The sequence below is a fragment of the Rousettus aegyptiacus genome, unplaced genomic scaffold (genome assembly GCF_014176215.1).
Source record: "Rousettus aegyptiacus isolate mRouAeg1 unplaced genomic scaffold, mRouAeg1.p scaffold_m13_p_3, whole genome shotgun sequence".
Classification (NCBI taxonomy): Eukaryota; Metazoa; Chordata; class Mammalia; order Chiroptera; family Pteropodidae; genus Rousettus; species Rousettus aegyptiacus.
Genome location: NW_023416306.1, coordinates 112,786,227 through 112,858,315, shown reverse-complemented (window position 1 = coordinate 112,858,315; position 72,089 = coordinate 112,786,227).

The window sequence follows — 72,089 nt, the reverse complement described above, 5'->3', positions numbered from 1 at the left end:
GAAGTATTTATTTTAGGAGGAGAAAAATCTGATGAACTTATATGAAAATGTGGTACCCATATTTTGCAATAATAAAATTCTAAATGACAGGTTTTTGCTTGGTTCAGAATAGAGACTCAGTACTGTCCAGTGTCTGAGTGGGCCTCAATTTAAAAATGACCACCTTTTTACAGTTATAATGCTCTTATGGAAAACCAACCACAGCACAGTGCTAGATAGTAGAATACAGAGATAAGGGACGAGTATTCCCAACTAAGCTGAATGTAGTGGTACTTACCAGACACTACCATGGTGATGTCTAAAACATATTAGGCAGATAATTTCTTCAGAATCTTAATACTTTATAATGGGAGGGATATAAAGACAGGCAGCCAAGATGGCCCTCAGTGTTTAGTGTACCTGTGTACAAAGAGAAAAAGATTTCCTTTAACATCAGCATTACTCAAGTGGATATTTCTCTTGGTATTTGTGGCTCTGTTATCTTGGCATTTTCACCAACTTAGATCCATCATATACTTCTAAGCACTCATCAACAACATGGTAAAAAATGGTGTTTATCACTTTGTTTTGGCGTGGCAGAATTTCAAATTTGATTCGATGCTCCAAACACGTGTTAGTTATCTACACATCAAGGCAGTATGCTAGAGGATATCAAAGTGAATAAAATGTAACTTCTGCCTTGAAAGAGTTCAGTGTCCACTGAGATAGATGCATATTCGTTTAATAGCAGTACATTTTTATACATTTTTACACATGACAACCCGTTTTCACATAAACAATCTTAATCTGTCTTCACAGTAGCCTTATGAAACAAATAGAGTAAATATTACTGGCCAATTCTATAGACAGTTAGAGTAAAAATAACATCCATTATTGGTCTGAAGACACACTACATTAACTCTATCCTCCATCTTACTGCCTTTATGCAATCAATCGCCAAGTTGTATTGATTCTATCACCTAAATGTCACTGTAATTTTTGCTTCCCTCACTATTTCCACCATCACTGCCTTAGTCGAAATAAGCTCATTCTTTCTTGCCTGGGCTATTTCAATAACCTCCTAATTAGTCTCCCTGCCTACAAGTTCTGCCCACTCCAATCTGCCACCAGAATTATCTTTCAAAAACAGCAATGATTATGCCACTCAGCTAAAAACCCTTGCTGGCTTCTCTATCCAATCAAGACAAATTTCAAATTCTTTAGGTTCGCATAAAGGCCCTTTACAAGGCTACCCAGATGACCTGCCAAACTTTACCTCTTGTTGCCCGTCAATTCTGAGCCCTAGTCCTGTATACATAGACTAGGTGATCTATGTACTGAATTAATCATACTCTTTCAAGCTTCCATATCTCTGCTTGATCATTTAAGACAAAACTCAGTGTTACCAGCCTTTGGTTGCCCCTTGCCTTGTGATTTTGGAGCTCTTTTCATTTCTATTATACAATTTATCATAATGTAGTATTACAGTTGTATAGACAGACTGCTTTCTCCTCAGCCGCTATGCTGGGAACTTGGAGAAAAGGGTTTGTATTTTAATCATCTCTGAGAGAGTCCTGGAGACTAGTGCTAATGGGGAGGACCCTTGCTCGGGCTGCCAGACTGCTTGACACAATGTCCAGTTAAACTTGAATTTCAGAAAAATAATGAGTGATTGTTTAGTATAAGTATGCCTCAAGTATTGCACGAGACATACTTCTACTAACATTTAAAAAACCTGAAATTTAAGTTTAACTGATTGTCCTGGATTTTTCTTTGTTAAATTTGGGAACTTTAACCCCTGTGGACCTAAAATCCAGCATTTATGCCTCCTGGCAGTTAAACACTGCCACATATGCAATGTCTAGTAAAAACTAAAGCTGAAATTTCTGCCCCACCCTAATGGAGCTTCCCGTTTAATAAGTCATAAAATCTATTTCTAGAATCAACGGTTAATACTCAAAAGCTATGTGTTTTTGATAAACATTTACATGGTAAACTACATGTCTAAAAGCACATCTGAGTACTCATCTTATGGATGAAAATAAATCCAGTTTGTTGTTGTTGTCGTTGCCTAATAAGAATGCATTAGAGAGAATCTGGAAAGCTTAGTCAAAATGGCTTAGTTGCACTTTTAGTCAAACAACCACAATATTGAGAATAGTGTAACCTTAGTCAAATTGCTTAACTCTTCTGTACTTCCTTTTAAAAAATGTGCATGGGAGGGAGGGTGCAGGGCACGGAGGGAAACCAAACTCTTTTGCCTAATGAAATGACTGTCAAGCTCAATGTGTAACTTCATAAAATGCATTCAGATAAGGGCAGAGGCAAAAGTCAGGTCAGGAACATTACCAAGTTTTCAGTTCTTATTGCAGATGCACAAACCAGGAATTGAAGCCAGGCAATTGCAAAAATGATTCCAGATCTGCATGGTAACAATTTAGACTGACTTCCACTCCTGCCTGAAATTTAGCAGCAGAGGAAGTTCTTTTCCTGGCTGTCTGCCTTCACCCTGCCTCCCCCATCACTCCATACCTCGGGCTGCTCACTTCCCACATCTGTTTCCAAGCCCTAGAAGTAGGGTCACAGCATGGCGCAATAAGCAGCATTAGCAGGCAGCATGAATCAGTGGTAAATCTTTGATTTTAATTCCTTGCCTCTTTTGGGGAGGAAGTGTGGTCTAGTGGTTAGCCCACTAAGGAAAAAAAAAAATAACAGATAAAAAGCAAAAGGCCTGATCTTCTTCACCCCCCTGTTCTATTCTTGTTGGGACACCCTGCCCATCAAACATACATTTGTTTTTCCAACTTTTGCTCTACATTTTTTCCTGAACTGACATAACCATGAGACTCATTTGGGAAACTTGTTAAGTGATTCCTGAGACCCACTGGAGACTCTCCCAAGGCAAGTCCTAGGAATCTCTACTGTTAACAACTACTATAAATAAGTCTTCATAATCAGACTCAGCTCACTATATGCTGGTTATACATCACAAAAACGATGAGAGAGCATTAAAGGAAACCATAGTAAGAGAACTGAGTTGAAAAGAGCATATCCACTATAGGACTTGCTTTTACGAGCTCATGTGAAAAAGGTGAAGGATGAGGAATAAAAAGATGTAGATTCTAGTTCTGGCTTTATGTATCTAGAATGGCTTGAGCTTGGGCAGGTCAGATAAACTCTCCTGATCACATTTTCAACATTTCAAAAATAAAGGTGATTAGATCATCTCTTTCAGTTCTGTGATTCAATGAATTATTTCTGTAATTTCACAGAAATGCCAAGAAGGATTCAGAAAATCTCTTTTCCTGAAAATGACAGTGGGTATAGTCACAAAGGTGTGGGCTGGCTTGTTTGGGGATGTGGCCAGACAATGGAAACAAGTGGCAGTGGGAGGTTTGGGGCCAAGGCTACAAGGAGGGTTCTCCCCACAACTCCCCGCCCTCTTGAGACTCTGCAGCTGGCCTACTTATGCAAAGGCTTTGGCTCCTCTTTCCTTTTTAAAAGCATTTCTGACTCGTACATTCCCCTGAGGAAGAGAGATTCATCGTTTTGTGGAGAACTTGCACATGCTTTCCTGAAAGGAAAAGAGGAGGGAGGAATGGGAGGGCTTGGATGGCTTAGTGAGTGGGCTAGGGTTGCCAAAGAAATGAGTCTCCCTATGTATGATTAACATATACCCATCACATCGTTAGCTCTGAGTATGCCCAGCTACATCCTTTGTCCCACTTCCACAATGCCTAGAAGTGTTCTCATTAGTGAACTGGACACCCGCCTACTCACTGTCTCTGGAGGGTTTGGGCATTCTTCCACCCCAGAACAAGTGGGGGGTGAGTTAAGGAGGAGGAGGAGTGAGGCTTGGAAGTCACCAATGAGTCATGATTGTAGGAAAAGGATGTCTTATGAAGCCAACGCAGAACTAGCTTCCTAGAAACATCATGACAGGTCCCATAAAGCCCACGTTTGGTTCTAATTATAACATGCCCACATTTGAGCATTTTTACAGTTTTCCCATGGTAACAACAGGGTTTCTGAGGAAGAAGACTTGAATCAAACGTGCTCTATACTTCTAGTAGTGATAGCTGATTGGACTTATAAAAAACAATTATTTTTGCTGTTTCACTAAGGAGTTAGCATTGGCTTGTCTATGCCTATTAACACATCTGTAAACTGAAGTTCAGCACATTGTACTATATAAAAAGGCCAAGATGAGTAACATTTTAAAAATCAGAAAAAATAGAAACCTCAAGTAAGTGGAATTTATTTCTCCCCTCAACTTGAGACAAATGGCAAACTAAAAATAAACAAGGATTTAAAAAGCAACTTCGAAAGAATGCTACAAATGACCTATTTATAGTTCCATTGTCTGTACTTTCTGATCTTATTAAACAATGGCTGCTCTTCCTAGAGACCTTCATAAAGCAAAGCCTGGGTCTTTGAAAATCAAGTTATGTTCAAGTGTGAGTTTAGTTATCATACATTGTTTCCTTTTATTCAAAATTCTTTGAAAATTGCTAATTCTAGAAAATTTATTAATGACAACTTTTAATTACATGTCAGCTCTTGATCATTTTAGGTAACTGAAAATTTTATTTTTTTATTTATTTAAATTAAGTTTATTGGCGTAACATTGGTTAATACAATTGTATAATTTTCAGGTGTACGTTATAATTTAATATCTGTATATTCTAGTGTGTGTTTACTACCAAAAGTCCAGTTTCCTTCAGCTATTTATTTGATCCCCTTTACCCACTTTACCCTCCCCCTAACCCCCTATATTTGACACCCTTTACCCCATCTACCTCCCCCCTCCTCCGCCACCACCTACTCTTTGGTAACCATTAGTCTATAGTCCACGTCTATGAGTCTCTGTTTGTTTGTCCTGTTCATTTGTTGCTTTTAGGTTTATATCTCACATATAAGTGATATCATGTGATTTTCAACTTTTTCTGTCTGGCTTATTTCGCTTAGCGTGATTATCTCGAGTTCCATCCATGTTGTCACAAACGGCTGTATTTCATCTCTTCTTATTGCTGGAAAATTTTATTTTTATCGATTAATTCTTTTTCAATTTTCACTAGTTAGGTACTAGAGACACTAGCCAGAATCTGGGATACTAGAGATAAAACTTTTCTTTCTCTAGTAAAACAGATTCAGGTTGGAAATTAACTAGATCTAGGGGAGATCATGAGGGGAAGAGGGACGTCCCAGGCTACCCTGAAGATGAAGCTGAGAAGTTGTGTGTGTGTCTTCTTGGAGCTGATGTGGGGATATTTGGAATTTTTTTTTTTTTAATATCTGTCAAAGCTGGCATATGTAAAATTTAGAAAAGGAAGAGAGTACTTGCTTATCTATTTGTGCAAGATTATCAAATGAATCTTCACTCTGTAAATCTCAGCAGTTATGAAAGTTGGCATGGTTTTCAAACTCCATCACAGGAAGTAGGACTTGTTGGCAATGTTTTGAAATTTTCCAGAAATATGAAAGATCCTATTTCTGTACAAATAACAATGACCTCGGATTTAGTAACTTCTTAGGAAATGATTAAGACAAAAAGATATATACTTTCCTCAATATGCCATTTAGTTTCTTCAGATAAATTTTTGGAGTTTTATATGATGAATTCAGAATGTTATTATAGCTTATTTTTATGATAAATGAAGTAATCTTAATACATACTTATTTTCTTCTCCATTTTCAGCCTAGTTGCTTATTTTACAATTTTTCACCACAAACTGGGGTAAAATATGAAATAAAGATCAGTAATGTTTTGAAGAAGGATCCAAATGTATTATGGATATTATAATCATTAATCAAAGTAATCAGTGGTATCTGGCAAAGTAAAATATAATAGTAACTAATTTTTATCTAATTTATATGGCTTACTTTATGCTGGCACTATTCTAAATACTTTAAAAATTACTAGTCATGTAGTTAATTCTCATGACAACCTATATCTTTATTTTACAAAATTGAGGCACAGAGAGATTACATCACTTGCCTTAGGTTACTAGATAGTAAGTAGAAGAGCTGGAATACAGCTCTGGCAGTCCATCTCTTGAGTCTGTGTTCTTAATTGCTACATGATATTGCCTCTTTGAAAAATAACCAAGGGCCCTTATAAGGGGCTGATTGAAATGTTTTCAAAATATTACAACACTTAAAACTTAACCACTAACTCCATCAAGCCCTTTCTACAAAATAGTATGAGGCATATGCTTCTTGCGTCAGTACGAGGAGTTCTTTGGTGTGACTGTAGAGCACTGTCTGTGAGATGCTACTTGAATAAGCTGTAAGAAAATAAAAGCCACTAGATGAAATGTTCATCTTCTTTATCAACTAAAATATTCTGCCTTTGAAGTGTCATAAAGGGGCAACAACTACTGGATATTAGAAACTTATGGTTTGAAAAGGCAAAGGTAATTATTGACATTTGATAAACTTTTATTGTAAAATCACTATCTAAGGAGTATATAAAGATAAATAAGCCATAATATTTACCTTTAATGTGGTTACAGCCTGGTTAGGGAGATGGACAGTCACTACAGGATGTGGTAGATGCTTGCAGTAAATGAAAGAAAAGGATACCAGCTAGAGAATTCCAGAATGGCATCTCCAAGAACATCCTTACTGAAATCCTCTATGATTTTTGTTTTCCATTTCCTCATCACTTCTCACCTCTCAAGCACATTTGAATTTATAAGTACTAGCTTTAAGGATACGATCTGCCTTACTTTCTAATCATGTCCTCTTTTTCATTAACCTCTCAGGATAAATTCTGGGATCAGTCTGAACAGAAAATGGCTAAGAAGCCTTGGACCCAGATAGTTGATTTTCAAGAATGAATTATTTGTGCATCTGATGCTCCTCATTTGTTTTGAGACTGGGCTGCCTTAGCCTCCTGCGAAGGCAGATTTCTAGTTACTGACCACTTACCTGAGCTGACCCTTGGTGTTGCACATTCCTCTGTTTTAGCCTTAGCTTTTTGTTTTCCCATATATTTACATGATCTGATTTCTACTTCCTTGCTTAGTTCTGTCTCTCTGATCTTTAACTTATGTTTTCTTTGGGACTTACTGAGCCACGTTTAGTCAAGTCACTAGCCTTAGATACACTTCTGCCTTTCGGTTCACACACTGGCTCAATGCTTCTTGCCTTACGCACTCATATATTTCACTATTTCAATTAGGAATTAGAATCCTGGCAGTAGATAGAGCTTAGTGCTAGATACTCAAAAATAGAGCCCAAAGTAAGATCTAGAAGTAAGATAAGTGCTCTCCCTTAACCAGAGAACCTTTCTGGGAGTGGTCAAACACCTTTGACCATCACTGTTATTACATATACACACCTAGCCTTTTGATGAAAAAAGAATGCTTTAGACTCAGGCAGGCAATTTTAGTTGACAGTTATATGCATTCTTTGTTTTAAACAAAATTAATAGTGATGTGAATATGCAAGATGATGTCAGGTTGCTATCACCAGATGCCCTCAACCCATTGCCAAAACCTGCTGTGATTCCCATAGTGGGTATGTTGTTCAAAATTTCTCAATGTGCTTCCTACAAGATTTGATTTGGAGGCTTGAAGAAGGACCCGTGGGCCTAAGATCAAGGGATTGTAAAGTTAAGAAACTGAATATCGATGAAGACTCTTTCATAAATACACATTTCATATTTCAAGTTTGTGTTCTGAAATTGCTTTCTGCAAAAGTTTTAAAAAAGGAAACAGTCTTTATTTCACAAACATTCCCCACTTAAAAAGCATGTCCCTGCTACAAATAACATTTATTTCCTCAAAATAGAAATACCAGAGAACACTTCCTCAGTGTACCAATCAATTTTACCAAAGTACAAGCATGCTAAATTGCTTTTTCTTTTCTTCCTGCTCTTGAACTGTCTTTATCTCTCTGGAGTCTCCTCCATAGTCACCATCCTCCCATTCAGCAGCAACGACATAACCATTATTTCACACTGTGTACAGAGAAAGACGGGGAAAAATGTCATTAGAAGAACATACTATGTGAGATACAATAACAAAAAATAAATATAATTTGTGTCTTCCTCCCCAACTTTATTGTTTTATGGAATATATAAACATTCAAGAGGGACATTTCTGAAATAGCATCTGAGATAGTTTATAAACTGAAGCCAGTAGGGCAATATTTCTCAGACTCTTTTAATGGATCTTCTGTACCAACAGAGGATGATTGTGCTTGCTTGAAATGTGATTTATCAAATCAGAATCAAACCAAGGAAATCTGAATTTTTAACAAGCTTTCTATGTGATCATATGGTTCATATGAGACCTATTACTCTAGGACTATGCTTTAAAATAGTCAAGAATCCTGTAATTGTAGTCAAATAAAACACATCTGGCTCCAAGCAAATCAATTAAAACTTTTATGACTAGTTGATGTATTATAAGGAAGAGAAGGGGGTAGTATAATGCTTAAAAAGAATTAAGTGGAAAAGGCTCTCTTTGTGATAGAAAGGAAATCAGCCCTTTTATGGTTTCAGTGGCATCATAATACTATATAGATTGTCTTTTCCCAGCCTATATCCTGGAGATATAGGGAGAAAGAAAGTGACAGCCATGATAAATAGAACACCTGTGGTCATGATCCAGCAAAACACGACTGTCTACTACTACTAAAAGAGAAGCAAACCTCATATCAAGCCAAATGAAGAACGTTTTATTTTTACCCAAAAAAGGATTCATACTATGTTAATGGCAATTACCATTTAGCCAAAGCAGAAAAACCAGGGTAAATGAAATTATGGTTCTCAACCTTTTGGTGTCCTGTGCACATAATTTGAACCCTAGAATTTTTTGCTACCCACGTAAAAGGAAATAAGATGCTTGGAAGGACCAGGAGCCATGTCTGGATGCCCTAAAAGGCCCACAGTTACTATTCTCTTCTCTACCTCACTGACTTTGGCACACTGTACTCTGTGAAGAAATCCAGTGGCTCAGTGCCCTTTCTGAGCTCCCTTTAGGATCAGCTTGGCACCATGCATGCCTCTGACCACTATACCTTACTGTTCACTGGGTCACAGGATCTGTTCAACAAAACAATACCTGATAGACATCACTATAATACTATTTATACTTAGTGATAGCCAAAATAAAATCTCATTTAAAATTTCAAAAGGCCAGTCTCTAAGAGTGAAGGAGTGATAGATGCCACAACATTGGATAAACCTTGAAAATATATGCAAAATGAAAGAAACCAGAGACAAAAAGCCACATATTGTATGATTGTACTTATATGAAATGTTCAGACTCAGCAAATCAATAGATACAGAGTAGAGTAGTAGTTCCTAGTGGAGGAGGAAATGGGAAATGACTGATAATGGACATGAAGTTTCTTTTCAGGGTGACAAAAATATTCGAAAGTTAGAAATTGTGATAGTTACACAACCTTGTGAATATACTAAAAAAAACTAAACTGTGCACTTTAAAGTGGTGAATTTTATGGTCTATGAATTATGTCTCAATAAAGTTGCTTTTGAAAAATCATTTTAAAATTTTGAGAGGCTTTTTTGAAAATTTAGGATATCAATATGCTGAGATAGAGAAGTTAAAATTGAATTAAGCAATAATCAAGAGATAAAGTTGATAAAGTGCTGAAGTCATTTAGAGTTTCTTTAAATCTTACCATATACCAGATCTCTTTGATCATATCTAGCAGATACAATGGGTGATACTTTTTTAAAACTTTATATTCACATATAATACAAAATTTGAGAGTGCTTCGATGCTAAGCAAGATTAGGCTTTTTATGAGACAAATTATAGTTTAGTTATGATTAAGGATAAATTGAACTAATGAGAAGGGTACCAAACTATATTATTAGCATGCATTTCTTTTCAAGGTTGTTTCATAGGATATATCTTGTTCTCATTAATGCTAAATTTAATCATATTGTTAAAGATTTTTAAAAAACAACTTGGAGAAAAAATTTGCTTATCAATGTCTTACACAGTTATGGTTTAAACTAGATTACTTGAACTATAGTACTTAGTTGTTAGTATATGATTGAGTCAGGATTTGAGGAGAGGGTAATAAATTCATTTCAAAGTGTGAATTGGTAAAACTGAGTCATGAGGGTATAGATATTACTTAATGTACAGTGTTTATGATCTAGATTAATGCTTCTGGCTCTTAGCAGTTTTTGTCAGGTGCTCTTTTGAGAATATGAAAGAAGATATGGACCCTCTCTCTAAAAGGCACATATGCAGATGCCAACTTTTTCTCATGGAATTTTTAGGAGGATTATTCTGAAGTCCATCAATGTACTCTTCACCCCAACTGAGAACTCTACACTTACATGAAGAATAGTTTAGTCCACACTAACGCTTATTTTGGTCAATTTAAACTGTTTTTAACAGTTCTTTATTTGCAGAAATGCTAAAAATTTTTAATGCACTCACCCAATATCATGGGCAATGGACATCACCCTAGCACCATCTATGTCAGTTCCAAGATTGGACTTAATTATCATGTCTCTTTGGGATATGACAATTCCTTAGAGGAAGTGAGATTGTGTGGGATTATATTTAATCCCCACTTCCTGATGAAACAGGAAGCTTCCTTTAATACGTGGCCTCCGATGTTCTTTCTACTTATACTTTAATGGATAGCTCTATAAATAAACCTTCAAGGAGAATCAGACATTTTTCAAATATGAATGCTCCAACCCTCTAGAGCTTACCCAGCCCCAACAAACTGCATGCATCCAGAGAATTTGGACAAGTCCTGAGCTTTGGTCTGAATTCTCCACAAAGAGGCCTCAATGTTTTTATTTTGTTGACCATAAGTGATATATTTAGTTATCCAGACTTGTAGTCAATCTGCCAGGGAAAATATCCTTAAGAAAATGAAGCAGGCAATTATGTTGGGCAGCCCCAGGAGTTGGTGTGGATGGGCCTTGTTTTAAAACAGATTCCTAACTCAGTCAAAAAGTCTCATGTCCATGTGTTTTCCTGGGGAAAAACTTCTAAGGCGGCGATTTGAAAACTAACAGCCTTGATGAAGAGGTGTGTAACCATCTGGTTTGTTCACAAGCAAAGATGCTCTTTTTATCAAAATTATTTTCAGATTTTTATATGGGGGAGGAGTTGGCCACATTGAACACCATGTATTAACCCTCTCCTTAAACAATTCTAATTAAAAATCTCCTAATAAGGATATTGAGAATCTTTTAAGCACCCCTCACTCCCACCCCTCCAGCCCGCCTCCCAAAACTGAGAATAAAAGTCTGGTGAAATCTAGCAGGCTGTGTCTATGGTGGGGGCAGGCACTTATCAGTGGGGTTTTCCCTGTGACTCCAACTTCAGACTGAGCTTTTCATTCAGATGGAAGTAAGAGTTAAGATCTACAAAGGTGACTCCAAGTCTCTCTAGAACTAACTTATTCTACGTTGGAGCCAATCCTCTTTGTCCCGCCTCCTACCCTCCTGAGGTAGGTTAAAGAGACTTTTGGACAACAGGTCACATAACTTTCCGCATTGCAGAGTTCAAGAGAGAACACAACAGCTCTGCTGCTACTTTTTTGTTCTAATCACAGCTAACACTTCCCTCCTAGAATTTTGAATATTTTACATCCAGTGAGAACAGCTTGCCTGTAGGTTTCTGTTGGGGACAAAAAAGGGTGGTGGTGTTGGTGGTGGAAAGCTGAATTTATTTTTCTTGCTTTTTAAAAATTTTTTTTCTGCCTGGGACTCTTCTGTATACACTCATTCTTATTTTGAACCAAATGGAAGGACAAGTTTCTTTTCATTTTCTGCTTGATTGGAAAAAGTTTCCATAGTCGGCTCCTGGCAGGAATGCCCAAATGTCTTGGGAAGGGCCCTCCAAAGTGACCAACGTTTTCTCTAATGATCCACTATTACAGGAACCAGTATTTTCCCCTCATTCATGAAAAGGACAAAAGTCAGAAGAAAAAGACAAGATCTGATTTGTTGTTAGAAAGGTGGCTTCGGAGGAAAAACTGGAAGAGTTTAAAGCACTGAGAATGAACTTATTTATTCTTTGTTTGTGTTGGGCTGTATCTGATAAACCAGTAGGGTAGTTACTTTTTAAGGTTTTTTTTTTTTAATTTTTTTTTTTTTAGTTTTCTTTTGGTTCAGATTGAGTCTTGTTTGGTGGAACAGACATATTAAATTCTGAGTCTTCTTTTCGAAAGAGAATAATAGTAATACAGTTTTAAAATGTTGTGACCTTGAGTTCTAAAGCCAAACGAAGAAAGAAAAAGAAAGCATATTTTATTTTTAAAATTCTGGAATTAATTGAACTAATGGTTTTATATAAACCCCTATTTGCCCAAATATAAGGTAAATTTTTGTCTTTGAAATTATTTCCTAGGGAAAGGAAGTCACCTCCAACATGCAACCTAATAAAGTCATCTTTTGCTGCTCTCTCAATGTCTGAATTTGGAACAAACTACTGTTAAGGGGAAATGCATCAGGGTGAAATGATCTTAGTTAATGTTTATTCTGGATCCTCATGGAGGTCATCAGCCAGAACTGGTTAAAAATAAAAGAGAGAGAAGTAAACTTATCACTGATTTAGTGATTATTCTTGAACTATTAGCCTTTAGATACAAGCATTAGATTTTTTTTTAATAGGCATTTTAGAGAACACCTAAAAATGCAATTCAGCAAATGGCACATTATGGAGATCATAATCACACACCTACAGGAAATGAAAGTGCTATGCAAATGGGTGTTTGTGACTTGGATAACATTTCTAGTGACGGTATTGTACCTGGACTCATGTTAGCTCTTGTCATGGGAGTGGAAAGTACAGCATAGGGAATATAGTCAATAATATAGTAATAACTATGTATGGTGTCAGATGAGTACTAGATTTATCCAGTTGATCACTTTGTAAGTTACATATATGTCTAATCATTATGTTGTACAACTTAAAATAATATGATATTGTATGCCAACTATAATTGAAAAAAAATTTTAATTTATTAGCTCTCAAACAACTTAGAAGTGATAATGATGTGTCTGAAAAACAATTGGATTAGTCACAAAATGATACTGGGAAGAATAACATTGTTTTGTGAAGTGACATTGGACAAATATAGTGTTTTAAAAATCAATATATTATTTTATAAATATGATTTAAAATATCTATATATAACTAAGTAATAAACTAAATATTCTGAATAAACATTTGACTCATATGTTCACATCTCAAAAGAGTGTGCCTTCATGGCCAAAAGAGATTTTGTAGGATTGTCATATATTTAGGCATATAGGGCAGGTAAATAGATCATAGAGCTACAGATCCTTAGGTGATCATGTGATCTAGGGAGGACTTCCCCATTTTACAGATGAAGTAACTAAATTAGCTCAAGGTCACAAATTTAGATGGTGACAGAGGAGGGTCAGAAATGAGACTTGCCTTTTCTGTTATGACATAGCACTCTCTCAGAGGGGTCTTTCCTTCAGAAAACTACCAACTCCTGGCAAAGAGAGAAGAAAAAAATTTTTTAAATGGTTCCAAAGTCTCACTATGAGAGAAAAACTTTTACCTATGAGAAGCTGCTGCTTTTCCGCTAATTACACACAGAGGAAGCCCTTCATCCCAGCCAGGTACTATCAATTACTGACCACCCTTTGTGAGACTCAATCTCAGGACTAGAATTGGCTGTAGTGGGAAATTTATAAAACTTCCATGCCCAAGCAGAGCAGCTGCCTGCTCCAGTGGAGTACAAGAGTTATTCCTTTGGGAATTCCAGGTGTTGTTAAATGTTCTTACCCTCCCCTACTCTACAAACCAAAGAGTAGTATTTCCTAAAGTCACTCATGTAATGTTCTAGAACAAATAAAGGACCATCTCAAAACCAGAGCATTGGCTCCTTGGGTTATAATGTCTCTATATCTTGTCACTCACAGCACTTGCTAAAAGCATTATTAGCAATATGGGGAGGGCTGTTGGCTCAAATGATATGAGAATCATCCCCAAAGGAAATCAGTCATTCCCTGAGGCCTTGAGTGTGGTTGGATTCTGATCAGACTAACAATCCATATGGAAGTTTCAGAGTCCCACTCACACTGAGTGCTCTGATTTTTCAGAGTGACTAAAGAGGTCAGAAGACTCCTCATTGAAAATTTTCTCCTGTCAATATTGTATTGCCACCACTTGAGGGTGTGAGCGTGGGAAGTGGTTCAGGGATTCAGGGCAAGGAACCCAAACTGGATGAATGGGAATAAGCCTGGTATCCTGGTAGTATGAGAACACATATATATGAGGGTAAACGGGCATGGGCTGAGTCATTGAGGAAGAGTAAATGCTGGAATTAGGAGAGAATATTGAGAGGTAGTGACCATTATTGTTGACCTCAGATAGAAGACATAATTTCACAGTCAGGTAGAGTTTCAGTGATTACAGAGGTGGTCGAGTGGATGTTGTTTTCAGTCAAAGTGCTCATTCTATAATTGGCTGGACTCTAAAAAGACAATTTTGTCTTCTCCCATACTTATTTTAGTATGTTCCTCTTACATAGACCACTTTTTTTCTGTTTGAACATATGTCTCTCTATTCTCTAATCATATAGTTCAGAGTGCCAGTTTCTATAAACAACTTCTCTTTCCTCAGTTCTGGTTACTTCAAAGCACTAGCTCCCATGAATGACAACCATTCTTGAAGTTAACATTTCTAAAACCTGTATATATTTGAAACTTGATCATCTTTTGTCAACAAAGAGAGGGGTTTTGAGGCAATAAAATTTGTAAAATGGCATTTGGAGATAGTCACCCAAGTTGGTACCTCTTCCTCTCCTTTTCTATTTTGTCTCCTGTGGCTCTTGACATTGACAAAAACAAATCACGTACAATCGAACAAGCAACTAAATTACCCCCCCCCCAAAAAAAACATGAAAAGTTAAACTTAAGCAAAAACTATGTAAGTATTCATAGTGGTTGAATATATTTTCTAGTGTCTCTGGTACTCGGTCTATTTCAAGTGAAAAGGACTATCTGCTAATGTGTAGTGCACCTGCTGAGAATTTCAGACACCTGAATTCTTACTCTTTCTTTGACTCACTGAATTTCTAGGTAAGTTTCCAAACTTATTCTTCTCTACCTTTTATATTTAAAAAGACTGTTAAATTGCTATTCTTTTTCTATCACTGAGTGAGAAATGTGGCATTAGTAACTATGAAATACTTTCCTAATGTGTCTTTAGTGGGTGGGTGGGTGGGACAAATACAATAAAAACTGGTGGGAAGTGTCAATAACATTACTAAGAGCATTGGATTTGCATATGTCCTAGAATTAGCATCTACAGTGAAGAGCATGATGTGGAGGTCAGGTGGTTTCTGTTCTGTTTATTCGCTTCCTTTGCATCTGCTAGCTAGTTTGAATATAAGCTACCATGTTCTCTGGATGTCTTTAGGCTTTTTATATTTATAGAATTGCCAAGAAGTTCAAAGTAGACATGGAACATGGCCTGGAATTAGGTGGGGAAGTAGGCTGAGGGACCCAGCCAGGTCACTTGGTGGTTACTTCATGAGATCTGGAGTTCTTGATTCTCAAGGATCAGAAATCAAATATAAGGTGACTAAATAACAGGTCAGAGATGTAGAACTAAAGTATCTTTGAGTTAACAGTTCCTTATATCTTTCCTGTGATAAACTTAAAAGTAGCATCGGATGTCTTCAAGAAGACATATACAAAAATATTTAAAGAGATAGCAAGTTTACTCAGCATAGCCTCAAATTGGAAATAAACTAAATTTTCCTCAACAGCTGAATCGATAAACAAATGATGGTACATCCATGCAATAAAAATCTATACCAGCAATATAAAGGAATGAACTGCTTTCCTTAAGCAAAGCAAATTAGAGACCTTTAAAAATAGAACTTTTGCATTCACTTTTTATTATTCATAACGAATTACCACAAACATAACAGCTTAAAATAATACTCATTTATAACTCACACTTCTGTAGACCAGAAGTCCAAGCATAGGCATGACTTGATTCTCCGCTCAGGTTCTCAGGGTGCTGACAAGGCTGTTGTTTTCTGGAGGTCCTCGAGAAGAATTTGTTTCTGAGCTCATTCAGATTTTGGCTGAATACTGTTCCTTGCAATTATAGGACTGGCATCCCTATTTACTTGCTGAGTGTCTGCCAGAGGTTATTCTCAGTTTCTAAAGGTGTCCGTCTTATGCTTTAAATCTCTTTCTGTGGGAAGAACGTGTCCCTTTAATGAGTTTATCTGATTAGTTCAAGCCTACTAAGGATAATCTCCCTAAATGAAGATCAACTGATTTATGACCTTATATTGGCAAATTTTTTTCACAGTACTGTTTGATTAGATACCTGGGAGAAGACACGTGTGGTGCCAGGGGCTAGGGATCTTGAGGGCTAGCTTACAGTTCTATCAGAACTCTTCGCCCTTTTGTTTTCTCTGTTAAGACATAGAGCATATAAAGAAAACTGCTATAGAGGAATAGACCTGATCCACTGAGTCCCGTACCCTCACTTTAACTATGACACCACAAGGTGGCATTGGGAGGGTTTGATTGTCCATGTGGTCTCACCTTTGGTGAAGGAGAAAAACTTTTGTAAGGAATAGTAGATGTGTATATTTGACTAGGGGATAAAAGGGACCATAATATTAAAAAATAATAATTTTTAAAATAATGTGCAAATGTCCTCCAGTGAGCATGTGTTATTCTTGCAATCGACTACAGAATATTACTTTTTAAAGTGAAGTAGGTAATATCGCAATTTTTTGTAGTTATCCCTCATGGATTTATCGGCCTTGATTTTATCTAAGCTATTGGTAAGACACTTTTTTAAATGAAGGCAATTCATAAAAATTGTTTATAAGCTGCATTTAAAAGTTAAAAACAATTATTATATAAAGTGGATAATTGCATTGTCTTATACCTATTACACTGAATACAAGAATGTCAGTGAGAAAATTCATACTCCTTTTCTTCACTGAATTGTTAATAATTGCATACTTTTGGAAAATAGAAACATAGAGCTGTTTCATCATTCAATCATCGTTTGTAAAGCACTTTAGAATTTCTAAAATTCATGAATATGTACTACCCTACTGCATTGAACAATCTCACTTTACCTTTGAGGTTCGGAAATGATGTTACCTGCCCTAAATTACAAAGTGAATTAGAGACATATGTGGGGTTAGAATTAATTCTGTGCTGTGACATGGTCCTCCCTCTCCACCTATTCTTAGGATAGAGGACAAGAGTAAGTAGAGTTATCATATGTTTACACTGAGTTAAGAAACCCAGGTTAAGACTTCAGAACCCACACACTCTTACTTTGGAAACCCAGCCTTAAGAGGGCTGTATGTGAGATAAATGAAAAACATTTATTTCTCTACTATTTATTTTCATATTGAAGATCCTCTATCAAAAGGATGCTATAAAAGAGCTACTTATGGTGTTCAATAAATGATTGTTTGCAAATCTGTGTATGTCGATACTGGTAAAGAATCACAAACTTCTCTTTCTTGTCTTTAGGAGTACTTCATTCTTTAATTCTGGGTTCAGAAGTCAGTGTATCCTGCTGCCATTTTATCCCAATAATACATCCCCAGCCAAACTAACCACATCTACTTTGTCTGTTTTGGCCATGATGTCAAGATCCTTAAAATTGTATGTCTTGGTTTGGGACTGTGCCTGGTGGTGAAATCCTATACAGTTTTATTTCTTTTGTTTGCAGTTTGTTTATGGTCTTTTTAGGAGAGGTGCTGGGGCTGACTAGGGGAAGTTACATCAGATCCATGGTTTTCTTGATTAGATCATTATAGGTTCCAAAATAAACTGCCTCTTATGAAGTACAGCTAAATATTGGCAAAGAGTAGGTACTCATTCTTCCCCCAATCCCTTGAAAAAAGGACTGAAATCTTTAGCAACTTTTATTGCCAGAGGGCACACATGGTAGAAATTAAGTTAAACCATCCTTTAATTTATATAAATAATCAAGAAATGGCAAGTGACTTTGTTCATAGACCAATTTTAATCTATTAACAGAGGTAAACTTTGTAAAACAAAAGTGCATCTGCTTCATGGATGTACTGTCAGCATCTTTCTGTTCAAATTCATGCAGGATTTTGCTCCCTGGATTGACGACAAGCATGATCAAAAGTGGTTGGTCTGGAAGGCTTAGGAGAATCAAACAGGTAATGCAGTTTTTCTGAAAAAAATCTCAATTCAACACAGTTAAGTTCAAGAAAATGGAAATTACTTTAACTTGCAAGAGTTCATTTAACTCTTTAATTACAGGGGTCTCTTCAATGTGATAATTAAAGCTAATCATTAATTCGTGGCACTGATAGAGGAATGATGGCCCTTGTTTTGCTTTTGAATAAAGTTACAGATATGTGCAATGGTACTTGTATGTGACCATCCTTAGGAGGATTTCTAGACAAAGTGCTCACTATATTGGACAAATGAAGTGACTTCTGATCTTGATTCTCTGTCAAAATCTCAATGTAACTTTGCTTTTTAGAATTTTAGAACTAGAATACTGATGGCAAGTCCAAAGCAATAAATATATTTCTTGGGTAAGCCCTATCTAAGCCTAGCAACATAATTTTTTGGTACCCAATCTTTAAGATCTAATTCAAGGCCAATCCTGGCAACCAATCAGCCCATGGGTCTATCCTTCCCACTGACATACAAACAGCAATCAGGGCTCAGCAACAACAGGAGAGCACATACAAGCCATATAAAGGACACACCTTGGCACCTAGCTCAGGTGACAAGGAAAGATTGCAACAGTAGGCCCCATAGGACACCTACTATATAAGGCCACTCTACTAAGACTGGAAGACTTAGGAGCCCTCCCTAATACATTAAAACAAACATAAGGAGGCAGACAAAATGGAGTGACAAAGAAACATGTTTCAAATGAAAGAACAGAATAAAGTTCCAGAAAAAGAACTAAACAAAATGGAGATGAGCAATCTACAAGATTCAGAGTTCAAAACACTGGTAATAAAATGCTCCATGAACTTAGGGGAAAAGTATATGAACTCAATGAGAACTTTAATAAAGAGATAGGAAATATAAAAATGAAAATGGAAAACATAAAAAAGAACCAGTCAGAAATGAAGACTGCAATAACCGAAATGAAGAATACATTAGAAGGAATCAACAGATTAGATGAAGTAGAGGGTCAAATCGGTGATTTAGAAGATAAGGTAGCAGAAAAGACTCAATCAGAACAACAACAAGAAAAAAGAATCCAAAAAAATTGAGTAGTTTAAGGGCCCTCTGGGACAACATCAAGCATAACAACATTAGCATATAGGGGTACCAGAAAGAGAGGAGACAGAGTAAGAAATTGAAAATCTATTTGAAGAAATAATGATGGAAAACTTTCCTAACCTGGTGAAGAAAATACAAACCCAGGGAGTGCAGAGAGTCCCAAACAAGTTGAACTCAAAGAGGCCCACACCAAGACACATCATAATTAAAATGGCAAAGGTTAAAGATAGAGAGAAAAATCTTAAAGGCAGCAAGAGAAAAGCAGTTAGTTACCTACAAAGGAGCTCTCATTAGAATGAATGCCAGCTGATTTCCTCAACAGAAACTTTGCATGTCAGAAGGGATTGGCATGAAATATTCAAAGCAATAAAAAGCCAGGACCTCCAACTAAGAGTACTCTACCCAGAAAAGCTATATTTTAGAATCAAAGGGCAGATAAAGTGCTCCCCAGACAAGAAAAAGCTAAAGGAGTTCATCGTCACCAAGCCAGCATTGAAATGGAGGGAGTTCTATAAGAAGAAGGAAAAAAATATCAAAAATATGAATAATAAAATGACAATAACTACATATCAACAACTATTTCAAATGAAAAGGAATACATGCTCTAATCAAAAGATAAGTTTGCTGAATTGATAAGAAAATAACAGCCTTACATATGCTGCCTACGAGAGACTCACTTCAGATCAAAAGACACACACAGACTGAAAGGAAGAGGATGGAAAAAATATTTCATAAAAATGGAAATAAAAAAAAAATCTAGGTAGCAATACTAATACCAGACAAAATAAACTTTTAAACAAAGGCAATAACAAGAGACAAAGAAGGACCTAGTAATCCTGTTTTGGGGTATTTATCCAAAGAAACCCGAAATACTAATTTGAAGGGACATGTGCATCCATATGTTCCTTGCAGCATTATTTACAATAGCTGAGATATAGAGTCGACCTGGACATCCATCAATGGATGAATGGGTAGAAAATAGGTGATGCATGTATACAATGGACTAAGCCTTAAAAAAAGAATGAAATCTTGCCATTTGCAATAACATGGATGGACCTAGAAGGTATTGTTCTGAATGGAGTAAGTCAGACAGAGAAAGACAAATGCCATAGGATTTCATTTACATGTGGAATCTAAGGAACAAAATAAACAAAACAGAAAAAGCTTATAGATACAGAGAACATTTGATGGTTGCCAGATGGGAGGGGGTTTTGAGGGTAGGCGAAAGAGGAGAAGGGATTAAGAAGTACAAACTGATACTAACAAAATAGCCAGGTGGATGTAAAGTATAGCATGAGGAATATAGTCAATAATATTGTAATAACTAGATATGGTGTCAGACGGGTATGAGATTTATTGGAGTGATGGTTTCGTAAATTATATAAATGTCTGTTCACTATGTTGTACACCTGAAACTACTATAATATTATATGCCAACTATAATTGAAAAATGAAAAAATATTTTTAAAAATTGTCTTATTTAATCTTTATACCAATTCTGTGATATAGATACTGTTACTATCTTATTTTGAAGATTAAACGACTAAGGCTCTGAAAGTTTGAGCACCTTGTCCAAGGACACACAGTTTAAAAGAGGAGGTTTTAGAATTTGAATCTACCTGTCTATGACTTCAAAGCTGGAATTTTTTCACTTGCTATATTAGTTTAACCTCTTTTTAAGTATAGACTTTTTTGATACAATCTCTTATTAAAAATTATTTTTTATTTCTTGCTTATGATGAACTTAATACCATGCAGCTCATAGCTGCGCAGGGAGCAGTGGCTCATTTCCAGATTCAATGAAACCAAATTGAGTATACTGATGTGTAAATAATTCTAACACAATCAGATACAATATAAAGAGAATATATTAGAGTCCTTTATGAGTTTTTAAATTTTATTATCAATAAAAGTGTTCTTAGAGAAATCTATGTTGATAATTTGCTGAATGGATTTCGTATTCAGTCTGAATTAAAATTATTCTTATTTTTAAAAAATGACTTATTTCTTGAATGATTACTTTTGTCAGTTCCTAGCAAAAAACAGATGGCATACCCAAATTAGGATGATTCTAAGAGAGTTTATTTACAAAAAAAACCTGTTTATAAAGTGTGTATTGGGGGTGGGGGGCGGGAGTAGAGTGTAGGGGAACCACAAGAAGTAGTGCAGCAACCTGAGGCTAGCAGCAGTGAATGAAGTGTTACTACACCTAGATCTGAAAGGATGACGGGAGGGAGCAGTTACTGAACAAACAAACAAACAAATATTGTGTGGAGAAGGTCATCTGGAGAGGCACATTGATCCTGGATGGAGACACAGCTAATCCAAGGCCACCTCACAGAAAGCAAGCCAGGGGAATACACACCTTGATCTTACTCTCTTCCCACTTCTGATCTTTTGCCAAGGCTTTCATTAATCAAACCCAAGGAGAAGTTAGCAGTCACAGGAGTATTGATGTGGTCCTCATAGATCAGCCTAGCAATGCACAGAGCAAAGCAGAGAAGAATGGAGAGAGGATCTACAAGGACAAACAAAAATTCTCCAGCATAATGACACATATAAAAATGCACTGAAAGTAATTTTAGACGGTTGGCTATTTCTATGAATAAAGATGTAACTTAGATACATAGTTTTTGTTAGGATGTAAGGAAAGTGACAGCCACTTTGGCTTTCTTGGACCTATCTCTGGCTAGGGCATGTCATCAAGCCTGGTTTTGGGCAACTGTGTCTATTACTGCCAATGGAAAAGCTGGGCTCCTGGGGCATGTCTCAGGCAAGTGTCACAACACTCAGTCGCCTTTTAGAATTAGGGTTCCTTCTTACTCCAAAAAATGCAGCTTTCTTGAAAGGTCAAGAGGAAAACACCTACTTATTCAGAATTTCCAGAGAAAAAAACAGGTATCTGCCCATTTAGGCAGTTGCTAAAATAGTTTGATATAAAAGATTTCTTAGTATATTTCAAAACAAGACAAGCAAGAAAACTAAAAGAAACAAGAATAAATATTAAGCTGTGAACATTGAAGGGTCCTAGAAAGGTTCTGGATGGGAAGACAGGCCATACTAAGGCTGTAGGTGGAGCAGAATAAAAAATAAATAAACAAAACTTGTTAGCATTCAGCTGGATGATATATCCAGATTTTAGTTTATTTTAGAAGATATTGGCATGCCATCTATTTACAAAATTCACATATTTACAATCTTTTTTTTGCCACCAAATAGCCAAAACCATTTTTTTAAAATATAAATTGATATCATTTTAATTTCCTACAAAAATACAATGTTCTAATTTGAATTATTTCCTCTTGTAGCTCCTTTCTCTTTGAAAAATGAGTTTTATGCCTTTGCTAAGTAGTACTCTGAACTCTTATGCAGGTGCCATCCTCAGCATATTTGCTGTCCCAGATAATCTTTTATCCCACATTTACCTTTTCTCTAAAAGTTCACCACCACTTCCTTTAGAGCTGTAATATATCCACCTTCGTATTTTTTTAAATCTTTAGTCAAGTAGATCTAAAAATCTCCTTTATAAAGTATACCAAAAGCAGGTTTTACAGAATCTGCTCCTTCATCTGCTAATTTCTTCAGGAGAGGTTAATTGTTGTGCCCAGAAGTTCCACTATAAAGTAGAAAAACATTTTTGTTAAGCCTAATTCTCAGACTGTGGACCGGAACTTGAAGGTGAGGCACTATAGTGACTCACCCTGTCTTGAGTGCACTATGCAGCTAGGACCTCAAGCCGGATTCTCAGTTCAGTGTTTTTTATTATAACCCATATTTTCCTTAGCACAGTTTTTTTTTTCACTTAAAATGTGTAATTGATGACAACTTACTTATAGGTTTTCTGTTTTTTGTTTTTTGCCAAATTCATTCTTCATGCTTTCTTTGTGCTTCTTTTGATCTCACTTGGAAATTCTTCATTCTCAAAAGCTTTCCAAATTCTATGTAATTTAAGTACTACTTTCTTAGTGAAGTCTGCCCTCTTATTCTAGGCCAAGGAGATTGTTCTTCATTCTGAATGCTTGCAGTGGTTAGCTATACCATTCCTTTTCACTTAATCAGATATAGTACTGAATTGGGACTTTATTATCTTTCTAAGGTTTGTTAATTTGTTTTAGAATTTGTTAATGTATGTGTATTTGTCTCTTCACTTGTGTATAAGCTCCGTTTGAGAATACGTGTTATACTTCTTTGTATCTCTTACTATCAACCAGTATATTCCAATGCTGAAAGAATATTGGCCAAATAAATTAATAAAGTATGGTGGAAAGATGAATGAGGAATATGTCAACATAGCAGATGGAATGCATGAGTCATCTCCCCAAACTTCACTAAAATGACAGTAAAGAAATGACAAAGGTTTAAATCCGTTCAACAGAGAAAAGAGATGTGAAGTGCAAGAGTTGTCATCAAAGTTTAAACATTATGACTTAGTAAAGGGAGGTGGGCAAAAAGTAAATGCCTACAGTAAGTAGGTAAAAGGAAACAAGTGGACTTGTGCTGACAAATTTGAGAAAAACTCAGGAATCACAGGCAAGCTACTCTGAAGATGCAGGTGTGGGTAGAACTGAAAATTGGAGGTCTATTAAAGAAGCATTAGATTCAGAAATTTCAGAAAAAATCCTCAGAAAGATGAAAAATTGTACTGTAAAATATGCAAACAAGGAAAATTGTTTGCAGATTGAAAATACGAGAGCAGAACTAAAAACATTCAAACAGGATTGGAGGATAAAGTTGAAGAAATCTTCCAGATAAAGAAGTGAAAAAATAAAAGATAAAAAATAAAACTATTAGAGGTTTTATCTTTGACCAAAATAATTTCAAAAAGGAGAATGGGGAAAATAAAGAGGAAGGAATTATCAAAGAAATAATACAAATAACTTTCCAGAACTGAAGAATATAAATCTCTAGATTGAAAGGGTCTACCAAGTGCCTAGAATAGTGAATGTAAAAAAAAAAAAAAAAAAAAAAACACCAAGTCATATCATTGTGACATTTCTGAACTTCAAGAAAAAAGTCTAGATGTTCTAGTGAAGGCAAACAAACAAACAAACAAACAAAACAAGAACCCCTCAAATGACTGGGAATTAAACAATATCAAACTTCTCAACACAATACTGAAGACTAGAAACCAATAGAGCAAACTTTTAAATTTCTGCATAAAAATCATTTCCAGACTAGATTTCTTCAGCTAGCTAAACTACCAACTAAGTATGTAGATAGAATAAAGACATTGTAGACATGCATGTGTCATTTACCTCTCATGTAACCTTTCTGAAAGATGTGTTCCATCAAAATGAGAGAATAAAACCAAGAAGAGAAAGATATGGGACTCAGAAAAACGGAACTCAACACAGAAAGAAAATAAAGGGAATTTCCAGAACGATGGTGATGTAAAGTCTCAGGATGATGATTATATAGTAGACCTAGTGAGCAAATGGTCCAGATTGGAACAAGAGAGGAGAGGGCTTCAGAGGGGGTGGATCCTTGAGGGAGAAGAGAAAAACATTATGCGTTATACGTGTCTGATTATATTGAGAGGAGTTTTATAACTGTCAGAGAGTTGGACATTAATTAGTGACAAATACATAGAGAACAAAGATAGTGACAATTACTCTAAGAAAAATAAAATTTTATAGGAAAGAAAATGAGATCAGAAAGCATTACATGTCTTATGCATGAATGACATTTATACTATAATAATAATGTAAATATTAAAGATAGATTTAATGAAAAATTCAGTATTGGCAAGATGGCAAACACATGTGTGTATGCTTGGTAAAGTTTTTATATAAAAAAATTAAATTCTATCTTCTTCACTAGGAAGCCAATAGAACATCTATAAAGGAAAAATACTAAAAAATAACAGTATAAGTATTATTCAAAAATATGAAGTAAGAAGCAAAAGAAATAGTTGAAAGAGTGGAAAGTGGCTGTCTCTGGGTAGAGATGAGGCAGATGACTGCTATTTTTTATTATGAGACTTTTGGTACCATTTGACTTTAAAATGACCTGATACACATACACATATTTTTGATAAAATAGAATTTTAATTTTTAATGAAAAAGTGTAAAAAAAAAAATAAAGAAGAATGGTAGTAGAGGGCACGTGCATACATAGAAATATATAATGAAGTAAGAAAGAGGCCAGAGGGCTGTTGTGGTAGATGGCTGAAGGCAAGGGATGAATTTCCTTTCCTCCTGGTGTGTTTTGACAAATTCAGGTTCATGGGTGTGTGCCAATTCATCTGGGTCAGTCTCCAGTGAGAACTGTGGCATAGGAGAGGGTAGAATAGGAAAGTCTGAATGGAAGGGGGAGGTTCTTACTGAAAGGCTTACTCAAGACTTTAGCAGTAGATAGGACTGTAAGTAAGTGGCATCTCGGAGAACATCATGGTAGTGCTGAATGTTGCTATAAATCAGATTTTGTGTGATAGTGTTTGGCAAAAATATACATGATGATGAAAATAGTCTAACTGTTACAAACTACAGGGTAAAATTCAATATCCTGATCATTATTTTGGAGAATCGCTAAGTTCTCAGAAAGACCCTGAACACAATTAGTAGCTATGACATTTATCATCTTATTGATATTGCTTTACTGCCTTTCAAACTATTAAAATTCTATATTAATTCTACTCATACTCAAGCAGAAAAACTTTATCAGAGTGTCTCACGAGGGTTCTGGTCCTAAGACAGGATTGCATTGTGAATGGCACATCTAGTAGAATCTTGTTCATTTTTCATTTTTAAACTTATCTCACATTTTTTAAAAGTAGATTTTTTTCTCTTAATTAATTCTGGGATATAATCAGTTAGTGTATATGTATATATGTATATACACAAATATGTTATATTATATATATTATATATACAGAGAGAGACAGAGAAACAAAGAGAGTAAATTGGCTGTGAATTTTATTTGTATGATATTGTTGACCTGCCTTCTAAAAATATATGCTAGTCCTTTAAGGAAAACATCTTATAGCCAGTATACAAGGCTTGTTGGTATGGGATTCTTAATGAAGCATTGTAACTTGGGTAATAAACCAGAGTCAGAGTCTCTGAGTGTTATCCTATTATTAAGTTATTAAAAATCTGGAGAAGTCTCTTGCCCTTTCTATGCTTAATTTTTTCATTAAGGATAAAGTTGATAATATTTAGCCCTGTTAATGTCACATGCTGATTGTAAAAGATCAATGATAAATATGAACATACTTTGAGATCATGGGAGAAAAATTACAATTAAATTGAATAAAATATTATAGTGTTGTGTAGAAATTCCTAAAAGATTCCAGACTTTTTCTCTCACCTTTTTCTTGCACATTTAATTAAACTTGAGAAAAAAAGATAAACATATATTTATTGCTCACCTATTATGTTCCAGGCTTGTGTTCAATTTGTTATGTTTATTACAATTGAACATATAACCAAAATATCTTTTGCATGGTAAAAACAGTATTTCTTTGAGTAAGAGGTCATTAGTAAAATAATTTTTTTAGTAGTAAAATCCCTTTTCAACTATTCTAAATATCTTTAATTGCAAAGTAGAATAGATGCCAGAAAAAAAAGTATGGTTGGCATGGTGGATATAACACTTCCTGATTTATTATTAACCTTTTAAAATAGGAACCATTTTCCTTTTAGAACGGAAATTTGTGCTAGAGAAGACAAGAAATACCTTCTGTTATATCTGATTGATCCGGCCTTGTTCAAAAGCCACACACAGCAGTTCTAATGGGAAAGGATGTGAAATCTAAGGTGTGGCTGGTCTGCTGAGCATCTTCTTCTTGATAGTGTTGGTGGTCACAAACTTATTGATTTCCATCAGAGGAAATGAGTTAACAGGCTTCAAGATGCTCTCTTTCTATCATTAAAGCTCTTTCACTATCATTCTTGCATGAATTCCCAGAGCAGAGCTTAATAAGGTCATGTGCTTTGTTACTGGGGTTCTTTTGAATGCACACTGGAATTTAACTGACATTAAAAATGCCCAATTTAACAGGATCGTGTTTGAATGCCCCAAAGATTAATTTTGTTGGCGAACATAAGATAAATTAACTCACTTTTGATATTCCACTTCCTTTAGAGACTCCCATAATTGGCACCCAAATAGCTTGAAAGAGTAAATGAAGCTACCAATATACAAGTAATTTGTCCCAGGAATCCTAATCTCTAGAGTTCCAAAACACTAATGACAGCATCAAACAGATGTAGGTTTGCTTGATGTCTGATCTGAATGAATATTCTTCCAAAAGGAACCACATAAGTCAGACAGCCCTTCTCTACAAGTAATTATCAAAAGGGTAGATGTTAACTTCTCAGAAGAAAAATGGAGCCTTAGAGCTTGCCATAGGGAGCAGAAACCCAGAGACCAGCAGTGGGTCATGCGAGGGTACACATTGCTGGTTAATGGTGGAGCCTGAGTCTCCAGAATCCTCCCAGCCTACTGACTTTTTGACTACACCAAAAAGATGATCTCATTAGTATATATGTATTTTTCCCCAAGAAAGGACACTAAAAGATATTTTCTAAGTTCTCATAGTAGTGGAAACCAATTAGGGAAAGAAAGAATTCTCAGAGGTTTAGCTTAATGATTTTTCCATTTGTCAATTTGTTGACCTTCAGATTTTAAAATATTTTTCAGTGAAAGGGATAACTAATAACTTCCCAGCCCTCTTAGTGGAGGTCCGGAAGCCATGTTTCTACTATAAGACTCTGCCCCTATATCTCTCCATTGACTCAATCAGAAATAGAGAGTTTACCCATATTAAGCCAATCTGATTGTCTTCTGGGAGTTTACAACAGAGCTTATAGTCTGCTTCTGCTGATTGAGAGGTAGTCTACTGTAATTTGTGCATGGAGAAGCAAAGAAAGTGCTTCAGTGGAGAGATAAGATGCAGGAGAAATCTCAGAGAAAGGCAGAGATGAGAAATTATGAAGAGGGAGGAGAGGGAAAAGAGAAGGAGAAAAGAAGTGATGGAAGGAGAGGGAGATGGGAAAGAGGGAGGGGGAAGGGGAGAGAGAGAGAGAGAAGAGAAAGGGAATATCAGTGCCTTAGTTCCTGAGGATTTTCTTGTATATAGTCCTTATAAGCTTTTCCCCCCTGCTCTTAAAATCCATGAGATAACCTTCTGATAACCCCTTTTAAAAATTAAGCTGGTTCAAATAGACTTCTATTATTTGCAACCAATGAGACATATGTAAAACAAAAACTGCTTTAAGATATTTGTTAAATTTCTATTAGACAGCTCAAGGTTATAGTTTTTGAGTGCCAGAATTTTAATTGAATTCCACTGGGAGGCTTTGGTCAACATTTTGGCCTCTAATAAATGACTGCAGCTTTTCTTGGTGAAAGAACATCAGATCCACAGTCTAGCTCACAGGCTGGAATTTTAATGGCTGGAATCACTAACATTCAGCTTCTCTGTGGTGATCTCATGAAAAAATATGATTGGAATATAATCTTTTTCCCTCTAAGGAAGATTAGTTAGCCTGAGTCTACATGATCCCATTCAAATCATGCTAAACCAAAATATTATTTTATAATTTCTTTGTAGTTTAGTTATAAGAGTAGTGTTCACTTTTGTAATAATGGTGTCGTTTCCAGTTTTTGCGATAGCCAAGACATTCAAAGATTCATTTAGGTATGATAGGTAGACCAATATTGAGATTGGAGCTCAATATTGACAGTGATAGTAGAGAGGTTTCAGAAATTGGTATTTTCGAAGTGTCATAGGGCAAATAAAATGACCATTCAAAATGGAAGCAAAGCATTTGTGATAGTGTGGGCTCTGAAAAAATATTTGTGGGTAGATACTTCCTTGTTACATGAGGCTATTCTCATTATATTTTCCAAGTTGGTTTCCAAGATTTCCATCAGAAAATAGAGCTGTCTATTCTAAGTCAGGTAAACTATGTCCTGTCCACAGGGGCAAAATGAAGGTTGTTGGTTTGTAGCATTCCAGACTTAAAATATCAGTCTGTGGAGAGAAGCTTGTGGAAGGAAGCTAGCATTCCTCTGGGTTTCAAGAGTCAATACCATTAAAAATGAAGAGGTGATAGAACACATAGTTTCTCTCTCTTGCCTTATTAGGCAAGACTGGCCTAATAAGTGGAATTTCAAGTGACCTACTGGAAAGGTCCTGCAAGATTTTTAATAAATCTTTAGTAAAGTTTTGAGAAGGCTAGAAAGCCTAATATTTAGGTGAGACATGAACTTGTCAGCATGATGTATTTGGGAGAAACCCAGGAAGGCTCACTTATCCCAAATTATCTTCCTCACCAGCAATATACCTGTAGTTCCATAATTAGAGACTCAGTTTTGGCTCAAAGAATTGCCCCATTAACACATAAATAACTATGAAATTAGCAACTCTCAAAAAAAGTCACTCACAGACTATGAATCCAAATCCAAGGCTCTTTAAAACCACATGCTTCATCCTTAACATTCTAGGATAGTCCCTATCCTCTTTCCCCACTATTCCATGTATCATATCTTTCAGATATGTGGAAGTTGGGGACAATAAAAACTGCTGATCTAACCCTTGGTGTGACTTTCTGGAATTGCTTTCTTCAGTTGTAACTAAATAAGATTAGAATATTAAAGACTTAAATATTTGAATGGGGAAAGAAGGAAGAAGATAAAATTTTGATACTGGGAAGAGCAAGTCTGAGGGAATAGTTTTGAAGATGATCCATGGTGGGCAGACACAGGTGGGTATGAAAGGAGAGTTCCTGAGCTGTCAGTTTTGAGGACTCCAGGATACAGACATGGGGGTTTAGTTTTCTCCCAGAAGTAGGAGGGAGGGAGAGGCTTAAAAAGAGGAAATTAGAAAGATCTGATGATAAGTTAAGGGTGCTTGAAACTTTGCCTGGAGTTTTTCCTGCTTCTAGGTGAATGGAAAGGACAAAGCGAGTTCTGACACAGATTTGTTCTGCTCTGGAAAATTATTTATTTTTCTTGCCGGATACTAACAGGGCATGCTGATCTCTGTAGAGGGAGCAAGCTAGACACTTTTAGACAAATGGTTTGATATTTGCATTTTATGTTCACCCATGTAAATCAAATTGCATTTCTCAATATTTTCTTCCTGAATATAGCCACACTGTTGCTGGGCCTGAATGTGGGAAACCTTGGACTTGCTTGTATAATGAATTTGAGAATCTTCCATGCTGCAGAGTTCTTGGCAGACCGGTGATTCTTAAGGTGTGTCTTACCTTAGATACACATATTTTCTGTAGCAGGACTTCAAAGAAGCTTTAGAAAACAAAGAGTTTGAGAACATCCACAGGGTCAATGAACACACAAATGTTTTAACAGTCAGTTAATGGCTACTAAACTAATGGAAACCAACAATATAACTATAACTATACTGTATAGTATATTGGTTAGACATCTATATAGTCTTGAAACTAATTTAAATAAATAAATTTTAAAAAGTAAAAAATAAAAATATAAATATAAAAGTATAAAAAGAAGGAATGCTTATGGAAAACAAAGGTATAAAAGACTATACATATAAAAAGTAAATGTCCCTTCATCTCTCCTATCCCCAAATATCTTGATCCTTAGCTGTAACTCTTGTTTATAGTTCCTCCGGAAATATTTTGTTTACAAACAGAGCAGATAAGATAGATGATAGTTTTTTACTGTATAAATGATATCATGCCCTTCAAACTATTCTGCATCTATGTTTCCCTCTACCAATCAGTAAATATAGATAATTTTTATCCTATATGAGACTATATCTTATAGTCTGAATTGAAGAAAGCTCAAATGCTTTATCTTTTTATACTGGAAATACATGAGAGACATAAAGGCATATGTCATTCATTCTCTAACTTTACCTGAAGGGCTTGTTCAAACAAAGACTGCTGGTCATACCCTCCCCACTTCTTAATGGAGAAATTTTTAATAAGGAATATACCTTTTTATTTTACATGGGTTTCCAGGAATGTATCACTAAGATGCTACGTAAACAAGGTGAAACTGTACTGGGCAGTTACAGCTATTTATTTTCCCATGGTGGAACACAGAAACAAATGCCGTGAATGTGGTCCTTCTTGGATCTTCCTTTTTTTGCCGTTTGTTCTAAGCAAGGGTAAATTTACTAAAATGTGAGGAAGTGGATGAAGAGTCTTCACACTCTCTCCTTGTACTCACTCCTAACCTCTTTCTGTGTCCTTTTGCAATCGCTTGAGTAGGTTCTCCACATACTAGCATTTTACTGCTCATGCTCTTTTATTTATCCTCCTCACTAGCAACCACTCCCTTGTTCTTTAAGAGAGTACTCTTGAATAGTTGAACCCTTTAGCCCACCAAGAATGGACTGATATATGCTGTTAGAGAGACTGCTTTATAGGCTGTTTCAGTCCAGAGGGATTAAACAGGATGACCTCACTGAAAAAGAAACCACACTTAATAGCTTTAAATGGGACTGCTCTTAACTGGGTCATCCTGAGCCACTGCACACACTTCTCATTTCAAGTGAATGTAGTGGTTTGGGCCAGAACGGGTTGTCAGTGAGATAGTTTAAATGCCTTTGTCTTTCAGAGATGAACAAACACCTTATGATATAAGCAGAATAAAGAACTATGTAATAGGTTTTTTGATATTCAGTCCCAAACACTGGATCCTATTGCCGGTACGTCTGGGGAAACTGATAGATATTCTTTCTCTGCTTCTCTCAGAAAGAGGAATGAGAAAGTTGTGGAACACAGTTTTTCTGAATAGAGACTCCATCCTAATTTCAACTACATTTATCCTGACTTAGGGATCTCAGCTGGATAGTATACAGTATAAAGTAACAGTAAAGGCCATGTCCTTTAAGTAAGAAGGACCAGATCTCTACTCTCAGCTTCACTCTCAAGCTTGTTGTTGGGGTCAAATAATAACTTTATACAAGAACTTGTAACACAGAAATACTCAATATTTTTATTTTTTGTTAGCTTTTACGCTGAAATGGAAGTGCATCTGTTAATAGCCAACTTAAAGAACTCTGGGACATGTCCCAAAATATGTGGTCCAATTTTTAACTAAACTGAGACTTCTAGAAGCAGTTTTCCTAAATCTCTGACTCCATGAGTGATATTGACTTTCAGTAGCTTGCCCTGCCTGTCTTCTGAAGGGGAAACAGATTTTGCCAACATTAGGAAGTCTTCAGTATTAATAGTCATTGCTTAGAGTTCTTTCCCCCTGGCCAAATCGCTGACTCAATACTTCTTGTGTTACAAAAAGGAAGTAGCTGAAAGGCACCTGTTAATGAGACAGAAGTAACACAGTATGTATGTGTGAGAGAGCTAAATCCCATCCTTGAAGTGGATATGTAAATCACCACATAGAAAAATGAGCCTCGCTGTGTTTTAACTTTCTTAAAATGTTTAACTTTTATTTTGCTTTAAATGTGTGGGGTTTTTTCCCTTTTCTCTTTTACTTTTATCCTTAAGAAGCATTTGGTAAACAAATAAATTACTATAATAAAAAGATTTATTTGCCATCATTTTTTGATAATTAAAATTATTAAATTTGAATAGTCATCAATTTAGTTAAGAAGTTCTGCAGTGTTACATCTAATGTTGAAGAAATGGGGAAAAAAGCTTTGCAAGAAGAGTGAATGGTACATTTTATTCCAACTCAGAAACTGTTTTTGAGCACAGCCTTTTCTAATCCAGCAGGGCAAGGTCTGTGGCCTTAAAAAAAAGACTTCAAACAAGGCAGGTTTCTTCACTCTTTTATTCATTTAATCAAACATATAATTAATACACATTTATTAGATGCCTGCTATGTGCCAGACTTTGTGCTAGAAGGTGGGGACATAATCCAGGGAAAACCAAACATAAAGAGATAGAACAGGATAAATTCTACATTTGAGGTAAGAACAGAGAACTGTAGAAACAGAGGAAGCAGTGACTAATTGCCTGTGGTTAAGGAAAGCTTCAACCAGAGGAACTGACTCCAGACCATGTCAAAACAACACATTTTGTGGTATGACATCAACCAGTTCCTGTATTCTGATTCCTGACTGACCTAGCTTTTGCTTCTGATCATTTCCTTTGGTTGGTGAGTCCACTTGAAAATTAGGTTCTAGTCGTACTCTATTTATCTGTATATTCCTAGAATATGGACCAGGATTATGTGCCTACCACATAATAATTCTCCAACCAATGTAAAGCTGAAATGACTATGCCTCGTGGCTTCAGTAAGCTTCCAATATCATTCCCTTATGTATAGAATAGACCTTCCTTTTTGTATTATTTAACCCCACGTATCTCATCAATTTTAACATTAATAATAAATTATCTATTGGAGATTTTGTTGTCCCACTTCCAGTCAGAGTCCTGTCTATAAGCAGTGAATCCTGGACTCCTGCAGCTCTGTTGTCTCCTCCTGATTCCTGGCACACTGCTACAGCCTCCTCATTGCCCTGGTTCTGTGGGTTTATCCCTTAAGATACCAAGTCATCCTTGGATACCCTTGTAATTCCTGGAGATTTTCAGACTACTTCTAAATCAGATAAGCTACTGATTTACTCCAGGGTAATAGTCCAAAGACATCCTGAATTTTAGGACCCTGGACTTCTAATCTTTTAGAAGATTAGAAGTGTGTGTGGAAAATCATCCCAGGTAGTTTCAAAGAACACTGAATCTGATCACATTGCTTTATGAACTAATTTTTTCAAATAGGTCCAAACTAGAGCATGGATGCTCCTTCCAAATCCCAATCTAGCCTAAGAATGGGATGCTCTATTTAGTACTAAAGTTGAAGGCATATGCCAGGGTAAAGGGTTTAAGTTCTCTAAAGAAGTGAAAAGAAATCATTGTTGTATTCAAAGCTTACTGAATACACGCTGTTTATCATGCACTGGGCTATTTCTGATCTGCTATCATTTTTAGTCCTGGCTGATTAAGACTAGCAGTTTCCACAAGATATATTTGATAAGAGACATTCCACAGTAGGTTCAAAAGTTCAGTACAAAAGCCCTAACACTGTCCATTCTTCCTGAATATCCCACATGTTTACCCTTCTTTTCAGTCTTCTTTCCTGTCCACTAGAACATAAGTTCCTTGAGGGAAACACCTTCCTCGTTCACTGGTACATCTCCAGCATCTAAGAAAGAGCCAGGTATACACTGGTGCTTAATAAATGCTTGTGGATTGTGTTTTTGTTCCCAAATTGCTGACCTTGAAAGTCTGAAATTCTTAATTTATTCTTTCAAAGACAACTCGTTTTAGGCTAAGATGTCCTGACTAGTTGATGATAGTGGTGGTGGTCATAGTGATGATGAAGATAACTAGCATTTACTAAGTTAAAGTGGTTTACTAGTTTCTTACAGCAGTATAAAAATAAATGGCCCCCAATGAATTGTGAATTTTGGAATCTAAAACTTGTAAAATGCGTTTCTACAATGACTTTGGACTTGATCATGTGATTTACTTTGCCCAATAAGACATCAGTAAACACAACACAAACTGAGGCTTGAGTATGCATTGAGTCTTGCCCTCTTAGAATACTGCTACTGGTGAACAAGCCCCAGCTAGCCAACTTTAGGATGAAATAGTGTATCGAGAGAGAGAGAATTTGGAAAGAGACTATCCCAGCTATTCTGGCCTATCCACCTATCCCACCTGAGTCCCCTGACATGTGAATGAGGTTATCTAAGACCAGCCAACCCTAGCCAATGTGTCAATTGACTGTAAACTCATGAGTGAGTCCAAGAGTTGCCACGTGGAGGAAAATAACTACCCGGATGAGCCTAGCCCTAAGTGCCAATCATGAGCAAATAAACTTTAAGCCATTAAGTCTTAGAGTGACTTGCTATACAACAATAAGTAATTGATACAGTTACTATGAGGCACTGAGATAAGGTATTGTCTCATTTCACTCACAGGATAACACTCTAAGGTACATAGTATTATTATCCCCCACCTTATATATGAGAAAGCTGACATTTAGAGAGGTTAAATAACTAGTCCAAGCTGACATAGGTAGTCATGAGGAAGCACAAATGCAAATCCAAGTCTACTTGATTCTAGAATCTGGTTCTTAACCACTGCTCTATATTGCTTTAGCGATGACCTTTGTCAGTATGGCCACATCTAGAGTTTATCTCCTGCTTCCTCAAATAGGCTTATCCCATACTTGGCTCCTTATAGAGCTTTTGCCTACTACAAAAGATGATCAAACTTTGATACTTGAGACATTTTTGTACATATGGCAAAATGAGATGAAGTGTTTGGATAGTTTATCTTATAAATGATTCCAAGATATTGTCAGACAGAGTACAAAGAGTTTAGTCTTTTATTATTTTTACTTTGTTTCTTCTTTTATTGTTTTTAGTAGTTATAGAGGAGTCAACTATTGGAGGCAAATGGAATATTGTGAAGTAAATGGAATTATGCCAATTCTACAATTTAGCAAAACATTAGATGTTTCTGTCTTAATGTTTTCAATGTGCTTAGTATTAGTAACATAAATTGTGGTCTAAAAAAGACCATGCAGTCTTGCAACATTTTTTTTTGTTGTTGTTGTTGTTATCAGTAGATGCTGATAGAGGAAGTAAAGAAGCTGGGATTATTCATCTTTCTGAAAAACTGTGAGCATAGGTTGATATTCTATCAGCACAAGAATTTCCATTTTGAAAAGCAGGAAGTTGTTTCAAGGTCTATGTGGGGGCATTTCTTAGACTTCCTTATCAGAGAGACACACAAGTTTTTTTCCAAGACTATCACTAGTCTTCGAAATAAAAAAACTTTATTACCTAAGAAACTTTAGAAAATAAGTTTAGTATTAATTTCAAATTACAGGGTATGTCAAGGATAAAACCAAACCATCATTTGTAAAACTATGGAGATGATAGAAATCTTTGTAAAACTATCTCTCAGTAGAGATTTATAGATCAATAGAAGCTGCTGAGTGCTTGAAAGCTGTTATTTGGGGACTTTCCTCAATGTGTGAAAAGCAAGGTTTCTGGAAGCCATTGGGAGAGCTATTGGCTTTTGGCAATGATTATTAAGAAGAAATACTTATATATGTACTTGTTTTCATTCAATATATTAAATTACAAGACTGTAGGGAATGAGATTTATAGCCTTGGAAATGTGAACATGTAGCAGAAGTATTGTTAGATCTGTTTCAGTTTTATAATCTCAGAAATTGTGGGGATATTAAAAGTTATCACACTCAGCCTTTATCCTAAAGCTTTAGTTTTCTCTGTAGATCTCTGGCCATTTAGTTACTCTTTAAACACTTCTATTGAAAAGGAAATTACCACTTGATAAGCCAGTCCATTCCAATTTTGGAATGCCTTTGTTGTTACGAATCTATTCCACCTAATAAACTTAAACCTTCATGTATATCTGCTCTTTAGAGTGTTTTTAATTGATGCAATTTTCTTCCATATGGGAGTCTTTTCTCTTTATCATTTTAGACATCATTCTCTAGAAACATATTTCTGAAGTGGTCTCAACTGTGCTAATAGAAAATAGATTAGATTATGATTCTCTAATGAACAAAATCTGTAATCAACAAAATAAACTATATTATAATTTGTAATCAATAAAACTCTGAAATCCCAGCAGCTTATTCCACATGACCATTTTGAGTTATGAACTGGGATCTCTATGTTGTCACTGTCCTCCTTGCTCTGGCACCTGGGCAGATAGAGCAGCCACTGTGCACACATTGCTAGTCACGGTGACAGAAGGAAAAGAACACATGACAAGGCTCATACTAGATCTTCTGCCTGAGGCTTGCCCTTTTGGAATAAGTAAGGGACAAACCTTACTTTTGCTTACATTTCTTTGCTCAAAGCAAATTACATGACTAAAACTGAATTCAATAGGACAGAAAAATACATTTTCTTCATGTGTCGAGAGAGAGAGAGAGAGAGAGAGAGAGAGAGAGAGAGAGAGAGAGAGAGAGAGAGAGAGAGAGAGAGAGAGATTTGTGAATTCCTCTGTCACAGAATACAGCTAATCTTACTAGAAATATCAGGGTCTAATGAACATAGGCAAAGATTCATTCTTTTATTTCTTAAGCCATGTTAACATTTTGGCTTATATATTCATATTATTGTAAACCATTTGTTGGCATGAGTTATGGTACCAACATAAGTTCCTAGTGGGATATTAAATAATTGATACTGTAAAGCTTAAAGGTAGGATTTCACATTTATCATCATTAATTTCATTATTTATTTCAGTATGATGCTTATTTCTCTGTTAGGTATCACTTCCAACTTGCCACCGGTATAACCGGCAAGTTTCTGATGTTTTCGTTAAAATCAGAATAAAAGTGTTAGGAAGGGTAACTTTGATTGTGGAACCTTGTGATTGGTCACTTGTGATGACATCCTTGGAACAAGTTGACATCAAATAATTAATCAATATTCTCTTGGCATAATCATTCAGCTGTTTGTGTTTAAACAACTGTTTATATTCAGCTGAATATACTTTAAAGAACCATAATACGGGACGTATTTTCCATCTTAAAGAAAAGGTAGCTATTTCATTTTGATTTTGCATATAATGGCACATGATAACACTTAACATAAGTGATTTAATGTAAAGTGGGTTTGCTGCTTTTTTTCATCCCTTGGAATTTTTATTGGTGTAGCAATACATAACATAAATATTTCCAAAAATATATAAGAAAAGTAACTTAATTAGATGTGCAATAAAACCTGTAGTTTGAGTCTAATTAGAAAAGACCTTTAATAAGGCAGATTTTTCAGGGAAAATATCTTAAAAGAAGTAAATATTCATGTGACCTTTTGACAACCCTCGTGAAAAGTAGATCTGACATACTCCACCTTGCAGTTTGGGTGTCAGGGAATCAGTAGCACCTTAAAAATAACAGCAACAGGATAAAGGATGGGAGGAAAAAATAAACACTGTTAACAAAATAGTTTATTAAGGAAGGAAGTAAAATAAAGCACACTGAACCAGTCATGTTCAGAATAAATATAGAAAAGCACATTTCCAAAGATACACTAGGAAAAAACCCAACCCAAATATACTGAAAGGAATTCAAGGATAGAAATAATAGCTAAGTGGGCTGAGATATTATGTATTGTTCAGAGGAAAGAACCTCACGGAAGGATAAATGTTGAAAAATAGAACTGAAGTGGGGGAAGAAATCACTTTGGCCAAAATATATATATAGTAGATTAGACACTCCTCAATCTAAAGCGATATGAGAAGGCCAATTATGCTAATTAAGGAGTGATTTAGAGGAATTTTGATAGTATATTACAAAAGCATTACCAGTTTTTACTACAACTGACATAAACAGACAATTTTAGTTTAAGAAAAAACTATATCTTAGACTGTCTTTGCCTTGCTCATCTTTTTTTTTTATTAAAAATTATTGAGGTGACATTGATAAAAAATATCCAGTAAGTTTCAAGTGTACAGTTCAACAGTATGTCCTATGCTCTTCTTTTTTTTTTTTTTTTTTTGAGTGAAGGTACAGGTACTCTTTGAACCACATGTCAAAAAGATTGTGTAATTGTTTTTGTAATATTTCCAGTAAACATAGGCTTTCATACTCCTTTAGACCAGCACAGCAAACCTTTTCTGTAAAAGACTAAATAGTAACTATTTAGGCTTTGTGAACCATATGGTCTATCTTGCAGTGACTCAACTCTGCTATTATAGCACTAAAGTAGACATAGACAGGACATAAATGAATGAGTGTGATTGGATTCCAATAAAACTTTATACAAACAGTTGGGAGGCTGGATTTGGCCATGGCCTGTGGTACCTCAACCCCTTCTGACACCCGTTTTCTATCTGTTTATCCAAGATAAATAGTCCTTATTGTCAATATTGCTGACTTTATTATGTTGATTGGTCCTCAATGGAACAGGTGAACTGTGTACTTTCAGCCTTTTTAGAGCTATGCTGGCTTTTTTTCAGAGAGGGCTTCAATATTCTAGACATGTGAATTAACAAGGTACTTATTAGAGGTTTAAAAACTCCACTTTAAGACAGATTTAAAGCAATCATGCAACTAAAAGGAAAAGCTATTTATTTTCTGTCTACCTTTCAGAAATACAATTATGTTATGAATAAAGAAATGTTGGTGTTTTCAGCTTCTTTGCTTCTATATCTGACTCTATGTCCCCTTAGTTTAAGAATGCTAATTTGGATGCTGGTTTTGAGTGAAAGTGAAATAATAAATATCTTACATATTTGCACTAAAAGGTAGTCTACTGATCTTAGCAACAAAAAGTGGTTATTTTTAGACTGTGACAATATCTCTAAAAGATAGAGAACAGATAAAGTAAGATTTGCTATTCAAGTTGACTAGACTCTATATCCTGTAATTTTCTTTGCCCACTAGAATTCTGTAGAAAGTTTTATATTTAAAAATACTTCAAAAAAATTTCTCACAAAGGATTATTTCATTTCATTATTGCCCTTTCTACTCGAAAATCTATTGTTAAAGAATGAGCATTCGTTTTTGATTAATTGGGAAAAAACTCCAAGTAACTAATACTGAAAGCATTGTTTCTATAAAGGAATATTTTCATCCTTTTTATTTTACCTATGTTTTATTACAGATGCGGATCTGTAATAAGCCAATGAGTTTTGAAAGGATAAATAATTTAAAATGGGTTAAAAGGAAATGTAACTGAAAAAAAAACAGTTGAAAAAGAAAAGAAAAATATAATAGTCCATAAGAAAACTGCTTCTCTTTATTCTTCTAATTTATGGATCACTGGGTTTATCTGAATGTAGTGATTTGCAGTCCATTTTTGTTTCTTGGCACCTGAAACTTTGACTTCATGTTTAGGTAATATCTTGAGGAAGAGAGAAAAGGCAAAGAGAAGTACCAACTAGCTATTGTTTTGATGCCATTTAGAGTACAAAATCAACAAATTCTACAAGATCATTGTTATTTAAAAAGTGCCAGATTTGCATAAGATGGAGTCTTAAATTTAATGTCATGCTAAAACCTTGCCAGAAGAGCTGTAAAATATGAGCTCTTTATACAGGGAGGAATGTTTGGAAACTTGTGGTTGATAGGGTAAAATTCCAGAGGAAGAGATAGTACTAGTTAAACATGAGACCCAAACCATCCCATCCCATCTCCCTTATCTTGTGTCTTCAACTTCTCCCATCTGGGAAATTACACTTCTTTGATCCTGAATTCCACCTTAAGCTACTATCTAACCTCCTGTCTTTTCTCTTTTCCTTCCAGGTAAGTTTCTAAAGAGAAAAGTCTTTATCTGTCTCTACCATCTTACCTCCTCATCTCATTGCATTTGTCATCATTCCTACAATGGAAATTTTGCCAAATCTGGTGGGCCCTTTCAGGTTGCCTCGTCTGTTTACATAGAGGTATGTACTGCCTCTTTTATTAAATTCATCTTATTGCTAGACTTGGTTAGTTATTTGCATGTCTATCTCTTTTAGTAAGATGTATACCCTGGAGGGGCCGGGATGATATTTAATTTGAAATCTTAAAGTAATCCCAGTGCCTGGGCCACATAAGTGCTTAAGAAATCTTTGTTAAGTAAATAGATTTTCTCTATTGGACTGTAAGCGATTTTCAGGAATGTGAGAGTTAATGGCGTTTATATAGACTCGTATTATTGTTGGTTTGTTTAAATGATGTGGCCTCTTTCCACATGGTTTGGATTTGAGGGACTCATTTCCTGTTTTTTTTTTTTTTAATGGTTTCTTGCTCCAAAACCATTTTGCTCTGAATCCCCTTGCAGATTCTGCCCCCTCTCTTGTAGGAGGTCTCAGACCTACAGGAGGCCTCCCAGTTGGGTCTGGTGGTGATGCCACCATTGCATTGTTTGCTTAACCACCCTCGTGGTTCCCTGTTTGAAGGGGAGGAAGCAGCTACAAGAAAACCCTGGAGAACCCAAATGTGGCCTCCATATCCAGGCAGCTGGGGCTGACTCAAGTGGAACCATGGTCATAAACTGAAAGAGCAGCTGCTACACAGCTTTCCCAGGGAACATTCTCATCAGATGTGCCCATTTCTGTATTTAAGTTTTTTAGATTGCTATAAGGCAATTTTTAAAATTCTGGAAGAGTAAGGAAAAAAATTCTTCCTCTTACCTCTGTACATAAATACTTTTTATGTAGTCTTTGACAATCTTTTTTGTAATCATTTTTAAAAATATGATTGTTATCATAGCATCTGCTTTTTTCACTTACTAAATTGTAAGTATTCTTCTCTATTGCTACATAGTCCTATCATCATTATTTTAAATCAGGCCACTTTTAAACATTTTTTTTTTTTAATGGGGAAATTTTGAGGTATATATACCATCCTGAACAAAGGTTCTTGAAGACTTTGGTCCCACTGTTATTTATGATGCTGATGGCCCAGGCAATTACTGTGATGCCAGGTAATTAGGCAGTCTCAAACAGCAGCTACACCCTGTGTTTAGTGTTTCTTCAAGTGGAAGTAAAGGCTACCACATGGGTCAGATATCTTTTCTGGAGCAACATTTACACACTTTTACTTAGTAATTTCAGCCTCAAGAGATTATTATATATGTAGATGGAGATTTTATGTACCAGAATATTTAGTTTCATGCTATTTTTATATTTATGATATCGACAAACTAGTCACAATCTAAAATGCCCAACAATAGGGGAATGGCCAAGTAAGAATATAATAGAATAATTTGAAACTACATATAAGCATAAGTCAAAAAAGAGAAGAGAAGATAAGCATTTCTGTAGGTCAGTTAAGCAGCAAGTGTTAAATGAACTCCAGATGAGGTTCGAATTGTTCAGAAAACCAAGGCAGGTTCATTTTAAATGATTTGGGGAATATTGAAGAGAGGTAAAGAATCATTTTCATAAGACATAGCTGAGTAAATATGGTGTGAGAGAGATGAGAATGTCAGTGATGCTCTCTGTCACTACAGTATCTTTCCTTGAGACTAAAAGAATTAAGACATTCCACGGTCATAACTTGTGTTTGCTATTACTTGTGTATTTTCTGCCCCCTCCCACTATGAACTTTGAGTATGCCAAAAGGGATCGTTTTGTTTAGGTATTTTTGTTTTTGTTTTCCTCTTATGGAAAGTTAGCGTTCCTATACAGCAGGAGAATACCTTCGTAAGCTGGTGTAGCCAGAAGCTATTGTTGAATCTTGTCAAAACATGACTCCTGAGATTACAGAGGCTTCTGCATTAAAGCTGCTCTAAAGTCTCATGGACAAGCCATAAATGTGGAAGTCACAAAAATGAACTGGTATTTGCTCTCCTAAGGAAGTAGAATAGCAGTTGTTTATTAAGTGTGGTGGTAGTTATTAGTGCTGGTCACCATGCATTTGATTGTACTTCTTGGCCATATTATAGTTGAGGTGTGAGGTGGGAGAGAATGTATTAGTTCTGGCTGATGAGTTATAAGAAAGTGAGGTACGTTAACCTCTCTTGGCCTTGATTTCATCTTCTGTAAAATGGGAGTGATTAATAGGAACCTTCATAGATTATTGTGAGGATTAAATGAGGTAACGTGTGCCAAGTGTTCAGAATAGTGCTTGGTCCGTGGCAAGCTCTCTTGCTCTCTCCTGTCTCTGTGTATATGCTGATTCATTTGTACCTTCACAAATAACCACTGCAAAGTAACCCTATCTCCATTTTAAGATTCTGAAGTTTCTTCCAGCAAGAAGAAAACAGAAAGAGGTGAGTAACTAGTTATTTTTGTGTGTGTGTGTTTTGAAACCACATCAAGGATGCAATACTTTGAGAAGAGAGGTCAGCAATGTTCAAAATGCAGGAAGTAAAAGAAACAGTGAGCATTCTTTGTGAAAATACTTTAAGATTCTCTTTTAATCCTCATTTCAAACCTTGTTTCTCACCTTTTCCCCAACAGCTCAAAGGGGGGCCCTTTCTGACACAAAGGGTGGGGGGGGGGAACATATAAAATATATTTTTTCAACAATAATTTTTCTTGGCGATTTTCTTGTCAAAAATTATTTTTAAGATTATTTTGAAAGTTTGTTTGAGAGCAATTGTTAAGATGCCCTAAAATGAACCAGATTCCTTCTGAGGGTGGGCAAGTCATTTCCTCTCTTGTATCTTATCTGTAAAATGAGTGGATTAGGGTTGATAAGTGTTACTACATCCGGTCTTGTTTGATTCTACCATTCCTTGTCTAATCCACACACCAGGAATGTGGATCTGGAGCCTCTCTCTGCTTTAAATTGTGGAGGAGGAATCGAGTCCCAGCATTCTGCAGCTGCCTGGCAGTTAAGGAAAAGAGAAGCTGCAACCCTTTTATTTGACATGATAGCTCCCTGTAGCATTAAACTGTTGTTGCTCTAATGTGTGCATCAGAGGACGTGTGCTTGATTGTTGAGAACAGGGGTGGTGAATAAGTACATTTTCTTTTCTTTTTTCTTTCTCGCAGGAGTGAGTTGGGGGAGAAAGAACAGGGGTCTTTGTTGCGAAGCCGCGGTCCCAAGCTTCAACCTAGGGGAACGTTTGAGTCCTGAAAAAAGTTACGGAGAAGACTTGCAATTATGTGCTTAGTCACAACAAAAGGGTAAGAACTTTCAAGACGCTGGATTGAAGAGACACAAAAGTCAGGAAGTGACCCTTTCATCGGGATTTCAGAGGCCGAGGAGGAGAAACAAAGTCCTCTCACAACTTGGGAACTTTGGGCCGTACCATCCCGAGGGACAGGGGTGGGAAGCCGGGGCGAGGGCCGTGGAAAGGGACATCTTCGTTCTTAATGAGCCATGAGTAAACTGAGGATTTCTATGCGGAGAAGACTCCGTGCCCGCAGGTCCCTGTCCCAGACATGAAAGCAGGTTTCGGCGGATCTTCACCGTGGTGCCTGCTGAGGCAGAAGCCCAGGTCGTCCCTGGCCAGAGCCGGCCTCCTGAATCGGGCCCTGTGCGCGCCTGGCCGGGCTGCGCGCCCGGGTCTGCAGGATGGCGCGCCGGGGCCAGCCCATCTGCGGCCGCGAGTGGCCGGGAGGAAGCCGGCCCTGGGGATGAATGGGGCTTTGTTCGCCGGCAGCCGCGGCTGCCCCGGCCAGGCCTGGCCCGCACAACGGAGGCTGTATGCGAGAGGAATGGAAATGAGCCTCCGGCCCTGCCGAAGGAGCCCCATCCCCTTCCCCTCGCAGTGTGGAGGAATGCTGGCAAGCCGGAAAGGAACCCTCGCCGGGGACGCCGCTCTCGCAGCTCTGAAACCCCATTGAGAAGAGCCCTTTGATGCAATTAAAGCGCATTCATTACAGGCCTGGGAGGAGGGAAGGACCGTCAAGCTTTTCTCTGTCTTGGAGCGTCTGTGTGCACCTTTGTGGGGAGGGTTACTTAGAGAGCAGGCGGGAACTTGAGCTCCCTCTCTCGCAGACGTTCTGTAACATCATAAAAGGGTCCCCATAAACAGATTGGTTTTCACCGTGGGTGGAACCCAATTTGGACAAGATCCAAGCTGACCTGCAGGCCAGAGTTGCTGCTTTGAAAGGCTTCTTGGTACGACTTACACCACCTGCCCTGCTGTTAAAGTTTAGGGGGACAGGAAACTGAGTTTGAGGGAGGAAGTTGCTTCTGAGGTCACTGCTCCTCATTTTCCATTTTCTCAGAGGTGGAGTGTGCCATGTCGCAAGCCCAGAAATGGACACAGCCAGAGCTGTAAAAATGATGTAACCTGCAAATGTCGAAGGACTAGGATAGGTCAGATATTTTCATATTCAGATGATTCTCTAACATTTCCCTTCTTCCTCCATTGAGACGACATTGTGGCCCCAGAAAACCCACATATCCTCTCTGAGCTTAATATTTTTTCATCTGTTACAATTAATACAAAAAGGCAAGAGAATGATACCATAAAGCTCTGGGTGCTCGTGGAATCTTTTTCAAATTGGAGGTGAGCAATTTATCTACTGGTACATGTGGAGATTGTATGGAACTGAAGCTATGGTAAACATCTATATAAAAAGATCGTATGGGCTCCTGTTTTGTTGACTTTGTACTAATTATCGCTGGGGCTAATAGTCTAATGTCTGTTAGACTAGAATATGCCTTCTTGAGAACATGAACCTGTCTTTATTATTCTGGTATCCCCTATGCCTAGAGCAGTCTCTGTCCATCATGGGTGGACAAAAAAATATGCTGAACAAATGAATAAAAACAGGAATGTAAAGAATCAATACCAACTTGCTGGCTGGTTTCTGTCATTTATAAATCTAAACAAGAAATAGAGGGAGGTAGGTGGGTACTGGAGATCCTTGGCTAGGCAGATGTTCACGAGAAATTTGAAGGAAAGAGTAGGAAATCATTTTGAGAGCACAAACATATTGCAAATATTTCCTGAAATGACCCAAAGCGGAGAGGGGCACTCAGGTGGAGGAGTCATTCTTTCCCAGCGAGTGGATGCTTAATACTGGTAAACATGAATCATGTTTTATATTTGCAAGGAGTATGAGTAGTTGATCATTCATTCTTTAAACGTCCCATGGAAGCAGGACAGTAAGAGTAATGGTTATGCATGATGGGCGTCATGGGCATCATTGTTTCTTACATGTTGACCTTAATATATCTATCTCAACGGTTGCTGTTATTTGGAGCCTTGTTTAGACCTCTAACTTGAGTGTTTTCCTCTGAGGCTTGAATACGTGAATATTTTTCCCATTCAGTGAAAAACAGTTTACTTTTGCATTCCAATCAGGAAGCTCATAAATATGAGATAGTAGAGGACATGTCACTTCAAATACATCTTCAAGTGTCTGCAGGAAATACCACTTAAGTGACATTTATGTAAATAAATAGATGGTTCATATCCCCCAACTCGCAAACTCCCCTCCCCCAACAAATCAGGCAACAAGTAATACAAAGTTTAGTTTAAAGATAGGGCCACAGTGATTCCAAATTTGTGTCAGGGTACAGTATGCCAAACATACAACTGCCCATGACTGTATTTCTTGTCCTGTAGTTTTGCTCGGCTGTCATACTGGACACCATTTTGTCCTGATGTGGATATCATCCCCGAGAGTTGAGACTCTTTTCAGACTGTTCCATTCCTATTTAGCCAGGTGAGCACAGCCCACACCAATCTCACATGTGAAATGATTCTAGGACAGAACAAAAGCTGTACAACAATATTAGTAGCAGAGCCCCTCACTTTACAGAACTGCTGAGGTTTCTCCAAATTATTGAGTATTTCTATTTCTTTATGATTTACGATGTATTTTGGAGCAGCTTTATCCTCATTTCAGATTGGCAATTAAATAGGCAGTGGCTTGGATCAATCTACCTGACTTCACCAAATAATTAATGATCTGAAATGGATTACTGAAGGCCAGAATGGAAGGTTCTTGTCTGATGACATTGTTGAAGTCAAAAATCCTATGTGAACAATTATGTTTTATACATTAAGATTTATTTTTCAAAGGACCGTACCTATTTATTTGGAAATACTGAGAATTTGGTAACACTTTTTATTTTGAAATCTTAGATTTGTATATGCCGAGGAATTTTTGGTGACAGTGAAGTTTGCAGAGACAAATATCTGAAGAGAAGAAAGCTAACACCATCATTTCCTACTGCAGGTTAAGAAATTCACTCAGAAAGATAAGAGTGACTTGTCTATGGTCACAGACTGTGGAATTACAATTGTGTCTCTATTTTCTTGATTTCCAAGATCGTCCTCAAGGTTTCTGGTGTTTTAACGCTAGAGAACCCTGCAGTTTAGATGGTGACCAGATCCTGGATCCCAAAGTACATATGAAAGCTAGTTTATCTAATTTGATAAAATCCGATTAGTTATTTCACATACTGCTTTTCCATTTTTGGAAGATATAAATTTTCTCAAATTTCCCTTGCTTTTTTCCCCTTTCTTTCTTGTTATTTGTCCAGTAGCCAGTAAAACGAAGAGAAGACCTCTCCTTTATTTACCAGATGACCCATGGCCTTCCTAGCCAGGGCCCTCAAAAGTTAGGGTGGAAACTTTTATTTGTCCTGTCTTTTGGGCAATACAAGGAGAGGGAATGCCTCATTCAGCCAGTCTTTGGCTCCTAAAACACCAAAAAGCAATGCTATTTACTTAGTTTCTGGGCTACTAAGTGCCAGGATGGCCCATGTTGACTCAAATCCTACTCCTTACAGCTAGGTGGGGCTATATAGAATTGTTAGTCATGTGAGGTTGCCAGGGCAACTTCGCCTTCTGAGCTGGAAGGCTTCAAGAAGTACAAAAAAGAGACTACAGGGCATGTTACAACTTACAGGCATGTGTTCAATAACATGTCATCTTTCAGTAATGGGTCTTTTATTTTTATTTTATTTTGTGGGATTGAAAGATCACAAGCCGGAAATTAGCTGGGGAGGATAAAGAAAGAAAAATGAAAGGAGGGGGGCTATTTCTGTTCCTTATGTGGGCAATAGTTAAACAAGGAGAACATCTGGTCCTGGAGTGGGCCTCTGCAGTGCTGCTTTTAATTACCCCGTCATTTGGTCTCATGCTAAATTAGTGACTGTGGGAGCAGCTCAAATCTCCAAACTGACAGGCCTGGAGAGCTCGACTTAGCCTGCCACATAGTCAGAGGGGAAACACGGAGCTTCCGGTTTCATATTTAAACCAGAGATTGACTCATAATTGTAGCTGTCAAGAGGGTGATGGAGACATTATGTAATCTGGTTCTTATGGTGATGTGTGTTTAAGGTTTCTGCTCTGTAAATTCCAGAAGAAATTTTGTGCCCATTGAGGGAGAGCTCGCGGGCTGCTCTCTGTGGTGTGCCCTGCAGGATAATGACAGTGCTATTAAAGGTTCCTAAGTCTGCCTGAATCCAAACATGAATGAATTTCCTCCTGAAAGGTTCTTCTGTTTTTCCATAGACTTTTAAATGTGGATGAGGTTAGGCGAAATCTGGTAAACTATGAAGAGGCAATCTGTTGACCTACTGGGGATATTTAATGACAAGCCATTCGGGTCCACACATTTTTTTTTTCTGGACCACATAGTTCTCCTTACTCATTCTCATCATTTCCAGCCTCAGAGATTCTGGAAGTGAACACCAGTTGCTCCTGGAAACAAAGTGCTGGGGCTGTGGATCATTTGTTCCATTTTCATTCTGCTTGTTACTTGCCTCTTGGAGGCCTCTGTGGACTGCTATAAATGTGCAGGACAGCCAGGGAAGGCTTGAGACAGACCCAGTGTTTGCTGCCATGGGAAAAAGAAAAGTCAGATGAGGCTATTTAATTTTAACCTTAAAGGAATGTGTTTTCAACAGTTTTGCTAGAGAAAGAGATGTCTTCATTTGATTGTTCTCTGCACCCAGTATGTTTTACCTCCATGATAAGAAGGTTTCATGGGTAAAGAATAGTATTCATATTAGGGGCATGATAGTAAAACCTAAATAAAAACTTAAAAAGTGAATTGTGAGTGGGTTGGTTTGTTCATGGGGAGTCATGGTGGTGGGGAGTAGGGAGAACAGAAACCTCTCACCACTCCCTGCTGCTAATCTGGTTTATCTGGAGTTCTCACCTCTGTTTCTATATCTTTCCTTCTTCCCTAGGAGAATTCTCCAGTCCTCCAGTACTTGGGGTTCTGGTTCTGCCTTTTTATGTCCATCAAAGAAGACAATGGTATTTATAAAGTAGTTTTAGCCAGAATTAATAACTAAATGTATGAAAATATATAGTTAAATAAATGCTGGTTATCATCATTATCAGCTATTTATATAGTAACTGACTGGCGGGGGGCAATCAGTTTCTGTTATAATCTCTGTTTCTTCCCAGAAAAATGAGCAATTAGGATAATTGGATATTTGTCCATTGGTCTTTGGAACATGTTATTGGGAGTGGGTAATTTTCACTTTCCAGGAAGAAAGATGTATTATTTTAATTAAAAATAGTATACTATAATAATAAAATTAAATAATACATTGAATTAATATATTAAAATAATATACTTGTGAAAAAAATATACAAATGTGTATTTAAGTGAACAATTAAAAATATCCCGTTCTTTCACAGTCTCAGGCTGTGAAATCTTTATTAGGAAATGCTGTCAGTGTAATGATTTGATTTGTTCTCTCCCATGAGAATGAAGTTTCATATGAGTATTATACAGTCACCATAGCGTGGGACATTATCATATGACTGCTGAATGATGCAAGGATGGATAATTTCATGAGTTGTCTTGCCTAAGTGGATTCATTTTCTTAGTCATTGAAATGAAAAGACTTGATGTGACTTCTGTTGAGATACTTCCAGAGGCAGGCATCCTTATAATAGATTCTCTCCATCAGAAAATTAGGTACTGATTTTCTTGTTTTTATTTTCCCTGTACTAGAACCTACAGATGTGCTAGAGAGTTCTCTTCTAATCAAGGGCCATCAGCTTATAGCAAACAATAATTGAAGACAACAAAATAATATTATTCTGGGGCTTGAGCAGAATGAGCTGAGCACTAGATCTAGTCAGCAACAGGACATTTTTCCTTCCTTGACTTTTCTGACTTATCTATTCAAACTCTGGCATTCATCTTTGAGGATGAGGGACTAGTTGGAGGGGATAATTGGCAGAGTTAATAAATTACCTTTGATTAAAAAAAATGAATAAATCTCTGTTTCATGACAATTAGGACTGAAAATCATTAAATGTAAATTAGTTGAGATTTGCTTTTCTTCAAACTTTGGAAACTATAGTTAACCCAAGTGTCTCAAGTTGCCCCAAAACTGTGAGAACTTCAGTTTTCTGCACATAAATTTTGAATTCCTAATCAAGACTTTTAAGGTTCACCATAATCTGGCTTCAATTACCCTTCCAACTTTATTTTCTGCTACTCCCAACCCACCCTTCTAATTCTATTTCCCACTTCTCCACCTCACATGCCCTATGCTCCAGCCAACTTAAACAACTCTGTTTTCATAGCTGCTTTCTTTAGACACTATCTTCAAGTTATAGCTCCACAAAGCCTTCCTTTATTATCCCTAACCAGAAGTAATTATCTCTAACTGAACTGCCATAGAACTTGTTCTATAATTTCTCTCATGGCATCTCATCTCATGGTATGCAGATTTATCTTCATGCCTCATCCTTTTATTTCCTGTAGGCTTCTTGAGGTTGGAATCTATATATGATTGTTGTGTTCACAGAGTGCCTAGCACTCTGCTTGCTGGTAGAAATTCCACAAATGTTTGTAGAAGGGATGAATAAATTTTAGCCACAGTATTCAAAATAGTTAAATTTCTCTTGGAGTCTGCACAAGAGAGGACTTCAGTTTTGGGGGGGGGTTTTTTGTAAAATAAAATGAGATTTTGACTTTTTTCATAGATGACACCATTGTTTCTCCATAAAATGAATTGACTCAGTGGCTACCTCCCACCCTCAGAACCCAGAAAGACTCAGAGCCTAGTGCTTGGACATGACAAACCATGTTAGGTAACAGAATTCTTCTGGTTCTCAGTTACTAGGATAGGGATGAGGGTAAAAATGAGGTGGATAAAATCATTTGCTAGGCTAGGAGCAGATCTGTGGCATTGTGTTAAATTTTTTTCAACAGAATTGCCACCAGATCTATTGTTTATAGCCTTTTATTATCTTTCCTTTCCTTTCCTTCCTGGCTGATTTGTCAACTCTGGCCAGCTACTTTGATTTGAATGAGCTCTAAAATAATGGACTGAGTCAGGAGACTTGGATTCCAGAACTGGGTCTGCCACTGGCTGTGTGGTTTTAGGAAAGTATAAATAAGAAGCCATTTCCTCTCCCTGACAAGGAAAAGCTGAAGGAGTTCATCACCACCAAATCAGTATTATAAGAAATGCTAGAGAGACTTCTTTAAAAAGAAGAAAGGAAAAAAAAAGAACATAAATATGAATAATAAAATGGCTATAACTATGTACCTATCAATAGTAACTTTAAATGTAAATAGATTAAAATGGATGCTCCAATCAAACAACATAGGGTGGCCGAATGAATAGGAAAATAAGACCCATACATGTGCTATCTCCAAGAGACTCGCTTCAGATGAAAAGATACACGCATACTGAAAGTAAAGGGGTAGAAAAAGATATTTCACAAAAATGGAAATAAACAAACAAAAGCTTGGGTAATGATACTTATACCAGAAAATATAGACTTTAAAACAAAGGCTATAAAAGAGATAAAGAAGGACATTGCATAATGATAAAAGGATCAATCCAACAAGAGAATATAACCCTTGTAAACATTTATGAACCCAACATAGGAGCACCTAAACATATAAAGCAAATATTGCTGGACATAACAGGAGAGATCAACAGTAATACAGTCATAGTAGGGGACTTTAATATCCCATTGGCATCAATAGATACATCTTCCAGACAGAAAATCAATAAGGAAATGGTGGTCTTAAATGACACATTAGACCAGATGGATTTAATTGGTATTTTTAGAGCATTTCACCCCAAAGCAGCAGAATATACATTCTTTTCAAGTGCAAATGGAACCAGCATTATTTGCAATAGCTGAGATATGGAAGGAACCTACATGCCAATCAATGAGTGACTGGATTATTACTCAGGCATAAAAAAGAATGAAATCTTACTATGTATGACAACATGGATGAACCCAGAGGGTATTACGCTGAATGAAATAAGTCAGACAAGTAAAGACGAATACCATATGACTTCACTTACATGTGGAATCTAAAGAATAAAGTAAGTGAAAAAACAAAACAGAAACAGATCCATAGATACAGAGAGCAAACTTGTGGCTGCCGGATGGGAGAGAGGTAGGGGGGCTGGTGAAATTGATGAAAGGATTAAGAAGTACAAATTGATAGTTACAAAATAGTCACAGGAATGTAAAATATAACATAGGGAAAATGGTCAATAATGTAATAACTATGTATGGTGTTAGGTGGGTACTAGACTAAACAGAGGGATCACTATGCTGTACACCTGCAACTAATATAAAATAATATTAAATGTCAACTGTGATTGAAAAACTAAAAAAAGAAACAAAGACTTTTGCGAAAAAAAAAAATTTCTCAATCGTTAAATGTAGGTAAACTTGCCTACCCTTTCCACAGTGTTCTGAGAATCTAGAGAAAAAGTTTATAAGAAACAATGTTGGACACTACAAAGTGTTTTACATTTGTAAGGGCTAATTATCATAAAAATTAACATATTAAATCACTATTCCCATCTGGAACATTGTTAGTTAATATGGCTAACTAGGTAAAGTAGAGGCATTTGAAATTTTGCCTCTGCCAGTTATTAGCTCTGTGACTCCAAGTAAGTTACCTACCCTCACCCGAACCTCATTTTTCTCAATTGCAAATGGATATGAAATATCTAGCTCAGATGACAGTGAGAATTATTAGTGAGGCGGCCTTGTAATATATCAATTTGAATAGGCTGAATTTTGTTTCCTAGAAATCCCTTTCTTGAATGTGTCTGGTTGGGGTGGGCCACAAGAGACATGTTTGCAATAGATTTGGAGGTTGAAAGGGAAAACAGGTACTATTTTGTGTTTGACGCTCAGATTCAGACAGGTGCTCTTGCAACCGGCATTAATTAATACACACTGTCGCTATCTGTTGGCTTATTTTGCTGGCATAGGACACCAGCACCTTCCCTGGGATCTTTCTCTAAGTTCTCTGACTTGAACCATATGTATATTTAGTTCTGAGACAAAGGACCTTGGCTTCTTCAGGCAGGATACATATGTTATCAAAGTTAAAGGTAGCTATACCTGACATAACAGATATCTGTCTGTCCCTGTCCTTGCGGGTTCCAGATTGTACTTGTTCACCTCTACATTATATCTTCTATTCTCTTCCTGATAACCTGCCCCGTGGACTTCAAGCTCTAGCCTTAGACAAGACTTACAGAGACTGCTTAACCAGTTGCCACCATTGTGTAAGGTCCCCACAATATCTTTCCAAGTCTGGTTGCTGAATGCATCCGTCAGAGGAGTGGTGGTAGGAAGAGGAGAGTAGGGAAAAGGGTGGTTGGTTGACATGACACGACCAGGAGCGGACACCCAGGTGGCGATAGTACTCTTGGCCTTGATCAAGTGGTTCGTGGAAGTCACGATGGAGTCCTGATGAGGAAAATGGAGAGACATAATTTTGCATCTTCATGAAAGATGGGCTTCAGAGCAGGAGTTCCACATACTTAGGAGATACAGACATGTTATGATTTGAAAAGGAGCCAATTATTAGTTTCTTCTCAGCTTTAAGCTATACAGTGCCATAGAAAATGCAAGTAATTTGGTGGTGGGGAGTGGTTAAGGAAAGGAGTGGAATCAAAACAGAGAGTTTCTATCTAATTTCCTTTGACAATGGTTATAGTAAAACATTTTAGCTAGGAAAAGATTAATTTGTTTTCAAAATTAAGAAAAAAAGTAACATGTGGAAAATATTATGTTGATGCATATTTTGCTGAACAGATGGTGACAGTCCGCAAACTTCTCAAGGATTTCCCCTACAGGATGAAGGGAAAGCATGTTAATTCTATCAAGTAAATGAATGTCACTGAATCTCTATAATTCTGTCTGTCTCTTCTTATAGAAATTGTTTCTATCACCAGTCAAACTTTTCTTCTCAATAATTTTTAATAAATTCCTTTATTATGGGAGCATCCAAGTGTGAACATTTATTTATTTATTTATTTTTGCTAGTCTAGTCTTTCTCAGCTGGGAACCCCTTGTCTTTGTATTAATATATGTTCATGATTTTCATTCTGAGTCTCTGAAAACACACCATATATAATGTGGGTTGACCAATTATTCAAATCTTTATTTTATAGATAGGGAGACCGAGGGCTGAAAGTTTCTGTGACCCTAATCAATGTTTCATAATGAGTCACAGCTGAAGTAAATATTAGAAATGGGTTTCTTGACTCAAATTATTGACCTTTCACTATCCTTCAGAAACTATGATTCTTACCATACTTGAACCTATTTCACCTATTTTCTTTTTTGTGCTGTACTTTTAGGAGAATCTAAAGAGGACATAGGGAAGAGATTTTCCTATAGTCTCTCACACTTCCACCCCCACTTTCTGGTTTCCTTTGAAATGAAACCACAGCTTCAAGTAGAGTCTTCCAAAGGTTTTTAAGAAGAGTTGGCTACACAGCTGGAGACAGAATGATTGGTTATTAATCAAGCACTTCCCTATGCCATAAGTCATTTCTACATCAGGGGCCACTTTTCTCACCAGAAAAGAAAAAAGTTAAAATCAAAACCAGTAAGTAGCAGACAACTGTTTACCATTGACTGAGGTTCAGGAATAGGAATGTAAATTTTTATTTACTCTTCTGCTCCTAAACAGCCCCCCTCACCCATCCCCTGCCACTTTAAAAAAACTTAATGAATCTATTCCCTACTTGGACTCTAGACTGCTTAGATGAGTTAGATGGCCTTATGGAGATCCAAATAAACCTTGGCCCGTGTCATTGAGAGTGAGGTTCAGGACCTGGTGTTGATAAGGTAGGGGTAACTTCAGTACACATTTATTTGTGATTCCAGTGTAGTCCAAACCTGTGGAGAGGCAGGGAGACTAACCTGGAGCTATGCTAATGACTGATTCTTCTTTCCCTTATTTAATGATTCTTATGGATAATTGGAAGAGTATTCTAAATACAACTGCCATTTTTCAATTATTGGTATCTTTTTGATCTTCATTTTCCTTTATTCTTTTTCTCAAATATTTTTGCATATGGTCATGCTTTATCCTAGCATTCTCTGTGGCAAATCATTGCTAAAAGCTTTTAACACTAGAAGTAAAAGAGAAAGAGATGTTCTGTTCCTATTAACATGAGCAGCTCAAAATAGAGTGTGTGTATTAAAACCCAAGCATGCTCACGAATCTCTCTTTCCACCATCAATTTAGATTGAAAATGTCAGAAATGAAATGAGGAGACAAATAGTTGATTTGTTGAGTAAAAATTTGGTAGGTCATTTGCACAGATCTCATTTAATCTTCACCACAACCTTGTGAGGTGGTTACTATTATTATTATTATTAGCCTCATTTTGTAATTTAGGAAACTATGGGTTAGATATATTTAGTGATTTGCTGAAGTTATATAGGGAGGTAGGGTGAAGCTAGAATTTAAAACAAGGATGTCTGATTTCGGAGACCATGAACTTAGCGTCAGTGCTATACATTCTCATGAGAAACCCCACGGGCTTCTTAAGTGTATTTGAAGAGGTTTAAAAGATAGAATGAATATTTTGAGCATATTTAGTACATTTATCATCTGCCTCGGATGATAAATCATGGGAGCTAAGGAAATACTACACCTTGGAAACATGTTTGTCAACTGTGTAAATTACTTAAAAAGGGTTAAAACATCAGATTATAAAGAGCTCTTGGTTTATGATTTTTTTTTCTTCTCAGGTCTAAATATAAGTTCAGTCTTTAAAGTTGCTTCAGTCTTAAGGCACATTGCTCCTTATGCTAAGCAATTAGTAAAGAAAACTACCTTCTGTTCAGTGCTCCTCTCTTAAGAAAGGCAGAAGAGCAAATTATGGATACTGAGGTGGCTAGTAGGCTAGATCAGGGGTCCCCAATCCCTGGGCCATGGACTGGTACTGGTTGGTGGCCTGTTAGGAACTTGGCCACATAGTAGACAGTGAGTGGCAGCTGAGCTAGTGAAGCTTCATCCATATTTGCAGCTGCTCCCCAGCACCAGCATCACCGCCTCAGCTCCACCTCAGATTATCAGGCATTATAAGAGCACTGGTCTCTGATGCCAAAAAGGTTGGGGACTGCTGTTTTAAAGTATTCAATTATATACAGTCCAGTGGTACCACAAGTGTTAAGCCCCACTGGCCACCAGAGCTGGAGATCTGGAAGCGTCCCTCAGGCTGCAGTCATAAAAGTGAGGGCTCTGGACAAGTAAATACATAAACTCTTGTCTGGGAGATAACGGTGAGCTGCGTTAGGCAAAGAGAAAGTGAAGATGGTGCACACTGGACTCTATTCACAGAAAGCACATCTATCCATGGGCCCCTACAGGTGGACCAGACCGGAATCTGCCCCTCTGGCTAAAGCTCCAGGACAGGTAAACAGACCTCTTTTACAGAAAGACTAGTGTATGTGTTTCAGTCAGCTGACTGTGCTGTGCCCTGAGGGTGGTAGCCTGACAAGAACTGGTCTCTTCAATTGTTACAGGGTCCTGGGCACTCTGGCCAGAGCCAGGCAATCAAGGGGTGTTCCCTGGGTGGCTGCTAAAAATACCAGGGCACCATATGTGTGTAAAAGTTCCCCCGATGTGTATAAAATCTCTCCTCCAGGAAGTACCAGCGCCTGGGAAGGTGCCAGAGAGCGAAGACAGTGCCTACTGGGTGGAGCTCAGCAGACAGCATGTAAAAATGGTGCCTGCTGGGAAAGAGAAAGAGAGAGAAAAAAAGATGGCACCCATCAGCTGGCGCCAGGCAGAGGGAGAGGAGGAAGCTGGCACCCACCAGTCTCCACCTATGAGAGCAGGCCTCCAAAAGTGTGTCAAATCAGATGCTTCTCCCTCAAGCCAATGCTCCAAGACAAGCAAAGGGCTGGGCAGCCCTCGTCCTGCCATTTCTGCCCTGGGCCAGATGAGTCCCAGCCAGACCCCTTTAAGAGGATTTTTAGATCATTATTTCTGTGAGGGTCTTCTAGGCGGGAGATATTGTCTCCTCGTCAAAGCTAGGTGTTTTGGGGCTCTTCTCTCAGGTGTAAGTATGAAAAACTGGGAGTGCTCAATGTGAGATTTGAACCCTTCACTCCTCAGAGAGAAGCTCCAGGTTGTGAGTTCCCACTGACTGTGGGTTGCAGTAGGAAGTGTGGGGTTTATGGGAAGATTGTGTCCTGGCCTCTCCTACAGGCTTCAACGAGGGCCTTCTCTTTGCCCAATGCACAGTAGTCCTCAGTCAGTTTTTAGTTTTTAGTTTTTTTGTTTGTTAGTTTTGTTTGTTTGTTTGTTTTTTGTTTTTTGTTTTTTTGAGGAAGTTATTCCATAGGTAGCTGCTGATTTGGTGTGGTTGTGGGAGGAGGTGATTAAAAATCCTCTTACATCGCCATCTTGAACCGAAATCTCTCGTGCGCTACTTTTCATTTCTCACCTCTTTACAACAATAATTAGAGGTGATTGGTATATATTCATATATAAATATATGTGTATTATTAAACAGTGTAAATAAATAAATGAGGTAGTTAGGGAAAGTTTGCAAATTTTTTTCTTGCCTCTTAAAGGAAAAAAAAATCTTTTTTTTTGTAACCACGGTTTTCTTAAATTTATTCTAAATATATTAATTGGTTTGCTAAGGCACTGGTCACTTACTTTGTTCCCTTTGGCTGATATACCAGCATCCGTGTCACTTGTGCAAATAATAAAGAGTATTGGGCCTCAGGTGACCTTGGCAAAACACTTCTAGCTGTCCTTCATACTAGCCATTTGCCAATCAAAAATTAAGTAACTTATATAGGATCAAATTTTCAGGTGATATACTCATAAGTTGGTTGTGTATTCTCTATCTATGATTTTCAAACTATGCCTCAAGTATTTCTCCAGATTCTATGGAGATAAGTGAGGACCAACTTAGAGGTTAAATTGGATTCAGACATTGGATGGGGCTCTGGGTTTTATCTTCTTATTTCAACCAGGCTTTTACTTGCATGCCTTTTGTATTTGGGTTTCCTTGTGAAAATATGTTTGCAAAACAGATTTTGTTTCTAAAATAAAGATAAAAAACCACAACCCTATCATTTTATTCCATTTTTACTCATATCTATAATTAAATGTCCAAGTCATTAGATTAAGTTTAACAGAACTTATTACCTAGTTCTGTTTTCTTTAGAGCCTTTGGAAAATCTACACCCTCACCCATATTCATTGAGTATTCAGATATATACTTTGTAATTTTTCCGGGTCATCTTTAATGCAGGGGTTAATAAGGAAAATATGCAAGTGAAATAAAAAAATAACTCTGAGGCCAACATTTATTTAAATAATTCCTGAGAATGGACTATGTGCACATTAGATATAGATGCATTTGGGCTCTCTAAGGTACCTGGAAGTATTAATGACACAGAATCTCTCTATCTTGGAATTAAAACAAAACAAAACAAAACTCTAGTGCTGGCCCACTGCTAGATATCAATGGAAACTTGGAATTGAATTTGTGTGTTTTTTGTTTGTCTCGAGGAAGAGATTTTGGTTTCTTAAAATGCCCCCCTAAGGTAAAGTACTGATCTTTGACACTGGTCGACAATCCTGTGCCTCAGTCCTCTTTGCCTCAGATAACTGATTGGGTTGCTGATATTTTTGGAATATCTTGCTTAGCCCCCAAATATCAATCAACCCCCACTTATTTCCTTTCATTTCACTCTTAAAATCAATGTAGTTTCACTAACCTCATCCTGACTTGTAACAAACTATCCATGAGCTGTATTGACTGTAAAGCATTCACCAGAAAGTTCAAGGCACAGATTTATGGCTTCCTTAGAAATTTTATAGCAAGATTACATGGGGTGAGAAAAAATTCAAGATGAATATGAATTTGCAGCCTTTTTGGGCAACAGGTTACTGGTTATGAACTTTTTAAAACTGCAAGAAGTAAGTCAAAAGACTCCCTTCTCATGATGGATGGATGGATGGATGGATGGATGGATGGATGGATGGATGGGCAAAATCAGCTGTAAAGGCGTACTTTTAGGCCCCGGCAGATAGAAGGAAAAGGTGTGTGTGTGTGTGTGTGTGTGTGTGTGTGTGTGTGAGAGAGAGAGAGAGAGAGAGAGAGAGAGAGAGAGAGAGAGAGAGAGAGAGAGAGAGAGATGGATTTAGAGAGGACTGAGGTAGAAGATAGTGCTAACTTTTAGGAGAATTATTTGGAAAACAACCCATAAATTAATTCTTAAAGAAGTGTTAGTCCAGGGAAAAAATCAAACAGTGAAATCTCGTTAAATTTAGTAATTTAAAGTGCAGCTGTGAAAGGAAAAGGGGGTCCCAAAAGTCAAAAGTCAGGCTGAGGAATGTTGAAAAAAAGCGACCTCTTCATTTGCTTTAGGAATTGGGGAAGGGAGAATGTTAGGAGCTATTGGAATGTATAGACACTAAGGTTATGTTTAGCTTATCTTGACTCTGGTCTTTTGGGCAGCTTCCCTATTTTTTTCCCCCTGACATCTCCTTTTCTACAGCTCTGTGGTTTTGGCCTTTGAAACCTAAGCCCTATAAAACAGAGAGGACATGCCCGCATACTATAGTTATCTTTGCGGGGGCAGTCTAAGCCTATGTGCCAGATTTATTTGATCAGTGACCCACAATTATTCTTTTAGCACATGTATCTGTATACTAATCAAGGTACCTGAATTATGAAATGGGATCAGTCTGTGCTGGTGACTGCAGATTGATAATATTTAAATATTTTACACTTACTTAATTGTAATCAGGGAGATACCTGATTTTCTGTTCATAAACATTGTGTATATCTTTCCCTTCAAAACAGGGGACATACACGTATGTAATAAAAAAAATTTAAATGTATTGGGGATTATCTTTCATTTCACAGGTTTATCCTCATAGTCGGATAGTGTTACTCTGAGAAAAGATTCGACTTATGTGAAAATAGTTACTAACTCCTTTTTAACACATGTTTAAAACTTTTTTCTCTTCTTTGATGCTAAAACAGTTCCTAATCTGCAAAAACATTTATTCTTCAGATTTCTTTTGTAATTTTCAAAAAACATTCCTTCTTTGGAGATAATTTAGTAACTTTAAAATTAGATAATAAAATAATTTAATATTCATAGTAGATGGTAATAATCATAAATAATTTGTTTTCAGAATTCAGCTGTAAGAGCTTGTGTGGTAGGCAGAATTCCAAGAGGGCCCCCATAACCTTTGTACTCCTGAAGTTACACTGGTCATTGTTACTTTACATGGCAAAAAGGATTTTGCAGAAGTAATTAAGGTTATTAATCAGAAGGCTATAATATAGGGGAATTATCAAGGTGAGGCTTATTTAACTTATTACCATTTATAAAAGAGAATTCTCTCTAGCCAGTAGTAAAGAAAATCAAGCATTGGAAGCAAAAGGAGTTGACATGTCATTTCTGATTCTGAAGATGGAAGAGGCCACGTGCAAGGATCAGAGATCAGCCTTTAGTTGATGAGAGAGACCCTCAGCTGACAGCCAGCAAGGAAACAGAGACCTCAGTCCTACAACCATAATGAACTGAATTCTACCAACAACCTGAATAAACTTGTAAGTGAATTCTTCCTCAGAGCCCAAACTTGATTTCAGCCTTGTGAGAACCTCTGTAGAGAAACCAGTCAGGACCACCTGGACTTCTTACCTATAGAATTCTGAGAATATAAATGCATATTGTTTTAAGCTGCTAAATTTGTGGTAGTTTGTTATGCAGCAATAGAAAACTAGTATGGTTTGTTTTGAGAGTTTTGGTGCAGCCTATAGTTGCACTGTGCAATTTACAGTGACATGAGAAAGAGTTTATAAGAATATTTAATTTATTTTTATTTTAATTTTTAAAATTTTCACTCAAGGCTCCTGTAGTACTGGGAACAGTACTATAATCGATTCTGTTGATTGACTACCCAAAGATATTTCCTACCTTTCTTTCCTAATAAGGCCCTAGTTTGTTTTTAGCGGAGATCATTTAGTTTTATGGAATGTAGGCCAAGTCATGGATAGAGGGGTAAGCAGGCTAATGATCCAATTTGACCAATGAGATTTAAGAAGTCTTTGGGAAGTATTTTGTTGTTGTTGTTGTTATTATTATTATAATTATTATTTATGCTTATAGTACCTAGTCTTCCTAGGTGGTCTCCCATCCAAGAACTAAACAGGCCCGACCCTGCTTAACTTCAGAGATCAGACATCAGGCTTATTCAGGGTGGCAGGGCCATAGACCATGGACTGTGGCTCCACTGGGGTGTGGAGCCCAGGACCTTTTACATGTAAAGTAGATGTGTTAGCTGCTACACTATGGAACCGCGTCCAGTATTTTATTTTTCGATATAAGAGATAAAAGCTGAGGAGAAGAGCTCTGCATTACACTACTGTGTATTTCTTGCCTTTGAATGTGGTGTGATAATGTGCTGCAGTCATTTTGTGACCATGAGGAAGAGGGCAAAAGAATCACAGAGATGCTGATTCAGGGCCTTAATGCCTTTGAACCAATACCATTACTCACGTATCTAGATTTCTTAAGCCAGAATAAAAAAAAAAAATTAAGTAATATATATTTAAAAATAAATAACCATTGTTTAAACTATAGTTAACTGAGTTTTAATAATTTACAACTGAAATAATATCTAAATGATATAAAATTTGGGCCCTGAAAGTAGAATGCTGTAAGTAACACACTTGAAGAGGTAGGTCAGAAGGGGCATCGAGGACTCAATGATCCTTAGCTGGAAACCTTCTACATGGCAGAACATTTAAGTAACCAGTTGTCTGATAGATCTTAGAATGTAGACTACATGTTGACATAGGTTGAGTGGCATGGAAAATACAAGGAAAAATCAGAATATTTAGGTGTGTTGGCTTATTTTGATGGTTGTAAGCAAAGAAGTCCTATTAGGAGAGGTAAACTTAAATAGCTAATCTCTAAGCAGAGAGAAGAGAAAATATGATTTTGCTAAGAAAGGTACTCTTTGAAGGAACAGAGTCTCGTAATTTATACTAATGTAGGATTGGAGATGGTGTCTTTAGTACCCAAGTTAAAACAAGCAGAGGCAAGAATGGAGCACACTGAAAACATAAAACTGGAGCTTTCTACCACAAAGACCTGATTATGTGTGTTAAATGCTGGAGGATTTGGAAGAGCACAGGATCTAGGAGCAGGAAGAGAAGAATTCTTAGCCAAAGACTGTGTCTAGACAAAATCTTTAGCTGTGGTTACTAATACAAGGCATTGACCAGAAGCATTGACTGAATCTACCAAGTTTCTGAGAGAAATTTTATTGTTAAAAATAATGCAAACCTTGCCAACAATTACATATAATCAAAGACAATCCCTAGGTGTCTGAACTTGTTCAACATGCAGAGTTTGCTAAAATTAGAAAAACATTCTTCTGAATGCCCATCTTAGATATAGGCATTGAAAATAATTATTAAAGAATATCTTACTAGAGGGAAGAACCAGAGGCTATGAAAGAAAGACAGAGATTTTTACAAACAGAACTAGGAACTGTCAGATTGATTAACCAAGGAAATTTTCCATTGAAAAAACAAGCAAGCATTTTTCACTATTTCTTTCTAACAGGCTGAAGTATATGATAGTAAATGTTAACCGTTTAGGCTTTTCCCACCATTGTATATTAGATGTGCTGGATGCAGATAACCTGTTCTTTAGAGAAAACCTATAGAAACTGCATGTGTAGGAAGAGGATGTGTTTGGAAGTTAGATTGCCAAATAGGTGGATTGTGGCAGATACTGTTGGTTACCTAAAAGTACTATTTACCCAGCTTTCTACACGCATCTCACCCACCAATACACACACACATTTTGAGCAGAATTCCTTGATTGGCAACCAAGATTGATAGGACTCAGTGATTCATCATTTTGCTTTCTACACATGTTTGTGCCCAGAATTCAGTCTGTTATAATGATATTAATGAACTTCTGGGTATATGTGTCATATTATACTGATGGCATAATGAGGCTCAAGTGAATTGAAGGACTTTGGGGTCTTCATTGTACAGGTACGAGTGACTGGCTTAAACTGGTACCTAATTCTCTGTCTGCTGCTTTATTGGAGTTAAAAAAAAATGCCTTTTGGCTTGCTTAATTGTGGGCAAATTTGGGTGGACCCCTTCTAGGATAGGATGACCTCAGTGTCTTTGCAGACAGACCTGAAACCCCCTAACTTTCCTGCCTTACTCTTTTCTAAGATCCATGAACCTCCTTACTATTAGTATGGATGTTGAGGGACAGGAGGTCTCTTCTTCTGTATCTGCTTCCTGCTAAGAATGGCCGTAGTCCCTGCCTACAGGGGTTTCATGGAGCTGTTTCCCTTTCTGTCTCAGTCAGGGTGGGGTCTTGGGTTTCCTGCTGAAGTGCCACCTCAATCCCTAGACAAGGAAAAGAAGATACAAACTTGTTATTTAAAGCATATATCTATTAATTTCTATTATTGATTTGCCTATTAAGTGAGTAAAGGAAAACAGGTTTGGTTAATATATTTCTTAAAGAGTAAAAAAAGACCTTTGGCCTAAAGTCCCCTCCCCCCTCAGACTCTAAGGGCACTGTCTGACTTAACACCATTTCTGCTAACAATGGGCTGATGACCCTTATCAATAGACAGAGGATCTGAGTCGCCAGTTTGGGACAATTATCAGGATTTGAGCGAGAGGGCCTATTTTTCCCAAAGAAAGGAGGGCAGAAAACTAGGTTTACTAAAAAGATTAACTTTGAAAGAGATGTCCCATTTCATTTCCTGCTAAAAGATTAAGGATTTTACAAGTGATGTCCTGTCTCACATTCACTCATTTTGATCACTTATTCATTCACTGAAATAATTAGAAACAACCAAATATAAGCCAAGAATTGCTTCAGCAGTGAACAAGGGTCCCTCATCGAAGCTTACATTCTATTTGGGAAAACTGGTAATAAACAAATAACTATTTAAATTATCAAGTGAGGCTAATTGTTAAGGAAAATAAGGCAAAGAAAGATGATAGAAAGTTTTGAGAGCTGGATGTAGGGCAGTGCTCTTTTATAAAGGTAACCAGGGAAGTTCACTCTGTTAAGGCAATATTTTAGCAGAGACCCGAAGACAGAAAAGTTATGGTGTTATTTGGGGAAAGAGCATTTTAGACAGTCAATAGCCAGTGCAAAAGTCCTGTGTTGGGAATGTGCTTAGTGTGATCTAAGAATAGCAAGTGGATACAGCAGGTTGAGTGGAGTGAGAGAGGGTAGGAGTGTTGGGGAGGAATCAGGGAGTAGCAGGGCCTTGTTTTGCAAGGTTGCCAGGCTAATTATAAGGGAATTATATTTAACTCCAAGATTTAAGGGTATATCCAGGATTTGTGGGATTTTAAATTTTACAATCTTGGGAGCTTCCTATACATAAAGGAATACAAAATTAGGTACAAACCTAAATAGTTATTTGGAATAGAAAGTAAAAGTTAGCAAGAAATGATCAATTTCAAAAAAAAAAAAAAAAGAAAATATCAATGTAGGCCATCAGAATATGCCACCCCAAATAGCCACAGTGGCTCAAGTATTATTTGAGCTGAAAATAATGAGAAACAGCAAATGCAAAAAAAATAAAGAAAAAAAAAAAGCTCTCAATTCTTCTTGCTCTTTTACCAGGAAGGGCAAAATGACTCTCAATCACCGGAGACTCTTATCAACCCAAAGACAGAGAGGAATTTACATAACAAAACTTACTAAAACAACCCTTAAGTTCTATTGATTTCCCCCACATTATCTACCTTCCCATGGTTTGCCACCCATAAATGCAAAATTCCTTCTTCGTCTTGTCATTTTCTTACAAACTTACTCTTTGTTAAGATACTGTAGAAGCCCCATGTTCTAAGCACCTCTTTGAGTTACTCATTACAGAATTTCTTCCGTGAGTATTGCATTACTCCTGTTAATAATCTCTTTTTCTCTTGTTAATCTGTCTTTTGTCAGTTCAATTTCCAGGGCCCCAGGGGCAGAGCCTGGGGTCAAGGAAAAGGTTTTGTTCCCCTTTACATCACACCCACCATGGATGGGAGGGGTTATAATAATTTTGCTAACTAATTGTGACATCTCTCTGTATTATTTTTTCCCTTATGTTATTTTTGGCTTAAATTTCTTCGATTGCTGCTTTACATATAATTTTATAATGCTGTTTTCTATAGAAAGAATAGAAAGATAATTCAATCTTTCCTTTAGTTTGGTCAAAATTTATTTACTTTTATTCACAATCTAAAAAAATTACTTTTACAACTCATTCGAAATGCCATGTACAATTTTTAGAATTGTTGTGAAATTCGAGAAAGCTTTTCTCAAATTTATTTCTTACATGAAATACAAAATTTGTAAAAATTTTCCACAGACTAATTTCTAGCTCTATATATTTCAAACCCTTTTCTCCTATACTCGCTACGTATTTCTGGTGTGGTGAGGACAAGTTCCTTTCTATGAACTCTAGTCCTGATGTCACAGGATACGCTGGCACAGAAGATAGTAGAAGTATTCATGGAAGCCATTCCTATACGAGCAAAAATGTTACGTCAAAATAACTGTGAACCACAGTAATATATGCCACTAGGTCAAACTAAATGCTTCTGTCATTCAACTTCTTAACTAAATCCCAGAGTGCCTGTGTCTATTCTAGACTTGAAGAAACTTGTGACTTGACTCAAAGAGAATTGTAGTAGAGGGGAAATTCAAAATAGTGTGGTTAAAATATCTTATGTTTTGCAAATTAAAACAACAAAATGACCATGTAAATATATTACCAAGCCTCTTCCAGGGGCTTGGAAGGGCCCAGTGTGAGGGGCTGTGAGTCTGGAGATTTATTATCTTCTTCTGGTGAGATGTGAAACTATTGGAGGATTTCAAGCAAAGTAGTAATATGGTCCAAGTGCTGTTGTAAAAGGATCACTTTGGAGAGGAGAATGTAGGAGAGCAATCCGGGAAGTAGGCAGATCCATGTCAAGGCTCAAGTTCAGGTTGCAGAGGAAAGTGAAAAAGCAGACATAACTCATTCTTTGAGTTCCAGGAAAGCTGACTCTGTTATTCGCTAAGCTATTAATGTGTTTCCTGATAATTCATGTCTACTCATGTCAGACTGGTTTCCTTTCTCAACTATTGCTGATTCAGCAATTATAGGGTTCTCTTAAATTTTCTGATGTTACGAATTTTTAAAGTTCGAATTTCACCAACAATGTTTTTATTACTGTAGCTATTTTTGTTCCTAGACATCCCTGCATAGACATCTTCAGTGTTAGCCAAATGATCATTCTTTACCAACAGAACTTCAATTTACAATATCAGTGTAATCAATGTAATCAGTATCTGGGTTGAGAACTACCAGAGAGGACTCTTACCCATCATTTTAGAAACCTTGGAATCTGACACAGTATCATTTTATATTATCAAATATCCCTTTTCCTGATGAAGGACTATCTGATGAATATCTTTAGAGTTTAATCATTTGTCCCATTTATTTGGGAGTTAACTTTGTGATGTCTTGCTTTAGAACAGAGGTTGGTAAACCTTTTATGTAAAGGACCAGATAGTAAATATTTTAGTTTTTGTAGGCCATATGGTTGCTGTCAGAACTACTCAACAACGCTGTTGCAGCACTGAAGCAGCCATAGACAGTTGTGCAAACAAATGGATGTGGCTATGTTCCAGTATAATTTTATTTACACAAATAGTCCATGGGGCCAGATTTAGCCTGTAGGATGCAGTTTGGTGATTCCTGCTTTAGTATTTTTGTCTCACTGTTTCATGTTATGCGTCCCAAATCTTAAACTCACTTAACCTCTATGAGTCTAGTGTTTCCATCTTTAAAATAAGAACTCTAATATATGCTCTGCCTACCAAATAACGTTGTCATAAGGGTCAAACGAGACGTTGGTTGTAGAAGTCTCTTATAAATTCTTTCTCCTTCCTACCATCCCGAAACACATTTCTCTACTTCCCTCTCTACCAATAGCACACACATATAAATACTCACTCACAAAGGAAAATTATGTCTGGCTACTTTATCTTAACTCCTGGGCCTTATGTCAAATTCTGGCCCCTAAAATGTCACCAAAACCACCTGTGATAGCACAAGCTGAGTTTGTTCTTACCAAGGTAAGGGAGAATATAGGCTTGATATAGTTGTAATAGAGCCTCAGAAGAGGGAGGACAAAGCGATGATATTTATTGAAATTTTGAAAACCTGCCTAGATGAAGGTGAATCTTTCAATGCAGGGGCTTAGTTAGGATTGAATATGGAGCATGATTTAATAGTCTAGAATTGGCAGATGTAGCAAGGTGAGGATTTTGAAGAGGGAGTTCAAGAGTCTTGGGGTGTATGTTATCATTTAACACTTTCTATTGAAGAATTGATTGGTCTTTCAGATGGTTACTGAATGAAGAGTAAAGTTATTTGTAGCCTTTATTTTTGGACGTTTCCTAGAATAATAATGTTAATAAACACATTGAAATAGTGAAGTCATGCTAATGTGTTTAAGTCAATCATAGTAATGTTAGTAAGTTGTGTGGGTGTAGATGGTTTTGGTCCTCACCTATTAAGACATACTGGAGGCATTTTGTGAGAAGAAAAGAAGAAAAGGTAGATTGGATAGCAGGATTTACTTAAATGGTAGAAAGGAAAACAATAGATATAGAGAAGAGAGAGAGATGGCAAGAGTGTGAAGAGGTTTTCAGACCAAGTTTAAAGAGGTGTGTAAAAGCAAGGAAAAAATTTGGGGGATTAGAAGGTATAAGCTATATCAGGAAAGTAAAAAATTAGAAAAGAAAATTTTAAACACTGTCAAATATAAACCACTTTTAATTGTCTGATGGAACATTTATATTTTTATGTGTGACTCGTAAAATATGTAGGCCAGATTTTGAGGAAGTTACTTTTTTTTAGGTAAAAAAAGATATTCATAGTAGAAAAACTTGAGTATACACATAAATAATTAGAATAAATGCAGATAATTCTTAATAATAAAATGAAATTTAAAAAAATTATTATTAGTTTCAAGTATACAGTATATTAGTTTATAAAACAATCCTCCTAATTGCTCTTTCTCTCCTCTGGCTCTCCACCTAACCATTACATTAATGCTAACTGCATTCCCTCTGCTCCCCATCCCCGTGACCATCTATCGACTACTAATTTGTACTTTTTTAACCCTTCACTCCATTCTCCCAGTCCCCCAACACCCTTCCCCTCTGGCTGTTCCCATATTGTCCTCTATATTTGTGAGTCTGTTTTTGATCAATATGTTCCTTTTGTTTTTTAGATTCTGCATATAAGTGAAATCATATGATATTTCTCTGACTTATTTCACTCAGCATAATAATCTCTGGGTCCATCCATGTCATTGAAAATGGCAGGATTTCATTTATTTTAATGGCTGAGTAATATTCCATTGTATATATGAATCATAACTTCTTTATCTAATTATCTGTTGATGGGCATTTAGGTTGCTTCCATATTTTGGTTATTGTAAATCATGCTGCCATGAACATAGGGGTACATAGATTTTTATGAATTGTTTTGGTTTTCTTTGGATAAATACCCAGAAGTTCAATTGCTGGGTCAAAAGGTGTATTCCATAAAATGGAATTTCAATGAAATGGATATATAGGAGCTAAAAATTGAGAGAAATAGGAAGAATAAAGAACATTTTGGAAGGCCATTGGCTGGTTTGTGGGAAATCATCAAAGGCCACTGTGTTTTTAGGAAGAATATGTATCTTAACATTTTAATTAAAAAAATTTATTGCTGTGATATTGCAGAGAGCTTAGGCCAACAACAAACCTGGAGGGCATAGTCCCCAGGGCTGTTGTCACATTTGATATCGACCGCAAATTTGAAGGGTCTCATAAACCATCCAGGTTTGATAATTCATGAGAAGGACTCACAGAACTCACTAAAAGTTAGTATACTCACAGTATGGTTTGCTGCAGGGAAAAGATACAGATTAAATAAGCCAAAGGAAGAAGCTCATATGGGAGAATCTAGGAGAAGTACCATATACAGGGAGCTTCTACTATCTTCTCCCTGTGAAGTCAGGACATATTACTCTGCTGGCATCAATGTGTGATGATATGAATGGAGTTCTACTAACTGGAGCAGTTCATCTGAGTCTTAGTGTCCAGAGTTTTTATTGGACCTCCATTGCATGAGCATGATTCATTGATTGCCCACATGGTAGATTTCAGTCTCCAGGTCAACTGATACTGCATGACCCAGAGCCTCTACCCTAATTCCCATTGTCTGTCTTTTGTCATTCCCCTCCCCTCCTCTCTCAAGTCTATATGGGTATGGCCAGCCCTTCCCTAAATGACATTCTTAGACAATCAAGTATGACCCAAGTCTTCCAGACAAATAATACACTCCTATCTGGAGGGTCCACAAATTATCTCACAGAAGCCAAGGGCATAGATCAGATATTTTCTTTGAGCAAGACCAAATTCTTTACTACGCAGAGATAAATTCCTTTCTTCATCCCATCCTTCAGTAAAGATTTTTTCACAATTTTTTTTTTTTATGTGAAGAAAAAATTTGTTCTTAGTCCCACCAATCTGATGAAAACACTTTAAACATTTTGGCATAGATTCTCTAGGTAGATCTTAGATAGGTTAGGCATAAAAATGTTAACTCTTCTCTATTCTTCCCTAAATTAAAATATATAGCTATCAGCACAAGTTAGAAAACTTATCAGGAAAACCAAATCATTAAGTGTTAGGGTTAGATGAGACCTTTGACTATATTTGGTCTTTTGGGAAGGTGAAGTGATTTGTTCAGCACCAGTGAAGTTTGTGAGGCAGAGCTGAATCAAGATTCCAGGTCCAGTGGCTTTTCTCTTAAAGAGACTCAAGAGATCTTTTGGATCCAAAGGATGTTACTTTTTGAAAATAGCACTGCCTCGTTGATGTATGGTAAGATAACCTTAATGGCTTTTTGATTGATTTGGTTTTGCCTGAGAATTTGGGATGATTTCCAGATCCATATATTAAAGTGTGTCTAGAAGATAGCTGCTCAACTGCTTGCATGTTTTTCTGATTAGCTGAATCGTATATGCTGCTGAAATATTTAACTGAATTTCATGTTGTTGATAGGAGCAGTACAGAATCTAAAATTGAACACTATCTGTATCTCTCCAGTTCTTTGGAAAAATATTCCGTCCATTTGCTGCCTTCTTGTCTTTCTTAGGAAGCTATTAAGTTTTGTTTTTCATATTCACAACTTGAACCTAGTTTTCAGTTGCTTTCTGTTTATTCCCCCCGTAGCCATCCTCAATTATGTAAACATTTAATCAACTTTTCTTTCAGGGTCAAAGATTGTCAGTTGATCCAAATGGTATAAAAAGGACCAGCACTTTTCCTTTTCATATAAGCTAGTGGTTTGTAGGGTACTATAGACTAAATGTTTATGTCCCTCAAAATTTAGTTGTTAAAATCTAGTTTCCAGTGTGAGAGTATTTGAAGACGCGGACGTTGGAACTATTTTCCTTATAAAATAGAACCCAGAGAGCTCCCCTGCCCTTCTTTCATGTGATAACACAGCTATCTATGAACTAGGAAGCAGAACCTCATCAGACACTGAATTGCTGGTGTCTTGATCTTGGATTTCCCAGGCTCCAGAATCATAAGAAATCTGTGTTGTTTATAAGCCACCCAGACTATGGTAGCAGCCTAAACAAACTAAGATGGGAGAATTAAGTGTATGTACTCATTTTTGTTAACAGGAACACCATCACTCGTAGGCCTAGGAGGTAAAAGCTAACTTGGTCTCTTTTCTGCTGATGTAAATGACCTGTTACACCAAACTATTTCCACTCTACTGCTTAGATTTGCTTTACTATGATATGAATAATGAACAAATCATGTGAGTTAATTGGAGATCCATTTTAAAAATGCAAAATGCAAAATGCAAACATCCCTGAGGGAAATTTTAGTACCTTAAGGCACCTTGAGTTTGGTTATCTCTTTTGTATAGCTAATTGAAATCAGCTGCAGTGAAGAGATAACATTCTGCTGAAATAAACTTGGAACTTGATGTGGGGTCAGGCCTAGGGTAGAACATCACAGGTCTTCAGGAATGCAGAGAGAATCAGAAGACCAAGGAAGAGAGTTAGGGAGGTGGAGATAGGAAGACCCTTCACTTTTTCATTTGGTATAATTCTGAACTGTGAGCTTAATGTAGCTTCAAGATGGAGAATACAAAGGGGTGGGCATATGTCCTTTCAACTACTGAGAGGAACAGTATTGTAAATGACGGTAAAGTGATAGAAAGGGCCAAAGTGAGACCGATCAGCTATATACATTAAAAAGTTTAAGTTCTAATTTTTTTATTCTTAAAATACATAGAAATAAAAGTTAATCTAGAAATACAGAAAATGCAAAGAAAATTCTAAGGGTGCCATCTCATGGAGTGAGCCACTACTACCATGCCCTAATATCTTTAGCTTCCTCTCCTTCTATTTTTCCAATACAACTAAACAATCTTGTGGTTCTGCCCTTATATTCTAGACAGTACTGTCCAATAGAAATATAATGTGAGCCACGTACATATTTTTAGTATTTCTAGTAGCATTTAAAAAAGCAAAAAACAGGTAAAATTAACTTTAATAATATATTTTATTTAATATATCTAAAATATTATAACAAATCATGAACAAAATATTTAAAAAATTTTTTGTACTAAATCTTTGAAACCAGGTGTATATTTTATACTTACAGGACATCTCGGTTTGGACTAAGCACATTTCAATTGGTCAATACTCACATGTGTCTAGTGACTGCTGGATTGACCAGTGCAGCTCCAGCTGGAAGATATTATGAACTCAGGAACATTGTCTTTTAAAAATCATGAAAATTTGTTTTAGTTGTATAGCAGAATAATCTATTAAAGAAGGCTTGAATTAGAAGGGCATTTATTATTTACTTAACAAGTTTACTGGATGTGAACGGTCATTCGGAGGGTTAACATGTCATCAGAGATCTAGGATTATTTCAGCCTTTCACCCCATGGATCTTCCTCAGTACACTGGCTTTCCTTCTTTGTGCTTGTCTTCTTATGATCATAAGGCACCTCTCTAGCAGTTCCTGATACCAACTCCTAATACCTGTAAGGGGACAGAGCAAAAATCTTTTTTCTCAAGTCTCTTTTTATTAAGAAAAAGACTTCTCCCAGCAGACATGCTCTGACATATCATTGGCCAGATTTGGGTCACGTGGTAACTCCTAGCTGCAA